Genomic DNA, 72089 nt, shown 5'->3' on the forward strand with positions numbered 1-72089 from the left:
TCCTTCACACATCACCCCCCTCCTTCTCACATCACCCCCCCTCCTTCTCACATCACCCCCCTCCTTCTCACATCACCCCCCCTCCTTCTCACATCACCCCCCTCCTTCTCACATCACCCCCCCTCCTTCTCACATCACCCCCCCTCCTTCTCACATCACCCCCCTCCTTCTCACATCACCCCCCCTCCTTCTCACATCACCCCCCTCCTTCTCACATCACCCCTCCTCCTTCTCACATCACCCCTCCTCCTTCTCACATCACCCCTCCTCCTTCTCACATCACCCCTCCTCCTTCTCACATCACCCCCCCTCCTTCTCACATCACCCCCCCTCCTTCTCACATCACCCCCCCTCCTTCTCACATCACCCCCCCTCCTTCTCACATCACCCCCCCTCCTTCTCACATCACCCCCCCTCCTTCTCACATCACCCCCCTCCTTCTCACATCACCCCCCCTCCTTCTCACATCACCCCCCTCCTTCTCACATCACCCCCTCCTTCTCACATCACCCCCCCTCACTCTCACATCACCCCCTCACTCTCACATCACCCCCCCTCACTCTCACATCACCCCCCCTCACTCTCACATCACCCCCCCTCACTCTCACATCACCCCCCTCACTCTCACATCACCCCCCCTCACTCTCACATCACCCCCCCCTCACTCTCACATCACCCCCCCTCATTCTCACATTACCATCACCCCTCTCACATCACCCCCCACACATCACCTCCCTGTCACCATCACCCCCTCTCACCATCACCTGCCTCTCCTTCTCACCATCACCCCCCCATACACACAACACACTTCAAGCAGCTACCCCAAACGCAAAAATGCTCACAGAGACATACATTCACACACAAGGATACTCTGTCAGACACACTCTCAGGCAAATACACAGGTAAACTTTTTTGTTAGTGGGGCCTCATGTTTGAGTTTCGCCTAAGGCCTCATAAAGTCTAGAGCCGCCTCTGGTTCTTTCAATTAGTTCTTCGGCTGCAAAAACGGCCCGAAGGCAAGAAGGGGTTCCTCTGACCACAAGGTCCAGTTGGCAGAAGAAAAATCCAATAGGCCTTTGTCGTCCTCTAGATTCATGTGCTTGGGTAAGAACTCCTGTAGCATGGCCCTGTCTTTCAGAGACAAATAACTTGAAGGGTTTGGTATAGTCTGGAAGGCCAAGGGCAGGAGCAGATGCAATAGCACGTTTTAGAGTGCAGAAGTTGTCATGGGCCTCCGTGGTCAAGCAGAATGGGTCTGATTTGAGGGTATCATAGAGTGGCTGCATGAGCAGAGAAGCTTCTGGGATCCAGGCACGGCAGTAGGAAATGAGGCCTAGAAAGGCATGTAGAGACTTTGAAGTCCTTGGAGGTGGAATATCCAGTATGCTCATCCCAAGACCTACGCCTATCCTCTGCCCGGATCCCCACCTCTGACGCTCGCCTTTAAGACTTCTCTAGGGCTGCACCTATTCTGTGGAACTCCCTTCCCTCCTCAATCAGACTTTCACCCAGCCTCCACTCCTTCAAAAAATCTTTGAAAACTCACTTCTTCGTTAAAGCGTATCAATTAAACTGTCAGCAGGCTTCTCATCCCCCACCCCATGACTCCTTTCCTGCAACTGTCAAAAATGACCTACCAAGCACTCAATAAACCCTTCTCTAACAAACTATTTAATTCCCCTACTTTAACCCGTTTGAGTCACTATTACCCCACTCCATCTAGCATGTAAGCTCATTGAGCAGGGCCCTCAACCCCCTCTGTTCCTGTACGTCCAGTGGTCTGATCTCAATTATGTGTCTGTTAGTCCACCCATTGTACAGCGCTACGGAATTTGTTGGCGCTATATAAATAATAAAATAATAATAATAATAATAATAAAATAATAATAATAATAATAATTTTGTTCAGCGCTATGCATGCATGTATGTATAAAGGGACACTATATATATATATATATATATATATATATATATATATATATATGTCTCCACTTACTTGTTTCAAATAAAGACTGCTTATAGGCACTATATTCAGTGATCTGGGTGCATATTTCCAGGTCCCTTAGCCCTGCAAAGGTAATTATTGCAGTTTTAATAAACTGAAATAATACCTTTGACGTTAAAGTCCAGCTCTAGTGGCTGTCTACAGAGCGGTCTTTATGCTACCTAACAACACCCCTGAGGAAGGCTTACCAAAAACCTAATGCGTTACCTCTGTTAATCCACTAGATGGCAATCATACAACTTGTAAACTAAAATATAATTACAACATAGCCATGGTAAAGACTACAACATTATGCCAATATGATCAATATATGAATCACCACACAAGTACAGAATTTAAATAAAAATATGCATTCAGAATTAAGTACAAAATGGTCCGTTTCACATATTTGACAGGACACTATAGTAACCAGAACAATGACAGCATTTTGTGGTTTAGTTTGTAGTCTTTTTACTATAAACCCTGCCTTTTCAGAGAAAAGGCAGTGTTTACATTGCTCCGTAGGGACAACTCCAGTGGCCACTCCTCAGATAGTCATTGGAGGTGTATCCTGGGTCAGTACTGCACAGTATTGTTCACTGTCTCCACGCACTGCATGGAGACGCTGAACGTTCCCCATAGAGATGCATTAATTCAATGCATCTCTATGAGGAGATGCTGATTGGCCAATCTGGTGTTTGGCCCTGCCCCGCCTCATTGCAAATTTCATCCAATCCAATGCTTTTCCTATGAGAAAGCATTGGATTGGCTGAGATCATCAATTCTAATGATGTCAGCCATGGAGGTGTATCAGGGCCAGGCGAACCCTGGAAATAAGTGAATTTCTTACTTTTTAAGGTGGGTAAGAGGGAACAAACCACCTAAATGGTAAATAGTGTTCCTTTAACCCCTTAAGGACACATGACATGTGTGACATGTCATGATTCCCTTTTATTCCAGAAGTTTGGTCCTTAAGGGGTTTAATATAGTTATTTTGATTATACTTATGTATACTAATATCTACTTACAGCGTTATTTACTAAAGTGAGAATTCAAGGAGAATAAAAGTAAATTTCAAAATTTACATCAAAGTAGCAAAACTGGAAACATAGCTGAGCTAGAGAATTTTTCCATTTCCGATTCCCCTTTAAAAAAACTCCACAAAGGAAATACACTCACAGATCCTAGAGCCACTTCAAACCAGCTCTGTGGATATCAGCTTAAAATCACTGAGGCATGTTTCACTCCACTTCCATTCCACAGGTTAATTTATCAGTTAAACAATAATTAGAGAGAATCCACGGAGTCTCCATTAGCGTTATATTATTCATAGATTTTATTATACAAAAACATTAACCCCTTAACGCCGTAAGGGCGTACTATGCCGCCCCGCATTTAGTGAGCCTAAACGCCGTTAGGGGGCGGCATAGTACGCCCTAACGATCTTACGCTCCCCGGCAGCAATTTACTTACCTGGACCGGCAATCCGCGGCGATCCTGGTCAGGGGGGAATGCCTCAGGAGGAAGGCAGTCCCCCTGCTTCCTTCCCAGCCCTCCAGGGCTATGCGATAGCGACAGGTGTCGCAAATCACATGGCCGCAAAGCAGTGAGGCAGTGAGACTGCCCGAAGGGCGACTGCCTAAGTGTTCAGGTAGTCCCCATATTGCCTGAAAAGTAAAAAAGTAAGTAAAACACATTCAACTAATATAATATACATGTATAATATATTATAAGTTAATTGAAACACCTGATTAGGATATTACACATATATAATACATATATAATTTAATTCTTAATGTATTTTGGTATTAATATATATACCAAATACACTTAGAATGTAATTATATATGTGTAATATGCTAATCAGATGTTTTAAATGAATTATAATATATTATACATATATTACAAAATATACATAAAAAAATAAATGTAATATCATAAGTGTATATATATATGTATATAAAGCAGAAAGAATGGCAGCACTCACGGTCTCCAAATAAAACTTCTTCTTTATTCAGCAAGATTAAAACATGGGATCAACGTTTCAGCCCCTCTCTAGGATTTTCATCAGGATCAATACGACTTTCCACAATATCTATCTATCTATCTATCTATCTATCTATTTCTAAATACACTTAGAATTCTAAATACAGTGCCTTTCTTTTTTATATATATATGTATATATAAAAATAATGTATAATATGTGTGTGTATGTATGTACGTATGTGTGTGTACATTTATATATATATATATATGTAGAATGGCCATTAGGCCTGTATTTGTGGGAGGAGTAAGTCCCCTACTTAAACTCCCAACCCCTACTCACCTCTGCCGTTCAGTTGATTGTCTATCCCCATAGCAACCAGCACTTCCGGTCCGAGCTTCCCGCCAAACAGATTCAGTCTCCTGCAGCAAGAGGTCCAGAGAAATCCTCCGTCCGTTCTGAGGCCCTGCCACCCGTTTTTTTCCTCCCAGTCGCGGTACCTGGCTTCCGGTCACAAGACCGGCACGCTCACGTAAGCTAAGTGAGGGAAATAGCGTTTGGCTATTTCCCTCCATCGGGCCTAAAAACGTAGGAGTAGGCTCCCTTTTTTCCTTTAAACGTATCCGTGCTCGTTTCACGTATTCAGCGTTCGCGCAAAAGTGGACGAACGCCCGTTATACTTACGCATCTTTAACGTTTGATGTAAATCCTATTCACCCCTCGCTACTTCCTAATTCATTACTGTTCTATTCGTACGGTTTTAAACGAACGCACGTTACAGGTCCCTAGTACGGCTAATTCTATCAATCCCATTCTAAATAATTCATGAATTTCATTCACACAAATTTCATTTTAAAGCGCTTACTTTCTGTTCGGTCAGTTAACTGCTTATACCTACCTGTCAGTATAAAATTATTTAATCAGGTCAAACTACCATTTTTTTCTAAACTGTGTTTGCCGGTTTGTTATGTTCAAAACATTAAAAAACCTCAGTAATTGTTTACTAATATCCGGTTCTTTTTACTACACCTAAGTAACTAGTAAACTACGTTTTAATAGTAATTTTTCAATTCTAATAGATTTCTCATGACACCAAAGTAAAGAGCAGGTTTCTCTAATTCTACACCAACCGTATTCAAACTCTACATACAGATATTAATTATTAAACACGATATTCTAGGGAAATTCTGTTAAATCCACATTTGTACTACATCTTCTCCTTAAAGTGACGCAGTCATTTATTCTTGCCTCTGTCACATTTCTTTGGCTTCACAGATTGCATCGGTTTCTTGCATTCCTGCTCAAAGTTACTATTTCAAGTTCTTTTTATTACAGGAACAGGTATAGTATTTTCTCACTTTGGTTTCATCCAGGTCTAGGCCTCAAATACAATAACGCAATCTAGACTTGTCACAGTGAGACATGTTGGTATTTATTACATACTGTCACAGCTTTCGCTAAATATGTAATATTCATTGGTTAATCCATAGCTCCAGTATTATTCTAGGCCTCCACCGGTTTCTACACATTAAACCAGTTACACTCATCATAGTTCCTGTACTTCAAATCAAGGTATAGTTCTCTACTCTACTCAAGACCTTTTTTATACAAGACCTTACGCAGTCTCAATTTCATTACGACTGACTCACGGTCTTACGCCCGCGGTGTGTTAATTCTTTACAATTTCTCTACCCAGGCCTACGGTCATACTGCCATCAGGCGAGGAAAAACACCCAACCTACCTGGCCCGGTACTCAGCCATACCACCAGGTACTTACGTCCTTACTCATGTACGGCAATCACTACCCCAAGGCCTCAATCAGCCTTTCTCCTTAACGCAAACTCGTCCCAGTCTTATGTTGCGCTCCTAACAGCCAAACCTCACTACAAACCATACGCCACCACGATACGCATAAATACATCAACATCTGTCTTAATCCTCAGGCTTCTTCTTCGAGGAGAGCAGCAGACAAGACTCGCCACATTAAATAATACTAGAAGGTTCCAGTTATCATTTACAACCTTTCAAGGTTAGTATCCACACATTACACCAGAATTCCCAGTCAACCTTAAGTATACAAGTGAACTGGCTACAGGGTCTAGGCTACCGCCTTAGCTCACCCTATTAGGAAATCCGGTCCCGCGAGGCCATCTCCCACCTCAACACGGAGGTACGGCCCCACGCCCAAATCATAGTTATACGCCTCGCCCACCCTACTACAGGGCTTTAGTCAGGGCCTCACCTGTCACAGCCACACGTTTTGAATTCTCTTTACAGTCACCGAGAGGCCAACACCCCGCCACCACGTCTGTGGCCATAATTTCCTAAGCCAAATCATAGGTAGAGTCTCTCACCGCCACTTGGCATTAGCAGGGCCTCACCTATCAAAAATTCCACAGATGAGTTTTTCGCTTCGGCACTAGCATTACAGTCCAGTTCTTCCAATAAATACCATCCCTCGTATCCCCCCCACATTCCTTACTCCCCTTCTAATATCTCATTCACAAAAATCATTTCCTTTAAAATGTCCCAAGAACCAATCCCCATCGAAGAGTTGCCAGAAGAGATACCGTTTACGCCAACCAGACCAGAGTCTCCAGACGAATCTCTCACCCCCTCAACTCCCACGTCCTTGAGAGCATGGACTATTCCTAAAATTACGGCCGAGCTTAGGCTCAGGGGAATCCCCTTTCCAGCCACAGCTAGAAAGGCATAACTTTACAGGCTGCTTACCTACCAAGCCCCTGAGCCTAGGCCTAGCACTAGCTCTCAAGGGCAGCCACCACTGGCTGGCACGGCCACCCAGGATACCCTAGCAGCAATCTTGGCCAACCTGCAGACCCTTAATAGCAGGCTATCTAAGGTGGAGAGCGCCATCGCCTCCCCAAGTAATACCCCGGGCCTCACAGTCTCCACCCCGGCTGTCCCCACTGTACCATACTCCCCTCTCCAGCACCAGTCACAGCTATAGCACCTTTCGAGTCACCAGCTCACTCCGTCCCAGACTCTATAGGAAAGAAATCTTAGACGGGAAGGACGTGTGTCTGGTGTCTCTGCTCATAGCTTCCCAGGACATACTGGAGAACAAGGCATACAATTACGGGGACATATCAGTAGTGCTTTACACGAGAGATCCCAGGCTTAATAAAAAACTATCAATCCCCCAGTTTGTGATAGCCTTCGGGATATACCGTGACGTCATCTGCACGGTGTATCCCCACAGAAGAGAGGAATTAGACCTCTACCTTCACAAGGTGGTGGATCTAGGCATCAAGTATGGGGGCTCCTCTTTCTACGACATAAGTCAGTATCAGCGAAGGTGGCGACCCATCTGAAACAGTTTAACGTCAGAATTAACTGGTGTCAGATGGATACAGAACTATTCTGTCGCCACTTCGCTGGTCTCAGGCCCCCGTCTTGTGCCATATGTCCCTCCGAAGCAGATCCCACCACCTCCACTCCCACCCCTCATCCCACTTTCACCCCTCACAACAAACCAGCGGGTGGTCTACGTGACAAGCTGGGTAGGCCCATCTCCTTTTTAGGCAAGGCGCAGGTGTGCAATAATTTCAATTCAGTTTCAGCGCCTGTAGATTATTGCACATCTGCTCCATATGCTTCAGGACACATACCAAGATCATGTGTCCGGCCAGGTTGTCCCCAATCAAATGACTAACCGACATTAATGTCCACAACCTGTTTTTTAAGGTCACACCCTAGCAGGCACTTGGTGGAATATCTGACCACGGGGTTCACACAGGGGTTTCTCACGGGTATAGTAGCCATCCCTTCAGGCACACTAGAATGTCCTAATCTCCTGTCAGCATGTCTAGATCCAGTCTCCACAGACACTCTCCTTTCCTCTGAAATTACCAATGGTTTCATGATCGGGCCTTTCACCTCCTCACCATTTTCCTCCTGGCGCACTAACCCCATTGGTGTTGCAGTTCACAAATATTCAAATAAAAAACGTCTAATTATCGATTTATCGGCACCGCACTCCTCTTTTGTTCGCAGCATAAACACACTCATTCCAGCAGACGAATTCTCACTCCAGTACGTAACAATCGACGACGCCATAGAGTCCATCATCTCTTCTGGTAATCGCCCCAGGCTCAGCAAAACAGACATCACAAATGCGTTTTAGTTACTACCCATGCACTCCTCACTCTGGCACTTGCACGGTGTTAAATGGCGAGGAAAGTACTACTTCTCCAGACGACTCACTTTCGGTTCTCAAAGCAGCCCCAAACTTTTCGATATTTTTGCTGAGACACTATGCTGGCTGCTTCTGAATGTCCTCAGCTGTCACTCCATTATTCACTACCTAGACGACTTCCTACTGATAGAGCCAGGGGCACAAACACCCACCGCTATCAGCAGTACTACAGCACTTTTTTCCACACTTGGAGTACCTTTGTCCCCATCAAAAACAATCGGCCCCACAACTAAATTAACCTTTTTGGGGATAGAGCTAGATTCTGTTTCCCTCAGAGCTAGCCTTCCCCACGACAAACTGACCCGATTGAGAGGGGAGATAGACATGTTCCTGCGGAATGATGTTTGCACCAGAAAGGAACTTCAGTCCCTTCTGGGATCCCTGAACTTCGCCATGCGCATCATCCCGCAGGGAAGGTCTTTTATATCCAGGCTTCTTTGCCTGCTCCACAGGGTACCGGACTCTTGCCCAGTTTCATTGGACCCCCACGCCAAGGCTGACTTAGCTATGTGGGGGAAGTTTTTGGCAGATTGGAATGGTATCTCCATGTTTATCCCCCCTCTCTCCACTTCTTCACCCATCATTTACACAGATGCTGCAGCCAACACTGGTTTCGCAGCCATCTTTGGGAACCACTGGTTTAGGGGTCAATGGCCTGCTGAGACGGATGCCTTGCCAGGATTCAGGGAGACCTCAGCCCTATTTGAAATCTATCCCATTGTGGCGGCCGCACACACCTGGGGTCATCTCTGGTCCGGCAAGGCAGTAAAATGCTACTCTGACAACTCGGCGGCTTGCGAAATCATTAGCAAGGGGCGCTCATCGTCCCTGACCATCATGCGGCTGATTCGCAAGCAGACCTGGCTGGCAGCAACCGTTCAGATTCACTTAGTTTGTTTTCACATCCCGGGTATCCACAGCACGGCCGCTGATGCTCTTTCTCGCTCTCAATTCCAGGTATTCTCTCAGGCACTCCCTACAGCTCACCACCAGCCATCCAGGACACCACGATTTCACGAACTAATACTGGATTGAGCACACTAATGCATCACGCTAGGACTCTTACTCACCAAGCACTATCACCTAACACAGCTATCTCTTATAATAGGGCACTTACCATATTTAACAAATTCACAGCATAATTCGGTTTACAAGGCGACTTTTCTATACAAACCATGGTGGCTTTTGCCTCTTTCTGCCACTTACATCTTAAACTTTCTCACAACACCATTAAACTTTACCTCACCGGGGTTCAGCACCATAGCCTCACAAATTTTCCTAACAACACCCCCTTCTTGTCATCATATCCCATTAAAAAGGTATTGAAAGGTATATTAAAGGTTTCAGCTCCCACTCACTATCACAAGACTACCTATAGTTACATAGTTACATAGTTACATAGCTGAAAAGAGACTTGCGTCCATCAAGTTCAGCCTTCCTCACATATGTTTTTTGCTGTTGATCCAAAAGAAGGCAAAAAAAAACAGTTTGAAGCACTTCCAATTTTGCAACAAGCTAGGAAAAATATTCCTTCTTGACCCCAGAATGGCAGTCAGATTTATCCTTGGATCAAGCAGTTATTACCCTACATTGAAAGATTATATCCTTGAATATTCTGTTTTTGCAAGTATGCATCTAGTAGCTGTTTGAACATCTGTATGGACTCTGATAAAACCACTTCTTCAGGCAGAGAATTCCACATCCTGATTGTTCTTACAGTAAAAAAAACTTTCCTTTGCCTTAGACGAAATCTTCTTTCTTCTAGTCTAAACGCATGACCTCGTGTCCTATGTAAAGTCCGGTTTGTGAATAGATTTCCACACAATGGTTTGTATTGGCCTTGAACAGGGGCGGCTGGGCCGGGGGGCAGGGGAGGCAATTGCCCCCCAGGCCGCCCGAAATTCTTTTAGGACCGGCCGCGGCGGGCAGGCCCTTTAAATGCTGCAGCCGCCGAGCGCTCTGTAAAGAGCGCTCAGACGGCTGCAGCAGCTTTTCCCTCCCTCCCCTCCCCTGTAGGTGGCCGAGCTGCACTCCGGTCCGCGGTCCCGGCCGGAGTGATGGGAAGGTGCACACTGAGTGTGCACTTCCTGTCAGTCCGGCCGGGTACAGGAAACAGAAACTCCTGTTCCGCGCGGAACAGGAGTTTCTGTTTCCTGTACCCGGCCGGACTGACAGGAAGGTGCACACTGAGCACCTTCCTATCACTCCGGCCGGGACCTCGGACCGGAGTGCAGCTCGGCCACCTACAGGGGAGGGGGTATGAAGAAGGGGGGGGAGAGTAAAAAGAGGGGAGGGGAGAGTAAAAAGAGGGGAGGGGGGAGAGTAAAAAGAGGGAGGGGGGAGAGTAAAAAGAGGGGAGTGGAGGGAGGGGGGAGAGTAAGAAGAGGGAGGGAGGGGGGAGAGTAAGAAGAGGGGAGGGGGGGGGGAGAGTAAGAAGAGGGGAGGGAGGGGGGGAGAGTAAGAAGAGGGGAGGGAGGGGGGAGAGTAAGAAGAGGGGAGGAGGGGGGGAGAGTAAGAAGAGGGGAGGGAGGGGGGAGAGTAAGGAAGAGGGGAGGGAGGGGGGTAAGAAGAGGGGAGGGAGGGGGGGGAGAGTAAGAAGAGGGAGGGGGGAGAGTAAGAAGAGGGGAGGGAGGGGGGGAGAGTAAGAAGAGGGAGGAGGGGGAGAGTAAGAAGAGGGGAGGGAGGGGGGGAGAGTAAGAAGAGGGGAGGGGAGGGAGGGGAGGAGAGTAAGAAGAGGGGAGGGGGGAGAGTAAGAAGAAGGGGGGAGTAAGAAGAGGGGAGGGAGAGTAAGAAGAGGGGAGGGGGGTAAGAAGAGGGGAGGGGGAGTAAGAAGAGGGGAGGGGGGAGTAAGAAGAGGGAGGGGGGAGTAAGAGGGGCGGGGGGAGTAAGAAGAGGGAAGAGAGGGAGTAAGAAGAGGGGAGGGGGGATAATAAGAGGGGGGAGTAAGAAGAAGGGGAGATAAGAAAAAGAGGGGGTAAGAAGAAGAAGGGGGGAGTAAGAACAAGAGTGGGGAGTAATTAGAAGAAGGGGGTAAGAAGAAGAGGGGTAAGAAGAAGAAGGGGGAGTAAGAAGAAGAGGGGGGAGTAAGAAGAAGAGGGGGAGTAGAAGAAGAGGGGCGAGTAAAAGAAGAAGGGGTAAGAGAAGAAGGGGGTAAGAAGAAGAAGGAAGGGGTAAGAAGAAGAAGGAGGGTAAGAAGAAGGGGGAGTAATAAGAAGAAGGGGGTAAGAAGAACAAGGGGGGAGTAAGAAGAACACAGGGAGGAGGGAGGGTAAGAAGAACACGGGGGGTGAGAACACACAGAGGGAGGAGTGAGAAGAACACAGGGAGGGTGGAGGGGGGATGAGAAGAGCACAGGGAGGGTGGGTGAGTGTGAGAAGAGACCGCTAGGGGAGGGTGGGGGAGAGGAGAGACCACTAAGGGGCAGGGGAGAGCTCTAAGGGACAGAAGGGACAGCTCTATAGGACAGGGGGCAAGACAGGGAGCTCTTTAACACTACGCGCACACACACACACACACACACACAATGCATCCCTATACATACACAGAAACACACAATGCATCCCTATACATACACAGAAACACACAATGCATCCCTATACATACACAGAAACAGAACATGCTTCCCTTACACACAGAGAAACACACAATGCATCCATTACACACACACACAATGCAACCCTTACACACAAAGACAATGCATCATTTGCACACATACACAGAAACATACACTGCAAACCCTTACACACACATGCAAACACACACACTGTTTTTCTTACATACACACAGAAACACAATGCATCTCTTACACTCAATGCACACACATACAGACACACACCTTGCATCCCTTATGCATACAACACAGATTCACACAATGCATCCCTCACACACAACCAGAAACACATAATACATCCCTTATACACAAATACACACTGCTTCCACTACACAAACTGGTATCCCTATACACTACATACCATAAGCACACATATTAGATAACACATAACACATCCCCTACACACTCCACTCCCTGTGAGCGAGCTCATGGGTGGGTGGAACATATAAGTGGACTTATGAGTGGGCCTTATGGGCATACTCACCGTCAGGCACTGGAGCCCAGACCTTGAGCTGTGTAAGAGGCCCCCAAAAAATGGAGCTGCTTCCAATTCTCCCAGAACGTTGAATTTTGTGACCACAGTTGCAAACAGCCTCCAGAGGTCCTGTTCTACACCAGACCAGTGGAGCCAAACTGCAGCCCATCATCATCCTCATCTAATTGTAAGTAGGCAATCTAGTATATTATTAGTGACACTAATCTATAATTTACCTCACATTAAAGGGACACTATAGCTTAATGAAGTGGTTCTGGTGTCTATAGCTGGTCCCTGAGAGCTTTTTAATGTAAACACACACTGTGTGCAGCACTGGCGTTAGTTCATATGGCAGATCATATGGGTGGGGCATTGTGATGTCACATGGGGGGGTGGCGCAATGGGCCACTTGACTGGTTTTGCCCCCCAGGCCTAAGGCTGCCAGCCCTCCCCTGGCCTTGAATATATTTGTATAATGTTATCATATCCCCTCTCAGGCGACGTTTTTCTAAACTAAATAGGTTTACATTTGTTAACCTTTCTTCATAGCTGATATGTTCCGTTCCTTTTGTTAATTTTGTAGCCTGCCTTATGCACTTTTTCTAGTGCCATAATATCCTTCTTTAGAACAGGCGCCCAAAATTGCACAGCATATTCAATGTGTGGTCTTACCAGTGATTTATAAAGAAGCAAAATGATATTCTCGTCCCGAGAATGAATGCCCTTTTTCATGCATGACAATACCCTACTGGCCTTGGCTATAGATGGGCCTATCTTCAGATCACTTAGCAATCTCCTTGACGAATCCCCGTTTGATCCCAACACAAACCTGGTGATCAAATCGGCTATCTATTTGCTTTCTACGGTTTTCTCAGACCTAGAGAGTTCACCATTGTATTGTCAAGGAGATATCACGCACAGCCTAAAACATCGCACCTCACAAAGGTGGAGGATCACTACCTACTTTCGATTCCATCAACTAAAACCAATCATTCACAACACCCCACTGTAATTCCTCTCTTCCCTACTGATAATGCCTGGTGTCCGGTCAAGGCGCTAGACCACCTATGGTCAACCCATCACGCACTTACCTGACTCTCTGCTCTTATCACTACAAGGGCACCCGCTTACCACTGCTAAATTCACGTCACACGTCAGAACACTACTATCTAAACTGGGTTTCAATCCGGCTTCATTCTCCGGGCACTCCTTCCGCATAGGAGCCACCTCATCAGCCTCTAGCACAAATACACCGGTCCACATCATCAAGAGACTGGGTCGTTGGACATCCTCCATATACCATACATATATTCCACGACCAGAAAAAGAGCTTTGTCAAGCTTCGTCAAGGAACTTGGTTAGTAAAAAGGCAATAAAGTGTGTATTTTCTCTAACTTCTCTTTTGCCCTCTTTTATTTACAGGCCCACTCGTACTTTGGTTTCGGCACACCACAACCAACTTTGCCCTTACGGATACTATCTATTACGTATTAAATTACAAGCACAAATATATATATATATATATAATACACAAGATCTCCCCCCCCCACCGGTTTCATATATATATATTCAACATGTATATTTATCTACTATATTTAAATAATTAATTGCATTAATTATAATTCAAGGGACCTGCCTGACAACTTAGGCAGAAAGTCCATTGAAGCCCTATATTTAACCTGTAACTTTCCATAACACCATAAAACCTGTACATGTGGGGTACTGTTGCACTTGTGAGACTTCGCTGAACAGAAATATGAGTGCTTTAAAACACTAAAACTTGTAATGATGATGATATTAATGAAAGTGCATTTTTGTGTGAAAAATGCAAAAAAAATATGAAAACTAACTTTCGCTAGCGTTTGTAACTACTGACTACTACAAAAGACTGGGCTTCCAATTCTGAATACCCTGGGTTGTCTACTTTTGTGAATTGTATGCCATGATTGGGATATTTTCATTCCATATGGTCTCAAAGGCAACATAGGCTCAGCAAACCAATCTGGCAAACTGAAATGGAAAAGCCCTATATTTATCCCTGTAACTTTCCCAAAAAAAACTAAAACATGTACATGGAGGGTATTGTTTTACCCGTGAGTAATCCCTGAACATAAGTATGAGTGTCAGAGCAGTAAAACCTATATTGACAATGATATCATCAGTGAAAGTGCCACTTGTTTTGTGAAAAATGCCACACAAAATTATGAACTCTATCTTTGGCTAGTTTTTGTGACTAAGTGGCTACTAAAAATAACTGGACATACCCCATTCTAAATACCCTTGGTTGTCTACGTTTGTGAATGGTATGCCATGATTGGGGTATTTCTCGTCCCTGGGCTGCCATATGGTCTCAAAGGCAACATAGGCCACCTAACCAATCTGGCAAACTGAATGGGAAAGCCCTATATTTGTCCCTGTGACCTTCCAAAAACCCCATAAAACCTGTACATGGGGGTACGGTTGTACCCGTGAGACATCGCTTAACACAAATGTGAGTGTTTTAGAGCAGTAAAACTTAAAATGACAATGATACCATTATTGAAAAGTCATTTTTGTTTGTGAAAAAATGCCAAAAAAACCAACTATGAATTCTAATTTTGGCCAGGGTTTGTGACTAAGTGGCTACTAAAAAAGACTGGGCATATCCCATTTTGAATACCCTGGGTTGTCTACTTGGTATGCCAGGATAGGGTAAGTCTCATTCATGGGTTGCCATACAGTCTTAAAGGCACAATAACCTATCTGGCAAATTTGAATGTTGAAAAAATTAAATAGGAAAGTCCTATATTTGACCCTGTAACTTTCCAAAACGCCATAAAACATGTACATACAGGGTACTGTTTTACTCATGAGACATCACTGAACACAATTATGAATGATTTATAGCAGTAAAATGTATAATGACGATGATATCATCAATAAAAGTGTAGTCTTTGTGTGAAAAATGCAATTGCTAACTTTGGCCAGGGTTTGTGACCAAGTGCTACTACAAATGACTGGACATACCCCATTTTGAATACCCTGGGTTGTCTACTTATACAAATGGTATGCCATGCTGGGGTTAATTTCCATTCCTGGACTGCCATACAGTCCCAAAGGCAGCATAAGCCCAGCAAACCAACCTGGCAAATTTCAATGTGTAAAAATGAAAAAGAGGAAAGCCCTATATTTGACCCTGTAACTCTCCAAAACACCATAACACCTGTACATAGTGGGTACTTTTGTACTTGTGAGACATAGCTGAATACAAATATTTGTACTTTATTGCAGTAAAAACTAACAGTATTACGATATTAATTAACAGTTAAAATGCCACGCAGAACTTGAAAAATAACAAAATGTATTCATATTAAGTTATGTTTCATAGAACAATATTTGATATGGAATGAACGCCCTGTTTCTCCTGAACAAAATTATATATAATAAGTGTGGGTGTACTTAATATGAAAGAGGTGAATTATGGTTGAACAGACATATAGCGCAAATCATAACTTACATAACTTACCTTACATTCAGGTTGTCATTTCACAGCTTCAAAAAATCCACCGCTCCGTTGCACTCCATTTGTGTGGGAAATTTCGGATCTGCCTCCTACAATCAGCACATGATGCGTTCAGTCCAATCACATCCAGGTCATAGAAGTTCAGGTGATTGGACAAAACACGTCTCACCTGACAATTGCAGCAGGCGATCCGGCAACTCCCCACTTAAAAGCTACCGACCGCAGATACAGGTGGAGCAAATGGACATTTGTTTAGAATTGTCTGAGAGTGTCAACTGACCACTTTCAGCCTATCACAGCATCCACTGGTGGTATGTACTGGCATGCCTAAAAAATAGTGTGTAATCTCTGCTTTAGCTAAATCTTCAATTGGGGCCTGGGTGTGGGTGGACAGGGATCCTTATTTAGTGTTAAACCTATTGAAAAAGATTTAACATTGAACTGATGGACAAGACCAGGGGACTCCAGTTTCCTACAATCAATCCCATGGCATCATCCTAAGCAATATAAAAGGTTAAATAACCCTGCATTCACTTGCATGATTTCAGTACCGAGGTCCAATAGCACTATGTAGCTCTCTGCCTCCACTAATGCTATCCGATGGGGAAGGTCTTAATGTGCATATTCAAGCATTAGGCCTTCCCTATAGGAAAGCATTGCTTTAGGGCTGTCTCTGATGCTGGAAGTACCAGGAAGTATTACTTTACTGAGCGGGTAGTGGATGCATGGAATAGACTTCCAGCTGAAGTGGTAGAGGTTAACACAGTAAAGGAGTTTAAGCATGCGTGGGATAGGCATAAGGCTATCCTAACTATAAGATAAGGCCAGAGACTAATGAAAGTATTTAGAAAATTGGGCAGACTAGATGGGCAGAATGGTTCTTATCTGCCGTCACATTCTATGTTTCTATGTTTCTATGGAAGTCCTTATGCAGAGTGTGAGGACGTCCAGCATTGTTTTACTGAGTCAAACTCAGTGAAACTCCTGGAAGTGTCTTTAGTGACTGTATGCTGCTAGACAGACACAATAGGCAGTCTCAGTATTGTAATGCAAACGTAGTTTCTATAAAACTGCAATGTTTTCCATTGCAGGACTAAGGAGGACAAGTAAAATGCACCCAGACCACTTCAATAAGATGAAGTGGTCTGGGTGCATACAGTGTCCCTTTCAGATTATGATTTGTGAATCATTACTTGTGTGTGCATTATAATTGTTAGCCCACAAGATGGAGCTCTCTTGCCAGAATATAATGATTGGAAAACTACTGTGACTTTATATAAAAAAAGACCAGAGGCACCAAAACAATATTTTAATAAAACATATGTACCTGTCATATGCAGTGTTGTGTCTAAAGAGAGAATTGAAAGCATTTGCCTGTTGAAAATAAATAATTTCAGGATTTATCCATGTGACGTTTTGGTGCAAGTTTGTCCATGCAATAATTTTGGGAAAACTATTTCAGGGCAAACCAATTGGGTGCGAAAATAGACCATTTAGTATACTGAACAATATAAATATTATGTATATATTTTGTAGCACATCAATCAGCTTTTTTTTGGTGGTTTCACGGATAGAGATCTGAATCTCGAAACAAACAAAAATGTTCATCCATTGTCTGGTCTTTTGTTTCGTTATTCAGTCATATGGCGATTTAGAGTTACAGAATTTGGACAACATTCAGATCACCAAAATTTGTAACAAATTGTAATTTGTTTGAAACAAAATGCACAAATCTAATCTTTACTTAACACAGCATTTTTACGTTAGGGTAAGTGTTAAGGTAGCGCAAGCATTAATGGTTAGTGTAAGTGTACAGTTGGTTTTAATGTTTAGTGTAATGTAGTGTCTGTTATGTGTTTATATTATGTGGAAATTTCTACTGCCAAAGAGTGCCAGAGATTAAATGTATACCCCACTGCCCAAATAAAAAAAAATAAAAAAAATTACAGTTTAGTAGATATACCCCAATGAAAGCATGCATGTATCTAGTTATGCTTTTTTTTTGTTCTCATTGAGGGAATATCTAAAAATAGCTTGCAAAATATATAGATCTCTTGGCTAAAGCTTTTGCAAGCCCTCCCCTTTTCACCCAGCCTAGACTTCTGTGGCTGTCCAATCACTGACTTCCCAATGCAGCCCAATGAGAAGTATTTGCAAGGCAAGTACTCTGGGCAATTCCCTGCCTCTTGAGTTTAGCTCCGCTGAGCTAACCGAACCAGGAAGTGACAGAACCTGTTGTCTAATTGAAAGCCAGGAGGGTGTAAATGCAATAAATTATAAAAGTGCCAATTTCTATTAATATCAGCACTCCTTCATTAATACTAGAGCACACAATGTCCATTTAATGGGAATTAATCCCTAAGTGGTAGCTATTTCAGCTACCATCATTTAAATAGTGGCAGTTGTTTCTTGGTAGTGTAAATTACACTAATCTAATCCAGGACTAGTTAAGTGCAGAGGCGGCTCTAGACTTTATGAGGCCTTAGGCGAAACGCAAACATGAGGCCCCACTAACAAAAAAGTGTCACATATACACATTGATGCACTGTCTACCTGTGTATGTGCCTGAGAGTGTGTCTGACAGAGAGTATCCTTGTGTGTGCGAATGTATGTCTCTGTGAGCATGTTTGCATTTTTGTCTGAGACCCTATGTGTATGGGGTAGCTGATGGTGAGAGGGAGCGGGGGGTGTGATGGTGAGAGGGAGCGGGGGGTGTGATGGTGTGATGGTAAGAGGGAGCGGGGGGTGTGATGGTGAGAGGGAGCGGGGGGTGTGATGGTGAGAGGGAGCGGGGAGTGTGATGGTGTGATGGTAAGAGGGAGCGGGGGGTGTGATGGTGAGAGGGAGCGGGGGGGGTGATGGTGAGAGGGAGCGGGGGGGGTGATGGTGAGAGGGAGCGGGGGGGGGTGATGGTGAGAGGGAGCGGGGGGGTGATGGTGAGAGGGAGCAGGGGGTTAATGGTAATGTGAGAGGGAGCGGGGGGTGATGGTAATGTGAGAGGGAGCGGGGGGCGGGGGGTGATGGTAATGTGAGAGGGAGCGGGGGGTGATGGTAATGTGAGAGGGAGCGGGGGGTTTATGTGAGAGTGAGAGGGGGTAATGTGAGAGTGAGAGGGGGTAATGTGAGAGTGAAAGGGGGTAATGTGAGAGTGAGAGGGGGTAATGTGAGAGTGAGAGGGGGTAATGTGAGAGTGAGAGGGGGGTAATGTGAGAGTGAGAGGGAGGTAATGTGAGAGTGAGAGGGGGTAATATGAGAGTGAGAGGGGGTAATATGAGAGTGAGAGGGGGTAATATGAGAGTGAGAGGGGGTAATGTGAGACTGGGGGGCTAATGTGAGAGGGGGGGCTAATGTGAGAGTGGGGGGGCTAATGTGAGAGTGGGGGGGGCTAATGTGAGAGTGGGGGGGTAATGTGAGAGTGGGGAGGTAATGTGAGAGTGGGTAATGTGAGAGTGAGAGGGGGGTGATGTGAGAAGGAGGGGGTGATGGTGAGTGGGGGAGGCTGAGGGTGGTGACGGAGGGTTATGCTGAGGGTGGTGATGCTGAGGGTGGTGGGGGGTAATGCTGAGGGTGGTGAGGGGCGATGCTGAGGGTGGTGAGGGGCGATGCTGAGGGTGGTGAGGGGTGATGCTGAGGGTGGTGATGCTGAGGGTGGTGGGGGGTGAGGCTGAGGGGGGTGAGGCTGAGGGGGGTGATGCTGAGGGTGGTGATGTTGAGGGTGGTGGTGGGTGGTGAAGCTGAGGGTGGTGAGGGGTGATGCTGTGGGTGGTGGGAAGTGAGGCTGAGGGTGGTGGGGGTTATGGGGGATGGTGAGGCTGAGGGTGGTGGGGGTGAGGGTGAAGGGGTAATGGTGAGGGTGGTGTGGATGAGGCTGAGGGTGGGGGGGGTGATGGTGGTGGGGTGAAGCTGAGGGTGGTGGGGGTGCGGCTGAGGGTGGTGGGGGTGATGGTGGTGGGGGGTGATGGTGGTGGGGGGTGATGGTGGTGGTGGGGGTGAGGCTGAGAGTGGTGGGGGTGATGGTGAGGGTGGGGAGGGGTGGTGGGGGTGAGGCTGAGGGTGGGGAGGGGTGATGGTGGTGGGGGGTGAAGCTGAGGGTGGTGGGGGGTGAGGCTGAGGGTGGTGGGTGGTGAAGCTGGGGGTGAGGCTGAGGGTGGTGGGGGTGATGGTGGTGGGGGGTGAGCCTGAGGGTGGTGGGGGGTGATGGGGTGGGAGAGCCTACCTTTCCCTGGTGGTCCAGTTGGCTCCCTGGTGGTCCGGTGGCCACTGCTCACGGTCTGCAGCTCCTCAGAGCTGCAGACCGTGTAATCTCGCGAGACTTCAGAGCGTTGCCGTGGTAACCCGCGGCAACGCTCTGATTGGCCAATTCTCGCGAGTCACATGGTCTGCAGCTCTGCACACTGCGGAGCTGCAGACCAGTGTCTGCGATGGTGGCCGGGCAGCCAGGAGGGGCCTCGCACCCGGCGGCATACCGGGCAAGCAGCCGGGCCCCCTCCTGGTGTCAGGTCCTCGGTCACTGACCGAGGACCTGACACACTCTGCCAACAGGCGGTTTAAGCGGCCGCGAGGCCCCCGCCAGCGCGAGGCCTTAGGCGGCCGCCTAAACCGCCTAATTAGAGAGCCGCCTCTGGTTAAGTGTATCTGTTCATGCAGTACCATATTCTAATAATGGGAAGATCGTGTAATGTATTATATAAGGTGTGATTATGCATGCCTAATTCTGGTTAAACAGATTAGGTTTTGACAGTGTGCATTATTAATACTTTGTACAGAAATATTAGCCAACACGTGGAATTCAAACCCTTGTTACCTGTTCCCAAAATGGTTACTACATTCTAATGTCAAATATATACCTAAAACATGGGGTGCCTCGGCGTTGTGGCAGATTTATGCATTGTATGATCATATACTCTTACTAAATCCCCATTATTTTTGCCAAAGTCAGGTTTTTAATAAAAAATACAAAAATTAAATTTTGTGAGCTTTGAAGTTGGTATTCAGTGAGTGAGTAAGTGCACTGGATCTAGCATATTTTATATGTATATCTAGATATATTTAGTTAAAATACTTTAAATTGTGCTCTAATAATACTTGTAAGATATTATGTATGTATGTTTGACACAGGATTTACTAATAATGATTCTAGTTTCAAAGGATTACAAATGTGTGTGCATACACATACACATGCAGAAATGGCAAAATTGCAGATTTAAAAACTAGTTTTGTATTACACCACCATTACTTTATAATGTTTGAAATTGTTGTCTTTTGGTATACTTAATAACTGATGCTACTTTGTTTTTATGCCGGAAGGTGGTAATGTGTTTATAAGAAATCAAAATAATATTTTCATCTTTTTATACTAAAAAGCAAAATAAATGATATTCACTAACATTGGGTTGTATAATGCTGCCACTATACTACTGGTGCATGTGTATATCGGTATACAATTGTTCTGGGTATTGTTTTAATGAATATTAATTTCCCTACTCTTTAACATCATTTCTCTTATATTACTGGCCACATTATTGCATAAGTCCCTAAGACCATTTCATCACTCAGTGTTAGATTATTAGTTGGAATTTAAACGTTAATCTGTTTGTCTACGGCTCAATGCAAACATTGGCATATTTCCAAGAGTCATTTCACATGAGACACTGAATACTTCTATCAAAATACTGTACTGAAATCCACCTCATTTTAAAATAGTGGGAGATATTTATTTTTCTGAACCTTTTTCAAAGGATTTGATGTACCCCAATTATCTGATCAAAACTCAAAATATTCAATAAATGCTACACTATATTAGTAGTAACATTTGTGAAATTTGTATTACTTTCTACTCAAAGTCACATCTCAGAATTACTTGATTAGGTAACAAAAATAATTGTGTATTTCTTATAAAATCTTAAATTTATGATTGCGTCACCTCTGACTTTGCAAGAGCAACGATTCTTTATCTTTGGCTAAGTTATGATTCAGAAGAGTGTCCCCTAGGTCTCACAATGTTTGTAGTCTATCTCTGTTTATCAGGACTGTTTTCTCACTGGTTTCTCTTTAAACTGTCTCATGTTGTACAATCACGTGGTTGGGGATAGAGAAAGTGAGAAATGGAGGCCATTAATTCAGTTGCCACAATAGATATTCTAGGTCACAAGGGCCATATTTGTGCCTGTGAGCAGAAACCACTCTGCAGATACCATACCACCTTTCCACTATTTATGAACCAGTGTGCGTTATGTATAAAAAGTGTTGTGTTTACTGTCATATTCATGTAGGTGGTTAGAAGAAGAAGGCTTGCAAAGGCAGCAGTCAAGAGAATTGCAGTTTTTACAAGCTTTTTTAGATATGACTCCAATGATAAAATGCATAATTCAATGCATGCAGATTTTTGTTTTGGCTACATCTACTAAACAAAGATTTTTATTTTTTTGGGGTACTGGAGTATCCCTTTAAGGAAGTTTAGGGAACACAAGGCACTTTCCTACAAGTTGTTGTGTACTCCATGCACTTCGTTAATAATATCATGTTATCTGAGAATTGTGGGTGTTATTGCCATCAGTACCAGGGCCGTTTGAAGGAGGCCCTCCACCCCCCCCCCCCCCTTCCCACGCACGCAAAGCCTACAGGAACCACAGCATCACCCACACTTTATATAAATAAAAAAGGTTTACAGTGCAAATACTGCTGTTGCATATAATGTGCATAAAATCTGAACATTTGCAACAGTTGAACATTTGCAAAAAACACCACTGTACCATAAAATCAAATATACATTAAAAAGTGCACAATAACTAAATCCAACATACTTAAAACACACACACTCACATTAACATTTTTCAATTCTCACAAACTCCTTAAACTCACAAACTCTTACTCCTTCCCCCTCCCTATGTTTTTCTTACTGCCCCCATGTTCTTCTTACTCCTCCCCCCTCCCTATGTTCTTCTTACTCCTCCCCCTCCCTATGCTCTTCTTACTTCCCTCCCACCCTCCCTGTGTGCTTCTTACTCCCCTCCCCCTCCCTGTGTCCTCCTTACTCCCCCTATATTTTTTTTACTCCCCCCATGTTTTTACTCCCCATTTTTTTTACTCCCCCCCACCCCTCCCTATGGTTTTTTTTTACCTCCCCCTCCCTATGTTTTTTTTTTACTCCCCCCATGTTTTTTTACTCCCCCTCCCCCTCTCTATGTTTTTTTTACTCCCCCCATGTTCTTTTTACTCCTCCTACCCCTCCCTATGTTCTTCTCAGTTCTCATCTCCCCTTCCCTGTAGCATGGCCGAGCTCCTCTTCCTCCTGGCTGTCAGTCCAGCCGGGTACCGCGCGGTAACAGGAGATTCAGTTTCTTGTTCCCGGCCGCACTGAAAGGAAGTGAGCACTCAGTGTGCACTTCCTGTCAGTCCGTCCGGGAAGAGGAAACTGAATCTCCTGTACCGCAATGTACCCGGCCGGACTGACAGGAGGAAGAGGAGCTCGGCCACACTACAGGGAAGGGGAGGTGACAAGAGAGGAGTGCTGCAGTCGCCTGAGGCTCTCTATAGAACGCTCAGGCGGCTGCAGCCTTATAGGAAGCGCCGGCCCTGCTTGGGGCCCCAGGCCAGCTCAGGGCCCCAAGCAGTTGCTTGGTTTGCCTGCTTGGTAGCGACGGGCCTGATCAGTACCATTTATAATTTAAAAAACTAAATAAAAGTTGCCCTGTAATAAATCATGGTACGTGATGTCACTGTGAATTCTTCTTCGAAATACACTATTTACCAGAGTCCAAGTTATCTTTTCTAAAATCAAGGTAGTATTTAAACTGACAGTTTTAATGAGTAATAAATTCCACCAAGCTATAAAACACTGTTGGAAATTAGATTTTGGACTTGCATTCAGTTTTCTCTATTATCATACTGTTAAGAATTTAAAGAAAGAGTAATATCATTAGTCAAGCTTATTTAAAGACTCTGTAACAACATGTGCCTCACTCTTACGTACAGGCAGCATGCCCATTCACATTAATGTGGCTACATGTGTGCAGTGTGAAGTGCATGCGCTGGCAGCTTGGGCTTCCTGTGCTTCACTGACTGTCCCATATTTTTTAGAATGTATCTAACCGCTTAGTGACCAGACCAGTTTTCAATTTTCTTACCATTAAGGACTCGGGCTGTTTTTAAATTTCTGCGGTGTTTGTGTTTAGTTGTACTTTTCCTCTTACTCATTTACTGTACCCACACATATTGTATACCGTTTTTCTCGCCATTAAATGGACTTTCTAAAGATACCATTATTTTCATCATATCATATAATTAACTATAAAAGTTTTTTTTAAATATGATGACAAAATTTTTAAAAAAAACACTTTTTCAAATTTTGACCCCCGTAATCTTTTACGTATCTACAACCCCCCCAAAAAAACACCCATGCTAAATAGTTTCTAAATTTTGTCCTGTGTTTAGAAATACCCAATGTTAACATGTTCTTAGCTTTGTTTGGGAAGTAATAGGGCAATAAGTACAAGTAGGACTTTGCTATTTGCAAACCATTTTGTTTTCCAAAATTAACGCAAGTTACATTGTAACACTGATATCTCTCACGAATCCCTTAATAACCCTTCACATGTATATATTTTTTAAAAGAAGACAACCTAAGGTATTAAACTTTTGGGTATTTTGACTATTTTCATGCAACCATTTTACCACCAACCTATCCCAATTGTAAAAAAAAAATATTTATTTGTGATTTTTTTTTGACAAACATAGCAATTTAAGAATACATGTACAGAGAACATAAATATATAATACACTTTACTTTTAACACTAGTACTATTTAATTTGTCCCCCACATTTTAGCGTAGGACCCACCAACATTGGGGTACTTTGAAAGCAGTGGTGGACTTAACATCAATGGCCATATGGTGGAACTAAATCCCCATATTTATTCTTAGATAGGCAATTTAAAAGCCTTCGTTGTGTTGTATTTTTTGTAGTCTGAGTGCGCCGCAACTATTTATTTTTTCATGTATGAAGTTTGGCCACTGCGGCAGCACCTTTCATGCAAAATGCAGGTCTCGGGTGTGCCCCCAATCCTTTCTCTGTACACAGTATATTTGGAATTCAGACCAGATTCCTTTGGGGTTAAGCACCCCACCCAGGCCCCCCAGCTTCAGAGGCCCCTTTAGAGGTGGCCACAGGTGTGTATATATAGGAGGAATTTTCAATAGTCAGGTCACTTTTATTATTTTCTTCATTCAACACAGATATCATCTGCAATAGTGAGTATATTCATTATAGCACTAACACTTTAATTGTTTAGTTTTAATACTGTTTTTAATTGCTTTCATCACTTTATTTTTGTATACTCACTTTGCTCTTACAAGGATTTAACTTAATACAATTTACTTTTAACACTAGTAATATTTAATTTGTCCCCCACATTTTAGCGTAGGACCCACCAACATTGGGGTACTAATATGGGTAATCTCAAGAATAAAAGTGTAAGTAAGTGAGACTGATAATAGTCATATATATGGTGAAAGATATTTAATGACCTTAGATTTTCTGATTTTTTACTTTGGCACGTAAAATAAAATAAAATAACACATTAAAAGTATTTTGAACATGTATGTATATTTGATATATATACTGATGGATTTTTTATATCTTTCACCATATATATGACTATTATCATTATTACTTACTTACACTTTTATTCTTGAGATTACCCATATTAGTGATAGGACAAAGTTTATCACTCTTTTAAAACATTTATAGCGCTCCTTCATCCAGTTTTCAGCCTGATATGCTGACTATTATCAATCTATAAGCTGATTTTAATTTCTTTATCCCATTTAATTATGATTTTTGTAATGTTCCTTTCATTTGAGCTATTGAGCAATTGTAGGTATATATAAATATATGCAGAGTGATTAGCTCTGCAGTTTCAATCAGCCTATATATTGTATATCTGACAATATATTGTACTTTAGTGACAGAGTAAGGCAGATATCTTTTTCTTTCTGCTTTATTTTGCTAAATCAATCCTTGGCTAAGTAACACTAATAGATTCTCTGGCTTTGCCTACAGTTCAGGCAAGGTTTGGAGCAAGCAGACAGACTGGACGTAATTTATTTATTCTGTCTAGCTCCACCATGACTAGCACTGTATAGTAGTGCATGCTACTTCAATCAGTGCTGGACTTGTTACATACAAGTTGCTACAGTCATTGTATATTGCAACATTTGAACCTTTTTTCCTGCTACATTTTCGAGTGATTTATCCAGCCACATCTAGCAGTAATTACACCTCTATACTTAGAGCTAGACACTGACACTTTCATTCTGTCTGTCTGCAGTGACATTTCTATCAATGTCAACCAATTTAATACTTTTTAAACTCCACATACTATCTCTCTATAATCCCTTTATATGTATATGGGCTTTCTAAGAGTAAGTTTTTACATTACATACTATTTACTGATTTTTGTGATTAAAAGTTATGTTTTAACTATCTCCATTCAGGACAGTGTTTCTCTTCTCCTGTTTCTACATTGTTTAGTGAATAAGCGAGTGCGCTGGATTCTGTATTTTGTATATTTTGGCCCCAGCAGCACCCTATAATGTATGCATGTTCAGATGAGTGCAGCCCTCTTGGTTTCTTTTATATATTTGGGAGTCCCAGGTCAACTCCTTGGTTTTGCACCCCTCCCTGTCACAGGTGCCTCATTCCAGGATCCTATTTAGCCTTGACTTGCAGAGAGTCCCAGTAAGGAAGTATTTCCCAAACAAGTGGATTATTCTCATAAGAGCAAGCATTAGGCTGCTAATGTAGGATAGGACCTGCCAAATATGGGCCCTTTGACGTAATTGGCAGGCTAATGCAACCCTGTACGTTCGCAGTCACTGAGGGGTTAAAGGAACACTAGGTGTAATAAAAATGTAAAACATTATATTTTCTTATCTGTTTCCAGCGCTTAGACTCCCTCAGCGCTGTTTAGCTTTCCTCTCCCAGTGGCATCACAAAGAAAGAATGTCCTCCTCCGTTGTGGTTCAATCCAATGCTCTTCATAGGGGAGCATTGGGAACCTAAAGCGCATGTGTGGTTGCAATGGAAATCTAACTCTCCCCTCCATCACTCCCTGTGTGAGCTCCCTCCCATCTACCTCCTTTGACAAAAAAGGTTTGTTTGCTTTTTAAACTGTCCTTCACCCGATTCCCTCTTTATGAGAAACCTGTGATTGGACCATGCTATGTCATGGAGGACGTCAGACAGATGCGTAGTAATCAGCAGTGGGAGCTTCAACCGATGCTGCATTTCAGATACCTTTTGTCCCTTTTTCAGGCATTATGGGGGGAGAAGTGGGGAGGGGCTGTTGGTAGTACCCAATATGGAATTGAATTGATTAGAGTAACCCTTTAAGCGGAGGTTAAAATAGGGTTAGAAGAATCTATAATGCTAGTAATACCTAGAGTTAAGGTATCTTCTGAGTTTATACTCTTCACCTTTCATCCAATGAACTTCTGTTTATTTGTTCCAAAATGAATTGTCTAATTTCTCTGGATTCGGAAGCCAAAGCTGTCAGGTGCAATATTCGTGCATATACATATCTACCACTAGATAGATAGGTAGGAAGGCTGAGCCTATAGATGGAGCCTGCATTTGTGGGAAGGGTTACCTGGCCTATAAATACAGTCCTCAGCCTTTGGCCAATAATTCTTGGTTCAGCCCACCCACTGCTCCCTTTTTAAGCCATTCAATTTTGGTGGGCCCTCCTTTTACAGGCCTACCCTAACAAACGTTCAGTTAGGCCTGTAAAAAGAGGGCCAACCAAAATTGGAAATTGGTTTTAGCACACCACAACTGACTTACACCACCACTACTATAACTCGGCTCATTGTCCCTGATAAATAGATAGATAGGCTGAACCAGCCTGTAGTTGTGGGAAGGGTTACCTGGACTAAACTCTGCTTCTTGTCCTTGACCACAAATAAATATATAGTCCCTCTTTTCATGTACCCTAGCCTGCCATAGATTTGTTGTCAGAACAGAGTTGATGAAACTATTTTGAAACTGAATTGTAATCAAATGCTACTCAGGCAACTTTTATCTGTTTATTTCCCTTTTCTTTATCTTAAGGTTCAAAGTTGCATTTAAGAACATGGCAAATATTAACGGTGCATTTGTATAATTCACTAGAATCATTTATGTGATTTTAACACTATAGTTTATCACTCTTAGAATTCTGTAAGTCTATTTTTATGATTGACTTTGTTTTATGGCTAAGAAACTTATGTCTTCATATTACCATGTTCTATATAAATCTCTCTCTGTAGACATATTCATTGAATAAATGTTGTCTGGAACATGTATCTCTTCACCAAATATTTTTATTTTTTATTTACCCTTATTTGAAAACAGCATTATTATATCATCTGAAAGGGCTTGTGTAAGCACACACTATTTTTATTTCAATATTAATTGCATTTTCAGGAGAGAATCATTAAGGGAATGACATTCAAACCTATTACAAAAATAAGTGAAGGACTCCCTCTTGTGTGTGGGGTTGGCTCACTCTGATTGTGTAGTGGTTTGCCAACTGGGACTGTATGTTGGTTAAAGAGGTATGTTATAGCGTGACTTCCTGGCAGACTGTGGTTTTGTGTGGGGTTAGCAGACTGTGAAAGTGTAGTGGTTTGCCAACTTGCCAAGTGTGAATGGCAATTGGCTGAGTGGGATCTTGACTGTGGGGTTGGTTAATTGTGAATGTATTTGTATTTGACTGAGTGTGATTTAGTGGGTGGTTGGCTGAGTGTGATTGTCTGTTAATATTAATATTAAACTCCCCTCCTGCTTACCTTAATGCAAATAGAGGAGCTTGATCTCTGGTTATCCAGTGGGTGCTCTTGGGAGGATCCTTGGTGGTCCAGTGGAGAAGCATGTTTTCTACACCTCCAGTGAGTGCAAACCATAGTACACCTTCCTTCCGATTGGCACTCTTTTATTGGGTCAGAGTATTGCCATGGCAACCTGGCAGCATCATTTTGACTAATTGAATGAGTGCAAGGACTGTGAGGAAATAACAGTTTTTCAATGAGGGACCCAACTGGCATGGACCACCGCTTAACAGGCAGAGCCTCAGGGCTCTGTCCCGAGAGTGACTTTTGCAAACCTGGTAGTTCTGCCACTGATTGTAGTATATACAATGTATGAATACTGACAGAGTGAAAATCCACTTGGGAGGCAAAAAATAAATCTGTACACTGCCTGAAATCTAAAGCTGTTGTTTCTATAACCATTACAAGAAGCAAGAAATCGTTGTAAATGATAATACATTTTTCAAACTTTGTTGCATGCTGTAATTTATTTATTAAATATTGAATTGTCGAGATTTGAAAACTGAACTGCAAAATGCAGGCGTAAATAGCCAAGCCTTGACTAGAGCCAAGTTGAAGTATTTTTCTAAATCAGTTAATTTTACTCCCGATTGTTCATACCAGTACCGATTTTCAGGTTTCAATTCAATAAAATGTATTTTTCATCAACAAATCCATAAATGCATTATTTTAATAAATATTGCCATGTGAAATACTCTGTACACAGTACAATGTATATTTAAATAATAGCTATTTCTCTGAAACAACACAAAGATCTACAAAGATTCTAATAATTCAGACTAACGTCAAGGTGAGATTTAAAAAATGATATGACTTTGTAAATGATATATGTACCATGAAAAGATAAAGATGTATTTTTATGGTGCTGCAGATAAATACATTATTATCAAGAAGTGGACTTTGCAACAAAATTATATTAAACTTAACCTTCAGAGAGCAATCCATTTAGGCATTCATATTTGATGGCTATTCCTGAAAAGTATGGGTGCTCAATTAAAGGGACATTCAAGACAGAAAATAAACTCCTTTTATATGCAATATATACGTGAAATATTTTTAAAACTCCTCAAATATAATATAAAAATTAATATTAAAGATAAATATTCACCTTTGAAATTCCTACGTATACTTCAAATCTCTTTAACCCACTAAGGACACATGACGTGTGACATGTCATGATTCCCTTTTATTCCAGAAGTTTGGTCCTTAAGGGGTTAAAGCTCTTCCAAAACCAGAGAAGAATTAAAGGAATACTATAGTGCAAAACTGTTTTCCTAGTCCTATAGTATGTCCCTGTCTCTAACTTATTAGGTGACCCCCTACATGTATAAAGGGTTAAAAACCCTCTTATAATTCACCTTACTTTCAGCCCGAGGTCCCTTGCGCTGGCTCTTTCTCCTCCTTCTATGACGTCACGCCGATGGACAAAATGCGAGGCGGGTGCTGTGCTTGCATTAGGGCTTCCCCATAGGAAAGCACTGAATCAACGCATTCTGACGAGGATTTTGAAGGTTGCCAATTTGGTCTCCGCTTTATTCATAGAAAGATAGTGATCCGTTCAACCTCCGAAGAAGGCACCACAGTTCTCACAGAAGCTTGGGCTTCTAACCCATTCCAAATCCTGCATCCATGCTGATTACCAACAGACTTTCGCTTGAGTGGGAAAAGTGGCGAAAATTAGAAGAACACCATAAGATATCATCTATGAGACAAGTACATTGGATCATCACTCAGTCTCCCAAGTATTTGTGGAATTGTTTGTTTTTCCTGTTCTCTACTTATTGTAGTTTTATTTGTCTATACTGCTTTTACTCACCGATGATTGAATGGTATTCCCGAATGGCACTATTACGACCCATATGACACTCAATTCGAAGGGCCAGTGGGCTGCAAAATTAACTTGTAGATACCCCTAAAAAAAACATCCCTGGTTAATCCTATAGACACAACTCCTCTACTTGAATAGACCAAGCAAACTGGGTAGTTTTTCAGTGTGCCCCGTTTGCCTCAGCAAATGCAATGCCTTATGTAACGCGTGCCGCTAATGAAAAATAGAGAACTACACTGCCCATATACAATAATAATGATACAAGTTGAGGATGGGGGATAAAGAGACAGGAGAGGGAACATAATATGAGAGATTGATGTTCTGTGCTACAAAGAACTATATCAGTAGAGTCACATGCCCATGTGTCACTCAAATTCAGGCCAACCGCAATACCTTCAATCAATTCCAATTGCAAGCTATGAGCTCTCACCCCCACTGCACACAAATGTGGTCCTTAGCCTATTTTCTGTTTTTATTCTTAATTTTGGATGCTTTTCTGAGTGCTTTATGCAAATGCTGTGTACTATCTATATGGTACTTTTTTTTCCTACAGTTGCATTGTTCAACAGGCAACTGCTACTTAGCTGACTCTCCTACATTCTGTAGTCCGAGAGGCCCATTCAGGGAGGCTGCTTGGCTCGACTAACCTGGGAGACACAGCAGGGATACAATTTCGCTATTGCTATATGTGACGATCAGAGAAAACAGCTTAGATATATCTATGATATCTTCATATTTTCTGACACCAAACCACTCCCATAATGTTAGGGGACCCAATATCCCAGTAAAGAGACATCATCTTGATAGAGAAGTAATAAGTAATAATGTGCCTTCAGGAGACCCACTTTAAAACTAACCTACATGCTTCACTTCTACAAGACTATACTTACCAATTTCAAGCCACTTCATGCAAGTCCAAAGTTACTTCTATTCTGATTAGTAAACATGTTGCCTTTATGCCGCATTCCCACAATCTGGATTCAGAACCAAGATATGCTATTGTAATTGGCATATTTAACAATATAACAAGCACCATAGCTAACAGTAATGCACCTAATGTGCAACAATATAACATTTTACAGAAAATTCTTACAAAATTATTTAACATTTAACAGGATATTACCATAATATGTGGGGATTTTAATTATGTATTCGACCCAACTTTAGACACTATCTTATCCAAAAGTAGTGTTAGATTTCGTCTGCTTAAAAAACACAGCAGGGTGCAACAAAAGCTTCTCCTAACACACCATTTCTATGATGCCTGGGGAGTTCCACACATGGGAGAAAATGGATACACATATTATTTGTCAGTCCACAACTCATACTCCCGCATAGATGGGTTCCTTATCTCAGGACAGGTCCTAAACTAAGTGATGCAATGTGACATTGGACAGATAATTTGATCCGACCATGCAACAGCAACCCTGACACTAAAATATTTGTATAATTTACTCCATCGTAGTCCATGGAGACTGAACAAATCACTTCTACAAGATCAAAATTTTACTCAAGACATAACGATCACTATGAAACAATATTTCACTGAAAACACCATAGTGGGAATCTTATACAAACCTCTATGACAGGCTCATAAATCCATAATAAGAGGCCTATTAATATGGAAGGCATTTTGCCTACAAAATGCTCACAAGTAGAGTTGAAAAGTTCGGGTTCGTACCGAACATTATGTTTTTTGGACCCCGGACCCAAACACGGACATATCACTGAATGTTCGGTTGGAGTTCGGAGTTTGGCGATTTAATGACGCGTTTTGAAAGGCCGCAGGGCAGCCAACAAGCATTTGACTCGTGTGCCCTTAGAAGCCATCACAACCATGCCTACTAATGGCATGGCTGTGATTGGCCAGTGCAGCATGTGACCCAGCTAGTAGGGGCATATCTATTAAACAGGTCCCGACTCCTTATTGTTATTTAGGGCCCCCCCGGCCGCACAGGGGTGAGGGCCAGGGGGGAGGACATTAGGTGTCCCCCCCTTATTGTTTTTTAGGGCCCCCACCCATCACACAGGGGTGGGGGCAATATTTTTTTTTTGTTTTGTTTTACAGTGAGCAATGAGACAATATAACAGCCCCAAAAGATATTAGTAATGCCTTAGCAACATACTATATTAAACTACACAATTTAAACAATACAATTTAACCCAACACACATCAACCAAATTATACAGTTATAGACACTTACCTACAGTGTATTCCTCTGCCTACTCTGACATTTTCACAGCAAGCCAAACTCACCTCTCCCATTACAGACATGAAAATACAGAAGGCTATACAGTCACTGCCACGAGACAAAGCACCTGGACCCAGCGGGTTTGCAAACCTATTCTATCAAAAATTCCAGCACATTTTGACACCGTACATGGTGAGAGCCTTTAACCCCTTAAAACCAAACTTCTGGAATAAAAGGGAATCATGACATGTCACACATGTCATGTGTCCTTAAGGGGTTAATGAAGTCATGTGTTCCTGAAAACTACCTTGGGAAACCCTACTGGCACATATACTAACTCAGATGAAACCAGGTAAACCGCCAATATACCCTCAACAACATTTTAGACCAATTTTACTTTTGAACATGGATGCCAAACGTTTTGTGAAAGTGCTTACAACAAGACTGAATACAATATTACCCCAGATTATACAGAGAGAGTAGGTAGGATTTATTAAAAGTACACAGGGAGGACACTGCACAAGAAAAGTCTTAGGTATTATACATAATAAAATACTTTTGACCAGCTGGGTTGGAAAATTCTTGAAGCGGTTGAAGCGGTTTTAATAAAATTAGGAATCCTTTCAGCGTTCAATGCATTGTGCAAGGCACCATCAGCACAAATTTTGAATGCTGAATTATGTTTTCTATCTGACCCCTTAATATCACAAATGGACCCGACAAGGTTGCTCACTTTCGCCATTGCTATATGTACTAGCATTGGAACCTTTGGCGGTGATGATCAGAGAAAACAGCTCTATAAACGGTATAAAACGGTATAACGGTATAAAATTAGGAGATGTGGAATACAAAACCAAATTGTTCACTGATTATGTACTATTAACACTGTCCCAGCCTCAAATCTCCCTTCCAGACCTTATTGAAGTCATTGGAATGTATGGTAAACATCATACTACAAACGAAACATATCCAAGACATAAGCTATGGGGATAAATCTACCTGCAGAATCACTAATCATCTTTCGTAATACTTTTTCTTTTGATTGGTGAGATGATCATCTCACTTTTCTAGGCATTAAAGTATCTAAAACACCCTCAATTCTTTACAAATATAATTTTGAGAGACTCGTACAGGAATTTAAGGACACATTAGCAAAATTGGAGGAAACTGTTGTGGTTGGGCAGACTGTCAGCAATAAAAATGAGACTGCTTCCAAAATTGCTCCAATTTTGCTTCCCAAGACTTTCCTTAATGGTCTTTAGAGGATCTAGTGCACTTTATTTGGCCACCAAAATACTACAAAGAAACAAAAATGAGGGAGGTCTAGGATCACTACATATCAAACAATACTATCGAACCTCCCTGCTGACTGCGGTAGTGGTGTCATATTATCCTATAAATAAACCCTAGTGGTGGACGAGTCTTATTGGACTGGGAATCAATCTATGACCTCTCTACATTGGTAGGCCGCCCTAAATTGGTAACCACTCTTCCTTCTCACCATAATACTCACTCTAGGCACATGGGATGCAAACCAATTCCAATGGCCACTCCTTTACAAAGTATAGCTATAGGCATGACCACCTTTGATTGCAAAATACGGAGCTCCAGAGGGTTTTCTCATATATACCATATGTTAGAAAAAGGTAGAATTTTACCATTCCCAGACTGTCACGTATTCATCCGCTTATAAAAATGTGGTTAATGACATTTACTGTCCACACAGGAAAAGTTGTGCCGAGCAGCAACCTAATCCACAGAAGGGTTAATGCTGAGGAGCAATTATGCAAATGGTAACCTGGTAACTGACTTTGGGGTCAAAGGCCGGTTACAGCCTATCAGATCTAAAGGAGGGTTATTTAGGCCCAGTTCTCATCCTGCTCAGTGCCCTGTTGTGGTTTCCCTTGTGGTTGTCCGAGAGCGCATTCCTGTTTATAGTTTTTTACCTGGTTTTTGACTTTGGCTTTGTTTATTGACTTCTCTATATTCTGGTATCCTGACTCCTGGCTTTCCTCATTGCTGCGTCTCTTTCTGTGTTCCCTGACCTCGGCTAGTATTTTGACTATTCTATGTATGTTAAATCCGGCCATTCTAAGGACCGGTAATACGTTACTTATTTGTCATCCGTGCTATACAGTTCTACAGGATCTATGGCCCTGTCGTAATGTCAGGATTACTGTATGATCCAGCACGATGCAAAACTAATATTCCAAATTCTTGTTGCAGCCAATACTTTAATTGCTTGAGCCTGGAAATCACTACTTGCACCTACAAGAACAGCTATTATAACACAAATCACATTAAATTGATACTACAAGCTCGTGGCAGATGAACACATTAGACAGTATAAATGTAACGGATCACCTCGCACCCCGACTGGGTACCTCCGTTGAAGGATGCTCCTAGCGCTTCTTGAGGACCCCAAACACTCTAGCCGACACCACAACCACTGCAGGCCGAACCTCTCTTCCTTCAAAGCAAAGCAGGAACAAGCTCTTACAAGAGCTTAGGAGTGATTACAGCAAGGGAATATGCAGAGCATAGCAATCCCTTGTAGCAGATAAGAGACAGAAATCCAAATTGAGTGTGAAGTAGAACTGTCTAAAACTTTATTTTACTTGGGACTAGCCCATATGGTCATTACATTAACATTGCTGTGAAAACTCAATAAAATTACAAACAGTCAAATCATAGCAGGCAACATACAGTGACTTATTATAACATAATTATGCAGTATTAGCGATATGCAAATCTACCCAAATATGCAAATTAACAGTCTTGCTATTCAGGTAGTACATATTACTGTTGCTACCAACAGAGGGCACTACACAAGCTCCATAGCCAAATCCACCTAGTTGGTAGCAATCCTCAGCAGTACAGGAGAGCAGGCAATACATCCCAGGGACCATAGTCACATGGCAGGAGTCTGGCAATCAGTCTTCTCCAATGCCCAGTGGCGAGGCTGGTTCCGCCACAATAAACAAAGTGTGAGCACTCCTACTATAAACAAGAACAACAATAGAGGTGATACTAATCTATTAATCAATAAATATACTTGGCTGCGAATAAGAAAATGGAACTAAAACACTCTCCCACTGGAAATTTTATTTAATGAATGTCGAATAAACACTTGACCGATTTGTGTTGAGAGAAGTCAGGTTTTAAAATTCCAAAGCCCTTAGGCTAAACCTCTGTCTAATAGGTGTAATCTTTAGCAGAAGAAATCCCCAAAGTTTCTGGCTTCATTAGTGATTGCCAATAGAGGGGTTTAATTCAAAGTAAAGATATGTATCAAACCTTTATAGTACAAACATGCTGTACCATTACAAGGAAAGTGACTCTGCCTATCTATTAGCCATATCCAAGGTAAATATGGGGATAGTCTTGAAGTGTCACTTTCAAAGATTAGTATAATGTAATTTAAACACTTGCTCTTAGACTGCAACCTTGAATTTTAATCATTAGGGTAGACAGAGTGGATCAGGCTTGCTTAAAAATCTTAATGCCAGTTTCTGTAAATGTCTTTATAGGGAGCTCCAATGTAATAAATTGGTTTTGTTTCAAAATCTTCAAATAAAGAGATTTACGTCCTATGAGTTTACCCTATTGCTGTAGCCCCAGGTAAGTTTTTGCAGGAAAAATTAATAAATGGATAGCATAAAAATCCCTTTTATGATCTCTGCGGTTGTCTCCAAATCATGAAGACAAATGGTAAACTATGCTGTGATTAAGCAGTACAGCAAGATAGGTAATTATGGATAGGTTCCTGTGCTACAGTCTATAGCAGGCATAGGCAACCTACTGCACTCCAGATGTTTTGGACTACACCTCCCACGATGCTTTGCCAGCATTATGGGTGTAAGAGCATTGTGGGGAATGCAGTACACAACATCTGGAATGCCGAAGGTTGCCTATCCCTGGTCTATAGTAATAGAATAGACAGAAAAGCACAAAATATAGTTAGTCTCTCTCCCTGTTAATCTTTATAAATAGTCCGAGGAATAAAAGAAAGGAAAATAGAAGTGCTAATAAATTAAATTAAACCATGCTTAAATTTGCATGGTATGCTTCACCATCGTGAGAAAATGTTGGTGCCCTGTGAAAAACAAAAGGATGCCCGACGCGCATTTTGGTGCACATAGTGTGTACCTTCGTCAGGGGTCAGACGCTAACTGTCTCTAACTCCTCTTATAAACCCACGTGGGTCCCGTCTTCATAGAGGTATGACCCGCATTCACTCAATTATGCGGATCTCCCTTCTTGGTCTAAAGCCAATCGGAAATTAGCCGTGACTGTCGAGTAATCAATCTAAGTATAGACACTTTGGTCCCCGATCACCTCTCTTTCTCTGTAAAGAAATCTAACTGGCTCAAAACACCTGCATTTGGTACATACCAATATTGGCCTTGTAAAGCATGTAAGTACATCCTCAGACATTCCAAGACCTTCTCAAACTCAAACGAAACAGAAACATTTAGCACCAAAAACATTCTTCATTTTCTATTTCTAATAACAAGGGTGGAGCCCTGAGACACCACTGGAGTGTCTCTCTGGTAATTTTATTCAGCAGAAGGGGCCTTGCAAGCGCAGATTACTTCAAGCTGAATATCTATAAATTGATTGAGAACAATGCACAGATAGGCAAAAATTCATAAAAGCTCAATCAAATTAAAAGGGTATTTTATATATTAAAAGGTGAGGCCTGATAGAAAGCAGTTGTGGTTGGGGGATTCTATTTTAAAAGGTGTGGAGTTGGACAATAGTGGCTTTGTGAGATGTCTTCCTGGAGCTACTTCTCACAGACAGAGGAGATGTATTTGTAATATGGTTAAGCGAGCAAAGCAGGAAAGGGAATTTGATGTACTTGTCCATCTAGGGACAAATTACTTGACTTGCAATGAGGTTTCAAAGGTAAAGGAACATTTTTTTTATTTTTGCCAATGATATACGTCAGGTTGCTTCTACACTGTCATTCTCTGAAGTTCTGCCTGTGCATAACATTCAGAATGACAGGCGGATGCGTATTAGGGACTTTAACTTGTGGCTTGGTGAATGGTGTCGGGAGCAAGGATTTAGCTTTGGTTCTCATGGTAGCTCTATTTGGAGAAGAAAAGAACTGTACAAAAAAGATGGTTTGCATCTTTCTCAAAAGGGAACACATGTTCTCAGCGAGCAGTTCAGAGGTTTTGATAGGAAGTATTTTAAACTAGGAGTTGGTGGTAAAAGGTGATAAAACATCAATCCAATTGCCCCCCCAAAACAAGGACAGAAAGTGCCTGGAGCAAGTGTGTCCAAAAATGATAAGCTTAGAGTCATGTCTATAAATGCTTGCAGTTTAGGGCATAAGATCCATGAACTCGTGGCAATAATGGCAACTGAGAATGTAGATTTAGTGGCTGTTACTGAGACATGGTATAATGAGAAAAGTGACTGGGGTATAGCAATACCAGGGTACTCTTTATATAGAAAAGACAGAGAAGGCAAGAAAGGGGGAGGGGAGGCCCTGTATGTGAAGGATAGCATAAAATGTAACCTACGTTAGAGTTTAGAAATCATACAGTAGCTTGTGTAGGTGTGATTTACAGGACCCCAGGACAAAGTTAGATAATCTACTAGTTGAGGAAATAGCTAAAATGACAATTATGGGTGAAGTTATTATCATGGGTGACTTTAATCTTCTGCATGTGAACTGAAAAACCAAAGCATCTGCTTGTGCCAGGAGCATACATATTCTAAACTCTCTACTGGGATTATCTCTAAAACAAGTCGTTGAGGAGCCAACTTGTAAGGAGGCCATACTTGATTTAGTGTTAACAAATGGAGATTTAATATCAGATATTACTGTAGGTGAAAGTATAGGATCTAGTGATGCCAGTCAGTGTGGTTTAATATAAGAAAAGTGACTGAGTCACACCACAGAAAAACAAAAGTTTTAGATTTTAGAAAAACAGACTTTTCTAAAATTAGAATATGAGTAAAGGAGTCCTTATCAGACTGGAGCAGTTTAAATGGAGTCCAGGAGAAATTGGATTATTTAAAAGCAACAGAAAATTCCATTAGGCTTGTCAGGAAGAGCAGAAAAATTAAGAAACCACTGTGGTACTCCGCAGAAGTAGCCAAAATAGTAAAAAAGAAAAAGTTAGCATTTAGTAATTATATTAAAAAAAACAGAGTAAGGAAGACAGACAGATCTAAAGGATTAGGCCGAAAGAGGCAAAGCAAGTTATAAGAGCCTCCAAAGCACACATAGAAGAGAGAATAGCACAGTCAGTAAAAAAGGGTGATAAAACATTTTTTAGATACATAAATGAGAAAAGGAAAGTAAAACAAGGATTACCGTATATACTCGAGTATAAGCCGACCCGAATATAAGCCGAGGCCCCTAATTTTTCCCCAAAAAACTGGGAAAACTTATTGACTCGAGTATAAGACTAGGGTGGGAAATGCAGCAGCTACTGGTAAATTTCTAAATAAAATTAGATCCTAAAAAAAATATATTAATTGAATATTTATTTACAGTGTGTGTATAAAGAATGCAGTGTGTGTGTATGAGTGCAGCGTGTGTATGAGTGCAGCGTGTGTATGAGTGCAGCGTGTGTATGAGTGCAGCGTGTGTATGAGTGCAGCGTGTGTATGAGTGCAGTGTGTGTGTGTATGAATGCAGTGTGTGTGTGTATGAATGCAGTGTGTGTGTGTATGAATGCAGTGTGTGTGTGTGTATGAGTGCAGTGTGTGTGTATGAGTGCAGTGTGTGTATGAATGCAGTGTGTGCAGGGCCGGTGCAAGGATATTTGCCCCCCCCATATGTCCTGACCTCCCCTCCTCCTCCCTCAGTGGTCCTTACCTCCCCACCCCCGTGTTCCTTCACCCCCCTCCCCCAGTGGTCCTGACTCACCCCTCCCCTAGTGGTCCTTACCCTCCCCTCCCCTAGTGGTCCTTACTTCCCCCTCCCCTCCCCTAGTGGTCCTTACTTCCCCCTCCCCTCCCCTAGTGGTCCTTATCCCCCCCTCCCTCCCATAGTGGTCCTTATCCCCCCCTCCCTCCCATAGTGTTCCTTTTCTCCCCCCCTCCCTCCCATAGTGGTCCTTATCCCCCCCTCCCTCCCATAGTCGTCCTTATCCCACCCCCTCCCTCCCATAGTGGTCCTTATCCCACCCCCTCCCTCCCATAGTGGTCCTTATCCCACCCCCTCCCTCCCATAGTGGTCCTTATCCCCCCCTCCCTTCCATAGTGGTCCTTATCCCCCCCTCCCTCCCATAGTGGTCCTTATCCCCCCCCTCCCTCCCATAGTGGTCCTTATCCCCCCCTCCCTCCCATAGCGGTCCTTATACCCCCCTCCCTCCCATAGTGGTCCTTATCCCCCCCCTCCCTCCCATAGTGGTCCTTATCCCCCCCCTCCCTCCCATAGTGGTCCTTATCCCCCTCTCCCTCCCATAGTGGTCCTTATCCCCCCCCTCCCTCCCATAGCGGTCCTTATACCCCCCTCCCTCCCATAGCGGTCCTTATACCCCCCCTCCCTCCCATAGTGGTCCTTATCCCCCCCCTCCCTCCCATAGTGGTCCTTATCCCCCCCCTCCCTCCCATAGTGGTCCTTATCCCCCCCCTCCCTCCCATAGCGGTCCTTATACCCCCCTCCCTCCCATAGTGGTCCTTATCCCACCCCCTCCCTCCCATAGTGGTCCTTATACCCCCCCTCCCTCCCATAGTGGTCCTTATCCCCCCCCTCCCTCCCATAGTGGTCCTTATCCCCCCCTCCCTCCCATAGTGGTCCTTATCCCCCCCCTCCCTCCCATAGCGGTCCTTATACCCCCCTCCCTCCCATAGCGGTCCTTATACCCCCCCTCCCTCCCATAGTGGTCCTTATCCCCCCCCTCCCTCCCATAGTGGTCCTTATCCCCCCCTCCCTCCCATAGTGGTCCTTATCCCCCCCTCCCTCCCATAGCGGTCCTTATACCCCCCTCCCTCCCATAGTGGTCCTTATCCCACCCCCTCCCTCCCATAGTGGTCCTTATACCCCCCTCCCTCCCATAGTGGTCCTTATACCCCCCCCCCCACAGTGGTCCTTATACCCCCTTTTTTTATTTTATTATTATTTCTTATTTTATTTTTATTTATTTTTCGTCCCCCCTCCCTGCTTGATACATGGCAGGGAGGGGGGCTCTCCTTCCCTGGTGGTCCAGTGTCATTGGTAGTTCAGTGGGGGGGAGAGGGGGGCTGGCAGAGCTGTAACTTACCTGTTCTGCAGCTCCTGTCAGCTCTCTCCTCCTCTGCGCCGTCCGTGCAGCTCCCTCTGTCAGCTCACACTGTAAGTCTCGCGAGAGCCGCGGCTCTCGCGAGACTTACACTGGGAGCTGACCGAGGTGCTGAACGGACGGCGTGGAGGAGGAGAGAGCTGACAGGAGCTGCAGAACAGGTAAGTACAGCTCTGCCAGCCCCCCTCTCCCCCAGTCTGTATTATGGCAATGTAAATTGCCATAATACAGACCTTGACTCGAGTATAAGCCGAGTTGGGGTTTTTCAGCCCAAAAAATGGGCTGAAAAACTCGGCTTATACTCGAGTATATACGGTAGTTAGATTAAAAACAAAAGAAGGAAGGTGTGTAGAAGAGGATAAAGGTCTAGCTGACTGCCTCAATTAATATTTTTGTATTTGCAGCTGAAAATTAAGGAGAGGGACTAGAGTTTAGAAAAAGGACAAATGAGTCATTTGTTACATGTTTACAGAGGAAGAGGTTCTATTTGAACTGTCAAATGTATTATTTGATTTCTATTTGCTATATGATTGCTTAAATATATATCAGAACATCTTATTGACGAATATTTGAAATATATGATATATGTATGTATGTCTTTTTATATATTAAAAAATTAATAAAGATGAAATAAAAAAATAAAAATAAAAAAAGTAAAGACAAAAAGGTTGATAGGGCCTGATGAGATGCATCCAAAGTTATTAAAAGAGCGACTGGTGGTGTACTAGCAAAACCATTTAACAATCATTGTTAATAGGAGTAGTCCCAGAAGATTGGAAGTTAGCGACTGTTGTGCCAATTCACAAGAAAGGTAGTAGGGAGGAGTCGGGCAACTATAGGCCAATAAGCCTTACTTAAGTAGTGGGGAAAGTGATGGAAACCATGTTAAAGGATAGAATTGTTGAACATCTAAAATCACATGGATTTCAAGATCAGAGACAACATTGGTTTACTTCAGGTAGTAAATTCAAACTAATCTACCGTATATACTCGAGTATAAGCCGACCCGAATATAAGCCGAGGCCCCTAATTTTACCCAAAAAAACTGGGAAAACGTATTGACTCGAGTATAAGACTAGGGTGAGAAATGCAGCAGCTACTGGTAAATTTCTAAATAAAATTAGATCCTAAAAAAAATATATTAATTGAATATTTATTTACAGTGTGTGTATAATGAATGCAGTGTGTGTGTGTATGAATGCAGTGTGAGTGTATGAATGCAGTGTGAGTGTATGAATGCAGTGTGTGTATGAATGCAGTGTGTGTGTATGAATGCAGTGTGTGTATGAATGCAGTGTGTGTGTATGAATGCAGTGTGAGTGTATGAATGCAGTGTGAGTGTATGAATGCAGCGTGTGTATGAGTGCAGCGTGTGTATGAGTGCAGAGTGTGTATGAGTGCAGCGTGTGTATGAGTGCAGCGTGTGTATGTGTGCAGTGTGTGTGTATGAGTGCAGTGTGTGTGTGTATGAGTGCAGTGTATGTGTGTATGAGTGCAGTGTGTGTGTATGAATGCAGTGTGTGTGTATGAATGCAGTGTGTGTGTATGAATGCAGTGTGTGTGTATGAGTGCAGCGTGTGTTTGAGTGCAGTGTGTGTGTATGAATGCAGTGTGTGTGTATGAATGCAGTGTGTGTGTATGAATGCAGTGTGTGTGTATGAATGCAGTGTGAGTGTATGATTGCAGTGTGAGTGTATGAATGTAGCGTGTGTATGAGTGCAGCGTGTGGGTATGAGTGCAGCGTGTGTATGAATGCAGTGTGTGTGTATGAGTGCAGTGTGTGTGTATGAGTGCAGTGTGTGTGTGTATGAGTGCAGTGTGTGTGTGTGTATGAGTGCAGTGTGTGTGTGTGTGTGTGTTGCAGAGCCTTGGTGGGGTGGGAATTTTTTTTTTATTATTTAAAAAAATATATTATTATTTATTATTATTTTTATTTATTTAATTTAATTATTATTATTTTTGTTTTATTATTTAATTAATATTATTTTTTTATTATTACTAATTTTTTTTTTCTTCCCCCCTCCCTGCTTGATACATGGCAGGGAGGGGGGCTCTCCTTCCCTGGTGGTCCAGCATTGGTAGTTCAGTGGGGGGGAGAGGGGGGCTGGCAGAGCTGTAACTTACCTGTCCTGTAGCTCTTGTCAGCTCTCTCCTCCTCCGCGCCGTCCGTGCAGCTCCCTCTGTCAGCTCCCAGTGTAAGTCTCGCGAGAGCCGCGGCTCTCGCGAGATTTACACTGGGAGCTGACCGAGGTGCTGAACGGACGGCGCGGAGGAGGAGAGAGCTGACAGGAGCTGCAGGACAGGTAAGTTACAGCTCTGCCAGCCCCCCTCTCCCCCAGTCTGTATTATGGCAATGCAAATTGCCATAATACAGACTATTGACTCGAGTATAAGCCGAGTTGGGTTTTTTTAGCACAAAAAATGTGCTAAAAAACTCGGCTTATACTCGAGTATATACGGTAATTCATTTTTTTGATTGGATAATTAAAATAATAGATGACACTGTTCCACATAGAAGGCTCATCAATAAACTGCAATCTTTAAATTTGGATTCCAATAATGTTGAATAGGTAAGGCATTGGCTGAATGACAGGCAACAGAGGGTTGTAGTCAATGGAGTATATTCAAAGCAAGGTCTAGTTACCAGTGGGGTACCTCAGGGATCTGTACTTTAATATTTTTATTAGTGATTGCAGAAGGTCTTGATGGTAAGGTATGTCTATTTGCTGATGATACTAAAATTTGCAACAGGGTTGATGTTCCAGGAGGGATAAGCTCAATGGCAAATGATTTAGATAAATTAGAAAAATGGTCAGACCTGTGGCAACTGACATTTAATGTGGATAAGTGCAAGATAATGCATCTTGGGCGTCAAAAACCCAAGGGCAGAGTATAGAATATTTGATACCCTACTAACAACATCGCAGGAAATGGATTTAGGAGTAATTATTTCAGACCACTTAAAGGTGGGTAGACAATGTAATAGAGCAGCAGTAAATGCTAACAGAATGCTTGGTTGTATAGGGAGAGGTATTAGCAGTAGAAAGAGAGAAGTGTTTATGCCATTGTACAGAACACTGGTAAGACCTAACTTGGAGTATTGTACACAGTACAGGAGACCTGGAGATCATATCTTCAGAAGGATGTTGATACTTTGGAAAGAGTTCAGAGAAGGGCTACCAAACTGTTTCATGGATTGCAGAATAAAACTTGCCAGACGGGAGCGGGGCCTGACCGCCATGCTGGCTGGTCGCATGGCACAAGAGCTCCAGCAACTTTCAACGCATTCACTTACAACAAAGAACCTTTTGTCCTACCCGAAGACCTATGGAGGTGGGCCGGCACAATGGGAGACTCTGGACCCGGGGTGAGGCTTGCGACTATCGTTTTAGTCCCTCGGAGAGACGCGCACAGCTCCTTCTGGATGAGGCCTACTCGGGCGGTGAGCGAGGCGGATGGCCGCTGCCCGCTATCCTGCCCGATGCTGTCTAGCCATACTATCTTAGCTGGGCGGACCGGGCCCCGTTCCCCCCCCTCTGGGCCGGTGGGGGTGATCCCGGCCCACACCCTACACAGTTTGCAGCTGTCACGATTCGGGGAACCCAACACGCTAACACACACACACACACAGAAAAGGTGCAGTACTGGACCTTAGAGTGGCCGGGCTAAGCACACAAAGAATAGTCAGGAGGCAAGCCGAGTAAAGGGGAACCAGAAGATAGAATAACGAGAAACAAGCCGAGGTCAAAGGGTAGGAGAAAGTCACAAAGTCAGATTAACAAGCCAGAGAGTACGTAACCAGAAACACAAGTTCAGTAGCAATAGTAGTAAGCAAAGACCACAACAGGGCAGGGAGGAACAGGAAAGGTAAGTATTTAAACCATTAGATTAATTCTGATTGAATAATTTCCAATCAGAATTAGTAATCACACATGGGAGATATGTATACCTCCCACTGTGATTGAGGCACTGTGCCTTTAACGCCGGGCCAGGTGGCTGACCGCGGCGTGTACAAGAGTGGGCGGTCCCCCAGCGTTCAGCGTCATGCATGCTGCCGCTGGGGGACAGAGAGGAGGACGCGGGTGGCATCCGAGGCTGGAAGGATGCCGCACAGCGAGCGTATGCTGGGAAAGGACCCGCGGACGGCTGGAGGGTGAGTGCCGCGAGCGGACTGCACCCTCCCCTTGCAGCCGCCCGCGGGATCCTGAAAGCAGCCTCTACTACACCAAAGCTCCCGAGGTCCTGAAAGACTGCCAAAACACAAACTAGGCCACGAGCTATATCTAAAATGGCGGCACAGTGACTCTGCAGGCACGCACGGATACCTCCGGCTCCCGGGGGGATACAACCCCCATACAACCTACACAAGCCCGGTGCATCTGAAAGAGGCAACCCAAGACGCAGTGACACATAGCCTTAATATATGCCTGACCACTATTACCAAGGCCCGGAACCCACACACGGTGGAAAGACGGGAGCGAAGGCAAGCTGGCATAAGCAGCACAGACCAAACGGCTGGAGGAAAGCGGCTGAAACAAACTCTTCAGCGCAGGGGGACTTACCAGCCTTCAGCAGCCACACAACAGAATCCAGGCGGACACGACTTGAAGAACCAGCTTGGATCTCATTAAGGGAGCAAAGCATGCCCAATATCCCTCCAGGGAGAAGGAATATTTAACTGCACGCTGCTGAGACGGTGGGGTGTTCACATATCACAAGCGACTAGTCCCAGGACTCTAAGTCAATGTTAATCTAAGTTCTTAGCTATAGCAAAAGCAGGACAGGACACCGTAGCAAAGTTAACCCACGAGTTTATGTCTAATTAGTACAGCGATGTCACTTTACAATATAACCAAGATTTTGCAAGGTTCAAGTTTACTTTGTCTACCACATAGAAAAGCATGTTTAGCTATCTAACGCTTTTCATTTCATCTTTATACCATGCTATATATTATGTTTATGCATGCTATATACATCCATGACTGGCTAGCCTGCTCAGCTAAAACGCAAAGCCCATGAATATTGTACAGACACGTTGGCTTAGCCTGTGATTACTTGTTTGTCTCTTATGTTTACTGTTATCTTAAAAAGTGCATAAATTTTGTGCTTGTCCATATTGTCATGGCATCACAAATAAGGCACATCTTTAATACACACCAGCCACTCTACAGATGCTATCACTACCCTATATTATCATGCGCACCTACTCTCTCTCTTTCACTAATTATAAGTTACTGGCTTGTTATCTATCTAAAGTATAAAATGTGCAAATTTTTAGCTCGATAAACCTAGCGATTGTATAAAAAAAGAAAAATTGTGCGATCATGCATGCCACAGTCAAACTCTTATATATGCTGTTCTACCTTGATACACGCTGTTGTGGCGTTTGTAGTAACTCTGTACCCACCCGCACTACAAAAATAAAGAATTAAAAAAAAAAAAACTTGCCAGGAAAGGTTGAAGGATCTTAACATGTATAGCTTGGAGGAAAGACGAGACAGGGGGGATATGATAGAAACATTTTAATACATAAAGGGAATCAGCACAGTAAAGGAGAAGACTATATTTAAAAGAATAAAAACTACCACAACAAGAGAACATCGTCTTAACCCCTTAAGGACAGAGCTTCAGAAGCTTGTCTTTCACTTAATGACAACGGCATTTATTGCATTTTTTGCTGTTTGCGTTCAACTGCAATTTGCATTTTACTAATTTATTGCACCGACACCTATTATATACCGTTTTTTAAAGGACAGAAAGGGCTTTAATTTGATGTAACATATATATACATAAATGCTTATTTATTATAAAAAAATACAGAAAAATGCAAAAAAAAATGTTTTTGCAATAATAATGTGTGCACAATTAGTGCAGGTTAAGGAAAGTAATTAAAAATAAATTAATTTAGTTGTTCTGATTTACTGAATATATAATGTGTCTGGGATTTTAAGTTTTTTTGGTAGTTACAGGTCACAAAGCACAAGGAGTAAAATAAACTTTTAATGTGGAGCGATTTTAGAATTCGGTATGTTTGTCTTGTAAGCTTAATAGCCATAAAAGAAAACAAAATTGCCACACAAAAGTATATATTTATATAAAGTAGACATCACAGGCTATTTACCTAAGGTTGTTTTGACACTTTCTACGTAGCCATTTCACCGCCAACCTCTGCTAAATATTTTAGTAAAATTGTGTTTTTTGGGGTTTTGGCACACAAACTTATAACAAAGAACTTCTCATGTGTATTTTGTAAAGTTGGTGTGTGCTATTCCTGTACAAAGTTTTATTTTGTATTCAGTTACATCTGCTGAGTAACATGACAACCCCATTGTATGTCTTTGCCACTATTTTGTGAAGCTACAGTGCCATATAGGAGACCTGTCTTTTTCAGTATTCACAGTTGAATTTTGAGAGACGGATTTAATGATCCTATGCTTTCATTTGGGGTATTATAGTAGTTTGTCTGTTCAAAAAAAAAAAAAAAACACAAAGGCCTACAATTTGTAAAAGTAGACACTCCAGGGTATCTCATAAGGTGCATATTGTGCCTTAACATGCCCCCATTATTTCACCAATATATGCAAAATTATGTGGTAAAAAAAAAAATGTTGTGCATTTTTTACATACGGATTGCATTTTTGCTGGGCATTTTGTATATTTCATATGTGCTGTTATGGTACTTTTTAGCAGTAAACCAAAATGTTTAAATGTCTATCTGTTCCTGTCCAAATTAATAAAATTGAATTGCGTATATACGCTGAAGTAATTAAGTCTGACACACAAGGTTCAGGTTAAAATAACTTCGAGAAAATTTATTGGCAAGTGATTAAAAAGCGGGCGCGCAGGCCCTTTTAAGAGACATTTTACGTCATCATTGATTATTAGAATATCAGCAAATAAACATCATTAATTGGATTAATTGTTAAGTGTCGGGATTAGTGTCCTCCTATCAATATTATTAATTGGCTCAAAAACTAAGTGGTTAGTCCCGTGCCCACCCACCAAGAGGTGGGATTGTTCTGGACACGGGTGGGGACAAGGGGGTCTTGAGCGTCATTTTACACGGTCGGTGATCTCAGACCTCGTGGCCAGGTGCAAGGTCTCTTATGAATAGAACATTTCATTACTACTGTGTTCTCATGGCCTTCAAATTATACTATGTTGCAAGTTAAGGAAAAGTCAGCAATTCCTGTGTTAATCATGTCTTTGTTAGAACATACAGTCTTTGTCTTATTGTATTAGATGTGCTGGGAAATTCTGTCATGTAAGGTAGTTTTAAAATGAACAAGTTAGGTTATGAGGACAAAATGGAGGATTGAAGAAGTCAGGTTAGGAGGACAAAATGGAGGATTGTAGAAGTCAGGTTAGGAGGACAAAATGGAGGATTGTCACAGTATAAAGTTAAAATGGAGTTAGTGCAATAATTCAATACAAGTACAATAAAGATTTTTAATAATCCCACATCAGTCCCCCCTATGAAATGTTAGATTCTAAGAGATAAAAACTTTATTAGGTTAGTACCAGGAAGACGTGTTAACCCAAAGGCACAGAAACCCCGTGGCCGCTAGCTAGGTGTTAATGCAAAGTGCAAGCTGTCCCTAGATCTGACCCTGATAGGCTAACTCATCCGTCAGTATGGCTCTCGAACACTTCACACCCATGGTTGTCCCATGGCAGCTAACCCACCACTTCTCCACACGGGGCCTTTACCATTCACTGACAGATGCTGTCCCTAAGCTAGTCCCTTCCTAGAATTCCTGCACTTTATCAATAAAAGGGATTGTTTGCAGCGGCAGACAGGGTGAGTTGATGTCTTGGAAATCTTGGTCATCAACTTCGAGATGAGTGAAAGTGGGTGCCGCTTGGTTAACAGTCTTCATGAGGGACTTTCTCAGACATGGGAGGATACAACAAAAGAGAAGAGCAAAGATAAAAAGAAAAATTAGTATAGCCATACCAATATGCATTAAAGCCTTTTGCCATCCTGTCATCCAACCAAACCATCTTTCCCAGGGATCTTTTATCCCAGAATTCCTTTTTAACTCTTCAGACAGGTCATTTAATTTCTCAATGGCTAATATAACTTTACCATTAGGGCCTGTGTTTTCTGGGATATAGGTACAACATGTCATGGTGTCGGGCAAAATTTTACAAACCCCTCCTTTTTCGGCTAGGATCATGTCTAGGGCCATTCTATTCTGGAAAGCCATTTGGGATGTGGCCTGCAACTGTTCGGCCAACCCCTGGAGGGCGTCTCTGGTATAATTAACAAAACGCTGTTGATTATAATAAATGTAATTTATCCAATTTAAATTCTTGTTTGTGGTAACTATGGCAAAAAGTGATTCAAATCCTGCAGCAACTTCATCTCTTGCTTTAAACTCATTGGGTACCCCCCTAGGCACTCCAATGGCATCAATATACACATGAGGATCAAAACTTCCTTTCACTGGGGCGTCACGCTTAACCTTAGTGTGCCTGGACTCATGGGTGACGAGGTGTGTGTCAGAGATGATATGTATAGGCATAATGGCTTTAGCCAGAGTACACTCCCCCCACCACTCTTTGTCCATTCTGGATCTTAGCTGTAAATCCCCACACAACCAGTAAATATCCCCTAATGACCTGGTGTGAAACTGCAACAAGTTCATAGAGACATTTCTGTAGGTAGCACAATACCCCTTAGAGAAATTACCTAAGAATTTACCAATTCCATCATAATTAGCATAACAAGTGTAATTACCTTTATACACGGTAATACCATCTGGGGGTTTGACATCCTTGGTTAGGAGAGGATACTCCTTTGTCCATGCAATACATATGGACCTGTTAAAATTATAGTGATAGGCAAAAAGGCTTAAAACACATTCCTCTACATCTACTGGCAGGATTAGAGGTACAGTACCCAGGTGAGGCCGGGCACCGCCACACACATAGCATGCGGTCTTATTATGCTTATTAGCATTATATTTCATCCATTCTAACCATAAATTTACATCATTAAAACCTGTTTCAGCGGCCATGGTATCTTCAAAGGTGGGGTTAGCAATGGCCATCATGTCTTGAAAGGTCTGGATATGAGGTTTTAATGGGTTAGGGACCATATGGGTAGCCCCTTGCCACTCAGAAGAGTTGCACATATCTTTGAGGTAGAAATGCCCTAATTTACGGTAGGAACCCTTTTTCCAATACATTCCCATCACATACTGGTCTGCATCTGTTGGGCTTGGATGCTCAATGTTAAGGATTAATTTCATAGGTGTACCCCCCCCCAGGCTTTCTCAAAGTCATTCTCTGGAGAAGGGATCTACCATGATCATCTACTTTAGATAAAGCACTTTTTGGTTTGTAACCCCAGGCAGGCCCGGCATTCCATCCCGCCGCCCCCCAATGGTTACAATTGTGCCCCCATTGCTTGTCAACTACACAAACATATGGGTCTTTTGAATGAGGGATATCTCTATAGATACTCTGGATTTGTGATGTGGGAAATGGGCATTCTACGATATCACAATAGTCAAAGGTGTAAGTAGCCACATGGGTGCATGATGAATTGTACCAGAAGGTATACCCACTAATATCTTTGGTGATGGCTACTTGCTGGGCCTTTATGAGGCTAATTAAGGAGAAGGTGTACCAGAGGTACATGCTTGTGCGGTATCTGCTTCCTCGGGGACAGGAGATTTCTTGCAGTGGGAAGCGTGGATCCAATTTGGCCTACCGGCCAGTTTGACGGAGGTTGCGGTAATCAGGAGAACTTGGAATGGACCGTCAAATCTTGGTTCCAGGGTATTTTTCCGCACAAACTTCTTGACCAGAACCCAATCTCCGGGAAGCAGGTTATGGGTACCTGTATCCAATTCGGGATCTGGAATTGAAGAGAAAACTTGGGCATGTATTTTGTCTAAGGCATTTGCAAGTTCAGTTACATAGTCTACTAAAACATCTGATTGGAGCTGTAACTGCTGCGGATAATAACAACCTAGTCTGGGTGCTGTCCCAAATAGAATCTCATATGGGGACAGTGAATGCTTCCCTCTAGGTGTGTGCCTAACACTAAATAAAGCTATTGACAGGCTTTCTGGCCAGGGCATTTTTGTTTCTTGTGACATTTTTAACATTCTGGCTTTTAGAGTGCCATTCATGCGCTCTACTTTACCACTACTTTGTGGGTGGTAAGGGGTGTGGAAGGCTAGAGTCACCCCTAGAGCAGTCCAAATTTCTTTAGTCACTGTCGCTGTGAAAGCTGGGCCTTGATCACTTTCAATGACTTCAGGGAGTCCGAACCTACATACTATCTCTGTAAGTAGGCGTCTTGCGGTTGTTTTTGCAGTGATATTGGCCACTGGGTAGGCCTCTGGCCATCCTGAGAACATGTCCACTATGACTAGTGCATATTCATGGGGCCCACTCTTGGGCATTTGAATGTGGTCAATTTGAATTCGCCGGAAGGGGTACATGGGCTTTGCCAGGTGTTTTGCAGGCACCTTGATTGGTCTTCCTGGATTGCATTTTGCACAAATGACACAGGCCTTACAGAAGCTGCTGATCAATGTTGTGATTCCGGGTGCTTCATAATACTTCTGTATGAGGGCGGCCATCAATTCCTTTGACAGGTGTGCAGGCCCATGTGCCCATTGGACAACTGCTGGATATAAATTTTTGGGAAGACAAAATTTGAAGTTGTTGTAATATACTCCGTCCTTTTGGACAGCTCCTTTCTTTTTCCATTTCTGGATTTCTTCAGGAGTGACTGCAGCTTGTTGTTCTCGCAAAATTCGCAAATCAGTAGGAAGAGTTTGCAGAGCAAAAATAGGGACTTCTTCTTCTTCTTGTCCGGACACTTCTTCATCCACTTCCTGCAGATCCCTGGCTGCTAGCTTAGCAGCCTGATCAGCCAAATGGTTGCCCTTTGCTTCATCTGTATCCAATTTCCCATGGGCCTTTACCTTCAAAACAGCCACTTCTTTAGGGAGTAGGAGGGCATCCATTAGCTCCTTGATTGCAGTGCTATGCTTGACTGGTGTACCGGCGGTGGTAAGAAATCCTCTTGTCTTCCAAATTAGGCCGAAGTCATGTGCCACACCCAGAGCATATCTTGAATCTGTATAGATGTTGGCACGTTTTCCTTCGGAAATTTTGCATGCTGAAGTCAGAGCCTGTAATTCAGCTTCTTGCGCAGACATTGCTGGCGGTAAGGATGATGATTTGATAACTTCATCTGTTGTGGTTACGGCATATCCTGTATGATATCTTCCTTCTTCATCAGCATATCTTGAACCGTCCACAAACAGGGTAAAATCTGGATCTGGTAATGGATTCTCATGCACAGTTGGTAGGTGCACTGTCTCCATTTTCATCTGTTCAAAACAGTCATGAGGTGTTTCAGGGTCATAATCATTCACTATGACCAGATCTTGAAATTCTTTTTCTAGGAAGTGGCGTGGCCATGCTTCCAGAAGGTCAGTTGTTGGGTATTTGGAAATACCATTTTCCTGTAGCTGTTCTTCATCCATGGTGGCCCATAGCTTCGCCATGGGCCCAAGATCATTCCATGACCTTGTCTTCAATTTGGTAACAGGAATATGTGGGATAGCAGTATCCCAATGGCGGTAGAGGTAGTTAAGTTGTTGAGGTAGTTGGACCAAGACCATGCTATTGCCTTCAGAGTCACAATAGAAATCTTGAGCAGTGAGCTTCACATCAGTCCAGTGGTAAAGCTCATCTTCATAGCAAGGTTCGGGAGTAATGTTTGGTCTGTACCACATGGTACAGAAGGCGTAATCTGGGCCTTCACAGAGAGGCTTTTCATCTTCATAAAATGTCAAATGTGGATGCATGACTTTCTTGATACATCCACAGAGCAGGTAAATGTAGGTTTCATCCGTGATAAATCCATAATAGATACCCCCCTCAGGGAGTGGAAGAAGAGTGGATGGGTTAAGAACTTGACATCTTTGGATGGAAATGTTGTCAGGTAGAAGAAGATGACACTGTAGGCGTAGGTGTCTGGCTGGAGACACGTGCTTGAGCTGGACTTGGTTGATGATGGCAGAAATGTCATGAGGGGCCAAAACAACCAGAGGGTGGCCAAGGACCAGGTCTGAGGTTCTTTCTATGAGCTCTCTTGCAGCAAAAACAGCCCTGAGACAGGAAGGAGTCCCTCTGGCCACAATGTCCAGTTGACATGAGAAATATCCAATAGGCCTCTGGCGGCCTCTTAAGTCATTAGTTTGGGTGAGAACTCCTGTTGCATGGCCTTGTCTTTCAGAGACAAATAATTTGAAAGGTTTGGAGTAGTCAGGTAGGCCCAAGGCAGGAGCAGAAGCAATGGCACGTTTGAGAGCATTGAAATTGTCCAGAGCTTCATTAGTCAAACAGAATGGGTCAGACTTAAGTGCATCATAGAGAGGTTGCATAAGCAGAGAGGCTTCTGGGATCCATGCTCTGCAGTAGGAAATGAGGCCTAGGAAGGCATGAAGAGACTTTGAAGTCTTTGGAGGTGGAATGTCCAGTACAGCTCTTACCCGGTCCCGGGTAAGATGTCTGGTGCCTTGAGATAGGCAATGTCCAAGGAAAATTACTGAAGGTTGGCAGAATTGGAGCTTGATGAGCGAGGCTTTGCATCCTTGTTCTGCCAAATAGCAAAGGAGACTAATTGAGCAATTTTCAGTAGTGGGTATATCATCTCCACAAAGCAACAAATCATCCACATACTGGAGCAGAACAACTTCTGGGTGCTCGGCTTGCCATGGGTCAAGGATGGTGGCCATGGCCTTTGCAAATTGACTTGGAGAATTCTGTGCCCCTTGGGGCATGACAGTCCAGGTATACTGTTGCATTTCATGGGTGAAGGCAAACAGGTATTGACAAGATGGGTCCAGTGGGACACTGAAAAAGGCATTGGCCAGGTCTATGACTGTGAAAAATTTTGCAGATGGTGGGACTCCAGAGAGCAGAGTATGGGGATTTGGTACAAGAGGGGTGTCCAGGACGGTAGCTTCATTGACAGCACGGAGATCCTGAACCATCCTGTACTTCTCTGGCTCACCTTTTGGAGTTTTCTTTTTCACAGGGAATAATGGGGTGTTGCATTCAGATTTACATTTTACCAGGGCACCCTTCTCCAAGAGTGCCTTGATGTGGATAGAAATGGCAGCAGCCTGTGCTGGTTTCAATGGATATTGTGGCTTTCTTGGTAACTTAGCTCCTGGAATAAGCTTTACCACCACAGGGGGAACATTTAGGTGACCTATGTCCTCTGGGCCTGAGGACCATAGCTTGGCGGGCACCTGTGTTTTTAATACCTCTGGGAAATTGGACCTTAATTCTGCTGCTTTCTCACGGGGTTTTTCCAAATGCAGCATCAGAGGCAAGGAGCACAAGGCTGAGGTGTCTGATTCAGATAGAGGTGTAGTCATTTCTATTTGCCCATCTGGGGTGAAGGTGATAGATGCTTGCAGGCGTGAGAGAACATCAGCACCTAACAGGTTAATTGGGCAAGTGGAGGATACCACAAAACGAGCAAGCAGGCTAGAGCCAACTCGTAGTGGAGTTGTTAAAGGGCTGTGTCTTGGCTGGCCATCCACTCCAACACAAGAGACATCAATATTGGACAGGAAAGATGGGTCTGGCAGGTCTTGTTCTCTCAGAACACTACGGGCTGCACCTGTGTCAACAAGAAATGTGGTTGGTTGGTCCTCAATGGGTAAAGTCACTGTAGCAAGTGGCCCCCCCTTATCCCCTGTAGACACTGCCATAACAGGGGTTAATGACACAGGCTTGCCAATTTCCTAATCATCTGGTTCCTCAATTATTGGAACCTCCTTCTCGGCCTTAGGGGCCGGGGCAGGCCTGGATGGCTTTCTTGGCTCTCTCCTGGGTTCCGGGCAATCACTTTTAAAATGCCCTTTGACCTTGCAATTAAAACAAACACCATCCTCTGGTCTGGTACCCTTGGGAATAGGGGTAGTGCGTGCCACCATAAGAGGAGCAGAGCTTGGCCTTCTGGGGGTCTGGGCAGACTCTAGGCCCCTAGCAACTAGGAGTAAAGTATCCAGGGGAACAACCTTATATTCAGGGCGGGCAGCGATAATTCCCTTGCGTATTGGGTCTTTAACACCTTGGACAAAAGCACCGGACAGCATTTGTGAATGAATCTTGTCAGTAAGATCAAACCCCAAATCTGTGAACATTTGATACAGTCTTGCATGAAACCTTTCCACTGATTCTCCTTTATCTTGTATAACATCAGTAAGGCCAGCAGCCTGATCTGCAAGTTTGTCCTTAGCCCAATCTCTTAATTGGTTGCAAAAAGTTACTCCGGAGGGGTAATCAATGTCACTGCCGAGCAGATCTGTACTGAGGTGTCGGGCCATGCTTGGCCAATATGCATCCCCTGCTTTAATAGCACAAATGCTCAGTAGATCACGCCATGCGGCGGAATAAGTCTTTTGGATTTGAACTATCCCTCGGTAAAAGGGCATAGGCTGCTTTTCTGGGTCAGGGAGGGATTTCATTAAAGCACTAGCTTGAGTGGGGTTAAAAGCAACATACTTAGGAGGGGCCCGTTCTCCCCGACCCTTGTGGCCGAAGGGATCATCGATAGAACGATGAGCTGAGGCTCCCGCAGCAACCTCCGATGAGACATGGGAGACCCTGTCCTCCTCTTCGTCATCGAATTCTATGATATTGGCTCTCTTACGTGGTGCAGGGCCCGCGTGAGGTGAAAGGATCGGGGGATGGGAAGGAGCCCCAGATGCAGGGGTGGCTAGCGAGTCATAACCTGGGGACAGGTAGTCACCGGGGATTACCGGCATCAGGGCTGAACTGGGGGCCGCCATATTGGAGGCGGGAAAAGGAGTTGCATTAGGATTAAGGGAAGAAGTGGCGGCCATGTTTGATATGGGCACTTCCGGGGCAGACTGAGCCGGACTGGGCATGACCGGAACCTGGGGAGTGGCTTGGGGAAAGGGAGGGTAACCGGGGTAGGGCAGGGCCATGGGATATGGGAAGGGGTAGGGCCAGGCAGGGGAGGGCAGTAGAGTAGGGTGGGTAGGTACATTTAAGGAGGTAGGGTATTGGACTGGGGTGGAGCTGGTTATGGGAGGAGACAGGACGGGATTGGTGGGGATGGGTGCAGAAGGAGGAGTCGGAGCAAGGGAGGGAGGGGTAGTTAGTTGGGCGGATGCTGATGGGAGGGGATTAGCTACGGAGAGGGATTGCAGGGAGGAAATGGCAGACGAAATGTTAGGATTAGGCATGGAAGGTAGCGTCGGGATGGATGAGGATGATGGGACTGTTAGAGACGGGGAAGGGGTAAAGAAGGATCCATCAGAATTCAGGACCGGGCAGACAGGGGAGGTGATGGGATGGGATTCGGGAGGGTTGGGAGTGGGGAACATAGTCAGCTGGCTATGACCTACTGCTGACTGAACCTTGGGGATAGACATCCCCTGGGCGCCATTTTGGGGCGCTGGCTGAGGGTAAACCCCAGCAACACAATTCTTATGATACACAAACAATTTCACACCTTTGTGATTTATTTCTTCCTCAACCCAACCTTCTAGCTGAATAGCCTTCGCTACTCTGTACCATGCTTCAGCAGTCTTTAATAAATCATTATCTGTAAGCTTGCCTTTCATTTCTGCCAGTAACTTGCGCCAGCTTTCTGGTTGCAATCTTCCACATGTCGGTACAGCAATTTTACATACTTTTGCAATCCTTTCAACACCTTTAACCATCTCCTCACCCTCTCTGTTCTCTACTAAATCACATGCTAACCAGCCCTTGCTGGGCTTATCTAAATCCTGTCCCATAGTCCCTTTACCCCTATACCAGCGTCCTAGATATAGAGAGAGAGAAGGAAAATTGAACAGGAACGTCTACAATGCTCGACTGCCACCCGAGAACCGTGGGACTTTCTCAGGTGCGTCTTCCCAAAACGTAGACTAGTCACTGAATCCGCCTACCCGGGGTGGTAGACACGGATTGGAGCGAGGTGAGAAGTGTGTGACCAATCACTTCTCTTTTAAGAGGAATGGGAGTGGATAGTATAACAATATAGGAAGTGTAGAAAAGATGAAAGGCAAGGAAAATCCTTAGAGACAGACACAGGAGTTCATGAGACTCCTCATTAAACAAACAAGACAACAATACAGTTGAAATACAGTGCATGCATCACAGTTCAAATGAAATCAACAGTAATTCCTTTCCTTTACTCGTGTGCTTACTCCAAAGTCACCTCCCTCAACCCCGTAGTGTCTCCGCTCGGAGAACAACTTTCATAAGTCTCACTACCAGCGGCCACGGAAAACAACTGACACCGGTCCGAGTTCCGTCAGCCTCCCTCTGCACAGTAGTCCACAAGAATGTGGCCACCTCTATCCTCACTCCCGTAGTGCCCCTATAAAACCCACTTATAAGTCTCACTACCACGTGATGCGGAAGACAAGCAATGCCCACTTGAATCCCCCCAGGAAACAGAGTCCCCTGCCACAAGACTAAGCCCCCCTCACAAATAAAACAGAAAACTGGAATTCCACCAGCCCCAGCGCTCAGGGTTGTGGTTACCAAAACCGGACTCCCCCCAGCCGAAGCTGTGGGTTACCAAAACCGGACTCCCCCCAGCCAAAGCTGTGGGTTACCAAAACCGAACTCCCCTCAGCCGGAGCTGTGGGTTACCAAAACCGGACTCCCCTCAGCCGAAGCTGTGGGTTACCAAAACCGGACTCCCCTCAGCCGAAGCTGTGGGTTACCAAAACCGGACTCCCCTCAGCCGAAGCTGTGGGTTACCAAAACGCTAGCTAGGCTGTAAAACAGGCAACAGAAGACCCAGGCAAATCCCCTCAGGTCCACTCCCCTTTATCCCAAAAGGGGTAAAATACAAACAGATAGACTAACAAACTGAAGACCCAGGCAAATCCCCTCAGGTCCACCCCCCTTTATCCCAAAAAGGGGAAAACAAGCAAGACAGAGAACCCCAGGCAAATCCCCCGCAGGTCCACCCCCCTTTATCTCAAAATGGGGAAACAGGCAAACAATTCAAACACACCCAGGCAACAGATAGACTAAAATGCAGGTAAACAAGTGAGTAACGAGGCACCGGGCAAGATATTACCTGTCTTTGATGTCCTCCCGGGAAGCAGTCACAGACACGTGGACGGGTCAATCAAAGGGGCCGGAACATACCGGTGGCTCTGCAGAAGTCTCTACCGTGTACCTGGAGGTGATCAATCTCCTTTCCTTCCCCCTGGATTCCTCTGTCCACCCTTGTCTTCCTTAGGACGGCTCACCGGCCGGACATAGCCCGATGCCCCACGTTGGGCGCCAAGTTGTTATGGTACTTTTTAGCAGTAAACCAAAATGTTTAAATGTCTATCTGTTCCTGTCCAAATTAATAAAATTGAATTGCGTATATACGCTGAAGTAATTAAGTCTGACACACAAGGTTCAGGTTAAAATAACTTCGAGAAAATTTATTGGCAAGTGATTAAAAAGCGGGCGCGCAGGCCCTTTTAAGAGACATTTTACGTCATCATTGATTATTAGAATATCAGCAAATAAACATCATTAATTGGATTAATTGTTAAGTGTCGGGATTAGTGTCCTCCTATCAATATTATTAATTGGCTCAAAAACTAAGTGGTTAGTCCCGTGCCCACCCACCAAGAGGTGGGATTGTTCTGGACACGGGTGGGGACAAGGGGGTCTTGAGCGTCATTTTACACGGTCGGTGATCTCAGGCCTCGTGGCCAGGTGCAAGGTCTCTTATGAATAGAACATTTCATTACTACTGTGTTCTCATGGCCTTCAAATTATACTATGTTGCAAGTTAAGGAAAAGTCAGCAATTCCTGTGTTAATCATGTCTTTGTTAGAACATACAGTCTTTGTCTTATTGTATTAGATGTGCTGGGAAATTCTGTCATGTAAGGTAGTTTTAAAATGAACAAGTTAGGTTATGAGGACAAAATGGAGGATTGAAGAAGTCAGGTTAGGAGGACAAAATGGAGGATTGTAGAAGTCAGGTTAGGAGGACAAAATGGAGGATTGTCACAGTATAAAGTTAAAATGGAGTTAGTGCAATAATTCAATACAAGTACAATAAAGATTTTTAATAATCCCACATCAGTGCTACTAAGTTCAAACCCCCCATATTATGCTTAGCTAAGTTTTCTGAGTAAAAGGACACCCCCATTGTATGTCTTTGGCACTATTTCGTGAAGCTACAGTGCCATACAGGAGACCTGCCCTTTTCAGTATTCACAGTAGAGTTTTGAGAGACGGATTTAATGAGCCTATGCTTCCATTTGGGGTATTATAACAGTTTGACTGTTCAAAAAAAAAAACACAAAGGCCTACCATTTGTAAAAGTAGACACTCCAGGGTATCTCATAAGGTGCATATTGTGCCTTAGCATGCCCCCATTTTTCCACCAATATATGCCAAAGTATGTGGTAAAAAAATATTTTGGGCATTTTGTTTACATACGGATTGCATTTTTGCTGGGTATTTTGTATATTTCATATGTGCCACTAAGTTCAAAAACCCCAAATTATGCTCAGCTACTTCTGAGTAAAAAGACACCCCCAATGAATGTCTTTGGCACTATTTCGTGAAGCTACAGTGCCATATAGGAGACCAAGCCATATCAGTTTTTACAGAACTTTGAATTTTGACGCTGGGCCTATGTGCAATTTCCAAGCATCTTTGCAGGTTTTAAATTCAAACTACCCCACAAAGGCCTACCATTTCTTAAAGTAGACACCCCAGGGTATTTCAAAAGGCATATTTTGAACCTTAGCGTGGGATCATTTTTCCGCTAGCTTGTACCAGGTGTAGTGGTAATAAACGTTTTTTCTGCCTTTTTGACATACAAAGTGAGTTTGCACAGTATATTTTGCAAACCTTATGTGTGCTACCACTGTATAATACTTCATATGTTGCTCAGCTATGTGGTCTGAGTACTGCAATACCCCCGTATGTACCTTTGCCAAGTATATGTGGATGTTGAAGGGGCACATTTGAGACGCAGCCATTCAGTTTTTTTCTAACTTTGAAGTTTTATGCTGTGTCCATGTTCCAGTTTGGAGTAGTTTTGATAGTTGGTTATTGAAACTTCCCCACAAACACATACTATCTATTAAAGAATACACCCTGGGGTAATTCAAAAGGCATATTTTGAACCTTGGCGTGGGATAATATTTCCTCTAGTTTGTTCCAGGTGTAGTGGTAATGAGCGTTTTTAAATGTATTTTTTAACTTTTTAAAACTTTTTTAACTTTTTAAAACTATTTTTTAAACTTTTGTTTTGCTTATTAATTTTTTTTTTTGTTAGTAGATGATTTGTCAAACGCTTAAGATTAGGTTTAGCAAGGTTACCACAGGCTAGGTACAATTTACTAGTTGCTATGGTATATGTTATAGGTTATAACAAGATGAAGTCTACGAGAAGTGACATATCGATTTATGGGTGGGTACGTCTAAGCAGGGCTGCCATCAGAAATTTTGGGGCCCCTGACACAGCTCAAGGTCTGGGCCCCCTGGCGCCTGCAACCGAGTCCCCCCCTCCCCCCCCCCCCCGAGTCCGCCCACAGGGATGCAGTGTCTGCAGGGCCGGTGCAAGGATTTTTGCCGCCCTAGGCAAAAGTAAAGTTTGCCGCCCCCCCATGTGACATCACAGTGCCCCACCCATATGATCTGCCATGTTAACTAACACAGTGCTGCAGTGCCGCCGTGTTTACAATAAAAGGCCTGCAGGGACAGGCTATAGACACCAGAACCACTACATTAAGCTGCAGTGGTTCTGGGGACTATAGTGTCCCTTTAATGTGAGGTAAATTAAAGATTAGTGCCACGAATAATATACTAGATTGCCTACTTACAACCAGATGAGGATGATGATGGGCTTCAGCTGCCGTCTGGCTCCACTGGTCTGGTGTAGAACAGGCTCTCTGGAGGCGGTTTGTAACTGTGGTCACAAAAATCAATGCTCTGGGAGAACGGGAAGCAGCTCCATTTTTTGAGGGCCCTTTACACAGCTCAAGGTCTGGGTCCCAGGGTCCACCTTCATGTTCCCCGAATGAGTTTGTTCACAGGGGTGTGTGGGGGGGGGGATGTCCTGATGTGTGTAAGGAATGCATTGTGTGAATCTGTGTTTGTATGTGTAAGGGCTGCAAGGTGAGTTTGTGTATGTATGGGATGCAGTGTGTGTGTCTGTAAGGGATGCCCTGAGTGTGTGGAAGGGGTGCATTGTGTGTTGCTGTGTGTAAGGGATGCATTGCTTGTGTATGTGTGTCTGTGTGTAATGCATTGTGTGTTTTTCTGTGTGCAAGGGGTGCATTGTGTGTGTGTGTGATGGATGTCAATCTCTCCCCCTACCCCCGTCAATTTCCTTCTTCTCCCCCCCTCCAATTTCCTTCTTCTCCCCCTCCCTCTCATTGCCTTCTCCCCCCCTCCAATTTCCTTCCTTCTCCCCCCCTCCAATTTCCTTCCTTCTCCCCCCCCCTCCAATTTCCTTCCTTCTCCCCCCCTCCAATTTCCTTCCTTCTCCCCCCCTCCAATTTCCTTCCTTCTCCCCCCCCTCCAATTTCCTTCCTTCTCCCCCCCTCCAATTTCCTTCCTTCTCCCCCCCTCCAATTTCCTTCCTTCTCCCCCCCTCCAATTTCCTTCCTTCTCCCCCCCCTCCAATTTCCTTCCTTCTCCCCCCCTCCAATTTCCTTCCTTCTCCCCCCCTCCAATTTCCTTCCTTCTCCCCCCCTCCAATTTCCTTCCTTCTCCCCCCCTCCAATTTCCTTCCTTCTCCCCCCCCTCCAATTTCCTTCCTTCTCCCCCCCTCCAATTTCCTTCCTTCTCCCCCCCTCCAATTTCCTTCCTTCTCCCCCCCTCCAATTTCCTTCCTCCCTCCCCCCTCCAATTTCCTTCCTCCCTCCCCCTCAAATTTCCTTCCTCCCCCCTCAAATTTCCTTCCTCCCTCCCCCCTCAAATTTCCTTCCTCCCTCCCCCCTCAAATTTCCTTCCTCCCTCCCCCTCAAATTTCCTTCCTCCCTCCCCCCTCAAATGTCCTTCCTCTCCCCCTCCCTCAAATTTCCTTCCTCTCCCCCCTCCCTCAAATTTCCTTCACTCTCCCCCTCCCTCAAATTTCCTTCCTCTCCCCCCTCTCTCAAATTTCCTTCCTCCCCCCTCAAATGTCCTCCCTTCCTCTCCCCCCTCAAATGTCCTCCCTTCCTCTCCCCCTCCCTCAAATTTCCTCCCTTCCTCTCCCCCCCTCAAATGTCCTCCCTTCCTCTCCCCCTCCCTCAAATTTCCTCCCTTCCTCTCCCCCCTCAACCCCTCAAATTCCTACCTCTCCCTCCCCCCCAATTTCCTCCCTCTCCCCCCCACTCATTCAAATCCCCCCCACCCCCACTCCCTCAAATTTCCTCCCTTCCATCCCTCTCCACCCCCACTCCCTCAAATTTCCTCCCTCCCCCCCCCTCAAATTTCCTCCCTTCCCTCTCCCCCCCCACTCATTCAAATCCCCCCCCCCTCAAATTTCCTCCCTCTCCCCCCCACTCATTCATATTTCCTCCCTCCCCCTCCCTCAAATTTCCTCCCTTCCCTCTCCCCCCCACCCCCACCCCCACTCCCACTCACTCAAATTTCCTGACACCCGGCAGGCGCGCGAGGGAGCACTCTCCTCTGAGTGCTTCCTCTTCAGCTCCCTCGCGCGCCGCGTACTGATGCCGGAGCCGGAAGATGACGTCATCTTCCGGCTCCGGCATCAGTACGGTGCGCGAGGGAGCTGAAGAGGAAGCACTCAGAGGAGAGTGCTCCCTCGCGCGCCCGCCCGCCGGGTGTCAGCAGGGCCAGCCTCTGGGGGGCCCTGAGGTGACCGGCTGCTGGGCCCCCCAGGAGAAGAGGCTGGCCCAGTGGGAACATACCGGGTCGCAGGGCCCCCTGCGACCCGGTATGTTCCCACTGAATGTGGGGCCCGGACGACCTGAGCAGTCCGGGCCCCCCAGGACCGCCGGGCCCATGACAACCGTTGCGGTTGTCATGCCCTGATGGCGGCCCTGCGTCTAAGAGGTCACAGGCTATGTTCGTCTATTATTTTAGTTGTAGACATAGTTGTACACGGCAGTCTAACAGCTCACTGCTGTAATTAAATTAACATAAGCTTAGATTACGGTTTCCTCTGAGTAGGAGTACAAAAGTGAGCTATGTGTTTGGAAGCATGCTTATATATTATGAGAAAAAAAAAAGTATAACGGTATGCAGTACTAAGAAAAGCAAAAAGTAAACACGCTTGTAAGAAGCTGACTATTAAACATGCAGCACAAAAGAGTATTCTCTACATTTAGTGCAGTGCGTGGATGAGCTAAAAGGTATTAGATATGGAATAACAGTGCTTGGTCTGGCTTATAAATTGAAGCAAAATCACTGCACATAAAAGTGGTCTGTTATATTAAGGGTTAACTAGGTGAGAAACCACTGGAAAGAAGTTTTAGCAAAAAAAAAATAACGTTACGAATAAAAGTTACTATTGCTGGTGGCACAGGAGCACAATGGGTATGAAACATGCGTATGTTGTCAGAGTCTGGGTGTTTAGCTGGTGTAGCGGTCAGTGACAGTCCAGGCTAAGTATACCCTTGTGCGGCAGTATGATGGAGGCTTCAGCCGATACCCAGAGTAGGTAAGTCCAAGTTGCTGCTGTTGGGAGACCCTCCTCTGTTGCCCCTGGGCATGGCGTCTCTGCGTCGTGAGGTCGTTCCGGCAGGGCTCTGTGGGGTGTGTAGCCATTCAGCCATGTGTTTTGCAGCGGTGGTAGTGAAGTGCCGAATCTTGTAGCCCTGAGTGCCGTGAGTCTGGCTGGGTGAGTTGCTCCCACGTGTCGCTTGTTTTGTGGCTTATTAATTTTTTTAAAGTTTCCTAAACTGTTCTCCACTTTTTTTTTTTTACAGATTTAACATTTTTCTAAGCTTTTTTTTTTTTTACAGTTAACCCCTAACTAGCAGTAAGCAGCACTAACAGTAAATTCCCCATTTTCCCATAACTCCCACCCACCCCAGCTAGCAAAATATTTAATTATTTAATTATACAATATTTAAATTAGTTAATTAAATAAATTTAACCCCTGAGGGTTAAAAAATAAATAAAAGTTAATCGTCAGGAGTTAAAAAAAATTAGATCACAGTATAATATGTGATCTGTATTTTGATCACTGTAGGCAGTGATCGACTGGCAGGGAAGGGGTTAATTTTTATTTGGACTGGGTAAAGGGTTTTTATTACTTCATTTTTTACTTAAACGTTATTAAAACTTTTTTTTTCTTAATTTTTTAACTTTTTAAAGCTTATTTTAAAACTTTTTTTAACGTTAACCCCTAGTTAGCCTAACACTAAATCCCCAAATTCCCCACTAACTTCCACCCTCCCCAGCTTGCTAAATGTATAATTTTAAAATATTTAAATTAATTAATAAAATAAATTTAACCCCTGAGGGTTAATTCCTTTTTTTTAACCCTCAGGGGTTAAATTTATTTTATTGATAAAAAAAAATAAAAAATCAGATCATAGTAAAATGCAATCCCTGCCAATTGATCACTGTAGTCAGTGATCAATTGGCAGGGAAGGGGTTAATTTGTTATTAAAATGGGTAAAGGGGGGTGGGATTTTAATTAAACTTTATTTAATTTTTGACAGGGGGCAGGATCACTGATGATCCGTCTCCCTACACTTCACAGTGAACCCGGAAGTGCAGGGAGGCGGAAGGTAAGTATACACCGCACATGTGCTCGCTCTGACATGCTGTCAGAGCGGGCACATGTGCTGGGACAGCCTAATACAGAGGCAGACCAGAGCACCATTAACCCCGCGATTGCCGCGATATGGGGTTAATTTTAACGGGTCGTTAAGGCAATCCCCTGAGTGACGGACCTCGTCCGTCACTCGTCATTAAGGGGTTAAATTAGAAGGGCAAAGGTTTAAAAATAATTTTAGGAAGCATTACTTTACAAAGAGGGTAGTTGACGCATAGAATAGCCTTCCAGCTGAAGTGGTAGATGTTTACACAGGGAGTTTAAGCACGCGTGGTATATGCATAAGGCCATCCTAGACTAATTAAAGTATTTTGAAAATTGGACAAATTAGATGGGCCAAATGGTTCTTATCTGATGCCACATTCTTTGTTTCTATAAAAGATACACCTGATATTGTATTGTCATAAATAGAAACAACTACAAATCAGGTGTAACGAATCAGAACATGTATCTGTTAGATACAAATAAACCAAGTACTGTGCACTAGCTCCCAAAAAAATATTGATCACTAGTGATGTACCGAACTGTCCGCCGGCGAACAGTTCCCGGCGAACTTAGCGTGTTCGCGTTCGCCGCGGCGGGCGGACACATGCGCAGTTCGATACGCCCCCTATTCGTCATCATTGGGCAAACTTTGACCCTGTGCCTCTCGGTCAGCAGACACATTCCAGCCAATCAGCAGCACTCCCTCCCTTCCACGCCCTCCAACCTCCCTCCCAGCATCCATTTTCGATTCATTCTGAAGCTGCATGCTTAGTGAGAGGAGGGAAAGTTTAGCTGCTGCTGATTAGATAGGGAAATTGATAGCTAGGCTAGGGTATTCAGTGTCCACTACAATCCTGAAGGACTCATCTGATCTCTGCTGTAAGGACAGCACCCCAAAAAGCCCTTTTTAGGGCTAGAACATCAGGCTGCTTTTTTTTTTTTTTTCATGTGTAATGTAATTGCAGGTGCCTGCCTGCCAGCTTCTGTGTGAGGTTCACATTGGATACTGTGCCTACTTGCCCAGTGCCACCACTCATATCTGTTTTTACAATAGGTTAAGCTTTACATTTAAAATAAATAATTTTTTTTCACTGTAATAGAAGAGCAGTTGCCTGCCTGCCAGCTTCTGTGTCAGGTTGGATGCCTTGCCCATTTGCACAGTCAGTGCCACCACTCATATCTGTTTTAACAATAGGTTAAGCTTTACATTTAAAATAAATCCTTTTTTTTCACTGTAATAGAAGAGCAGTTGCCTGCCTGCCAGCTTCTGTGTCAGGTTGGATGCCTTGCCCATTTGCACAGTCAGTGCCACCACTCATATCTGTTTTAACAATAGGTTAAGCTTTACATTTAAAATAAATAATTTTTTTTCACTGTAATAGAAGAGCAGTTGCCTGCCTGCCAGCTTCTGTGTCAGGTTGGATGCCTTGCCCATTTGCACAGTCAGTGCCACCACTCATATCTGTTTTAACAATAGGTTAAGCTTTACATTTAAAATAAATCATTTTTTTTCACTGTAATAGAAGAGCAGTTGCCTGCCTGCCAGCTTCTGTGTCAGGTTGGATGCCTTGCCCATTTGCACAGTCAGTGCCACCACTCATATCTGTTTTAACAATAGGTTAAGCTTTACATTTAAAATAAATCATTTTTTTTCACTGTAATAGAAGAGCAGTTGCCTGCCTGCCAGCTTCTGTGTCAGGTTGGATGCCTTGCCCATTTGCACAGTCAGTGCCACCACTCATATCTGTTTTAACAATAGGTTAAGCTTTACATTTAAAATAAATCATTTTTTTTCACTGTAATAGAAGAGCAGTTGCCTGCCTGCCAGCTTCTGTGTCAGGTTGGATGCCTTGCCCATTTGCACAGTCAGTGCCACCACTCATATCTGTTTTAACAATAGGTTAAGCTTTACATTTAAAATAAATAATTTTTTTTCACTGTAATAGAAGAGCAGTTGCCTGCCTGCCAGCTTCTGTGTCAGGTTGGATGCCTTGCCCATTTGCACAGTCAGTGCCACCACTCATATCTGTTTTAACAATAGGTTAAGCTTTACATTTAAAATAAATCATTTTTTTTCACTGTAATAGAAGAGCAGTTGCCTGCCTGCCAGCTTCTGTGTCAGGTTGGATGCCTTGCCCATTTGCACAGTCAGTGCCACCACTCACATCTGTTTTTACAATAGGTTAAGCTTTACATTTAAAAGAAATAATTTTTTTTCACTGTAATAGAAGAGCAGTTAGTTGTCTGCAAGCGTCTGGGTGTCAGGCCTACTTCAGCGTGTGCTCTGCAGACCTGTGCCAGCGTGCTTTGACAGTTGGCAATCATATCTGGTGTCTCTTTAGCGTGCTTTTACAAAGAAAAAAGGTTTCCAGTGTAAGCTAATAGCAGCCAGTCAGCGTCCTTCAAGCGGCTCTGTCAGGCCTTCCTTCAGCGTGTGCCCTGCACAACCCTGCCAGCGTACTTTGACAGTTGCCACTCATATCTGGTGTGTCTATATAGCGTGCTTTTACAAAGAAAAAAGTTTCCAGTGTAAGCTAATAGCAGCCAGTCAGTGTCCTTCAAGCGGCTCTGTCAGGCCTTCCTTCAGCGTGTGCTCTGCAGACCTGTGCCAGCGTGCTTTGACAGTTGCCAATCATATCTGGTGTCTCTATAGCGTGCTTTTACAAAGAAAAAAGGTTTCTAGTGTAAGCTAATAGCAGCCAGTCAGTGTCCTTCAAGCGGCTCTGTCAGTCCTTCCTTCAGCGTGTGCTCTGCAGACCTGTGCCAGCGTGCTTTGACAGTTGCCAATCATATCTGGTGTCTCTTAGCGTGCTTTTACAAAGAAAAAAGGTTTCTAGTGTAAGCTAATAGCAGCCAGTCAGTGTCCTTCAAGCGGCTCTGTCAGTCCTTCCTTCAGCGTGTGCTCTGCAGAACTGTTCCAGTGCACATTGCCAATCATATCTGGTGTCTCTATAGCGTGCTTTTAAAAACAAAATTTTTTTTTCACTGTTATAGATTGAATAACAGTTACTTGTCTTCAAGCGGGTGTGTCAGGCCTACAGTGTGTGCTCTGCAGAACTGTTCAAGTGCACATTGCCAATCATATCTGGTGTCTCTATAGCGTGCTTTTAAAACCAAAATGTATTTTTCACTGTTATAGATTGAATAGCAGTTACTTGTCTTCAAGCGGGTGTGTCAGGCCTACAGTGTGTGCTCTGCAGAACTGTTCAAGTGCACATTGCCAATCATATCTGGTGTCTCTATAGCGTGCTTTTACAAAGAAAATTTGTTTTTCACTGTTATAGATTGAATAGCAGTTACTTGTCTTCAAGCGGGTGTGTCAGGCCTACAGTGTGTGCTCTGCAGAACTGTTACAGTTCACATTGCCAATCATATCTGGTCTCACAGTAGCTTGCACGCATAGTACCACTAATCCCCCCAAAAATGACAGGCAGAGGCAGGCCACCCCGCAGGGGCCGTCGTGGTCGTGGTGCTGTGATTCCCTTTTGCCCTAGAATAATGCCCAGTTTTCAGAAGCCACGTACCCTGAACTTGAAAAGTTCTGAGGACATAGTTGACTGGCTAACACAGGACACCCACTCTTGTACAGCCTCCGCTCGGAACCTTGACGCACCATCCTCCTCCAGCTTAGCTTCAGGCACCTCTCAAGATACCACTCACCCGCCACAGCCGCTTTACTTGGTATGTCAGAGGAGTTATTCACACACCCGTTTGAAGAAATGAGTGATGCGCAACCATTATTGCTAGAGGATGTAGATAACAGGGATATGTCTCAGGCAGGCAGCATTAAACACATGGAGGTACGGTGTGATGATGATGATGTTGTACCCGCTGCTGCTTCCTTTTCTGAGTTGTCAGATACAAGCGAAGCGGTTGATGATGACGATGCGTCCATGGATGTCACGTGGGTGCCCGCTCGGCAAGAAGAAGAACAGGGCGAAAGTTCAGATAGGGAGACAGAGAGGAGGAGGAGACGAGTTGGAAGCAGGGGGGGGTCTTCGCAAGGAGCTAGTGGCACAGTCAGACAGCATGCATTGGCACCTGGGGTCAGCCCGACAGCACGCCAATCAACGCATGCTGTGTCCACCACCAGAATGCCGTCATTGCAGAGCTCAGCAGTGTGGCATTTTTTTTGTGTGTCTGCCTCGGACAACAGCGATGCCATTTGCAACCTGTGCCAAAGGAAACTGAGTCGTGGGAGGTCCAACACCCACCTAGGTACAACTGCTTTGCGTAGGCACATGATCTCACATCACAAACGCCTATGGGATCAACACATGAGTACAAGCAGCACGCCTACTCTAAGTCGCCATCCTCCTCCTGGTCTAGCATCTTCAGCCACGTCAACCACTGCTGTCCTTCTTGCCCCCTCTCAACCATCCGCCACTCCGTCTCCCGCCTTGAGCAGTTCCCGCTCATCTGCCCACAGTCATGTGTCTGTCAAGGACATGTTTGAGCGTAAGAAGCCAATTCACCAAGTCACCCCCTTGCCCAGCGTCTGACAGCTGGCTTGTCCGAACTATTAGCCCGCCAGCTTTTACCATACAATCTGGTTGAGTCTGAGGCATTCAAAAAATTTGTAGCTATTGGGACACCGCAGTGGAAGGTACCCGGCCGGAATTTCTTTTCACAAAAGGCAATCCCCAACTTGTACTCGATTGTGCAAAAGGAAGTCATGGCATGTCTGGCACACAGTGTTGGGGCAAGGGTCCATCTGACCACTGATACCTGGTCTGCAAAGCATGGTCAGGGCAGGTATATCACCTACACTGCGCATTGGGTAAACCTGCTGACGGCTGACAAGCAAGGAATGCGTGGCATTGCAGAGGAGTTGGTGACACCGCCACGAATTGCAGGCAGTCCTGCTGCCACCTCCTCTACTCCTCCCACTCCATCCTCTTCCATAACCTCCTCGGCTGAGTCCTCTTGTGCTGCTGCGTCTTGCTCCACATGAACGGCACCCCCCCAGCTCCCCAGGTACTATTCCACATCCCGGATACGGCAGTGTCACGCCGTCTTGGGTTTGACTTGCTTGAAAGCAGAGAGTCACACCGGACAAGCACTCCTGTCCGCCCTGAACGCACAGGTGGAAAAGTGGCTGACTCCGCAGCAACTGGATATCGGCAAAGTGGTGTGTGACAACGGAAAGAATTTGATAGCGGCATTGAAGTTGGGCAAGTTGACACATGTGCCGTGCATGGCACATGTGTGTAATCTGATCGTACAACGCTTTGTGCATAAGTACACAGGCTTACAGGACGTCCTGAAGCAGGCCAGGAAGGTGTGTGGCCATTTCAGGCGTTCCTACACGGCCATGGCTCACTTTGCCGATATCCAGCGGCGAAACAACATGCCAGTGAGACGCTTGATTTGCGACAGCCCTACACGTTGGAATTCAACACTCCTAATGTTCGACCGCCTGCTACAACAAGAAAAAGCTGTTAATGAATATTTGTATGACCGGGGTGCTATTTCAGCCTCTGGGGAGCTGGGAATTTTTTTGCCACGTTACTGGACGCTCATGCGCAATGCCTGTAGGCTCATGCGTCCTTTTGAGGAGGTGACAAACCTAGTCAGTCGCAACGAAGGCACCATCAGCGACATCATACCATTTGTTTTCTTCCTGGAGCGTGCCCTGCGAAGAGTGCTGGATCAGGCTGTAGATGAGCGTGAAGAGGAAGAGGAAGAGTTGTGGTCACCATCACCACCAGAAACAGCCTTATCAGCATCGCTTGCTGGACCTGCGGCAACGCTGGAAGAGGATTGTGAGGAAGAGGAGTCAGAGGAGGATTGTAGCTTTGAGGAGGAGGAGGAGGAGCAAGACCAAACACAACAGGCATCCCAGGGTGCTCGTTGTCACCTATCTGGTACCCGTGGTGTTGTACGTGGCTGGGGGGAAGAACATACCTTCAATGACATCAGTGAGGAGGAGGAACGGGAAATGAGTAGCTCGGCATCCAACCTTGTGCAAATGGGGTCTTTCATGCTGTCCTGCCTGTTGAGGGACCCTCGTATAAAAAGGCTGAAGGAGAACGACCTGTACTGGGTGTCCACACTGCTAGACCCCCGGTATAAGCAGAAAGTGGCGGAAATGTTACCGAATTACAACAAGTCGGAAAGGATGCAGCATTTTCAAAATAAATTAAAAAGTATGCTTTACACAGCGTATAAGGGTGATGTCACAGCACAACGGGAATCTAACAGGGGGAGAGGTGGAAGTCATCCTCCTCCTCCTCCTCCCACGACCACGTCGGCAAGGACAGGACGCTTTAAAGACGTGTTGTTGATGGAGGACATGCGGACCTTTTTAAGTCCTATGCATCGCCACAGCCCTTCGGGATCCACCCTCAGAGAGCGACTCGACCGACAGGTAGCAGACTACCTCGCCTTAACTGCAGATATCGACACTCTGAGGAGCGATGAACCCCTTGACTACTGGGTGTGCAGGCTTGACCTGTGGCCTGAGCTATCCCAATTTGCGATAGAACTTCTGGCCTGCCCCGCTTCAAGTGTCCTGTCAGAAAGGACCTTCAGTGCAGCAGGAGGTATTGTCACTGAGAAGAGAAGTCGCCTAGGTCAAAAAAGTCTAGATTACCTCACCTTTATTAAGATGAATGAGGGATGGATCCCGAAGGGACTGACACTGGGCGATACATTCGATTAAAAAAGGCCTGATGAGATGAGCTGCCTTGGGCTAAAAATGGTCCACACGCTGCTGTATTTTAGCTCTGAATGACGTTTGACTTGCGTGACTTATCCGCCACCAACTAGGGGTTCAAGACGCCATGTTTTAGGACACTTTCTGCCTGTGAAACAAACATCAATTTTTCTGGCCGCTGCTACAGCAGCAGCTGCAACAATACCAAATTTTTCAGGCATGTGTACATGCCTAATTTTTAGGCCCACTGGTGCAGCACTGTGGCTTCAAAAACCAAACCAAAAAAAAATCCTCCAAGATGGCACCAATATACCAGTGGTCTAAGCATCTTCCCACCTTGGCCTAAAAAGGGGAGGTGATTCAACAATTAAAAATCTCTGCCATTTACACGTCCACTGATAGGAGACGCGGAAGGTATTAAACTGATATGAACAATACTAAACTCACCACTCCTATCTGGTGGCACATTAACTTGCCCGCGCAGTGCCCCAAATTTCAAGTAAGAGGACCGACCAAGTATCTTCTTCCATCTCCCTGTTACATAAATCAATGCCATATCCATAGAAATTGTAGAGAATATCCAGGATAGTTTTACAGGGCCAAATCATGTCGCCTGTTGAAAGAGGTGACCAGGTGTGCGGTTCCTAAAATGGCTGCCATATACACGTCCACTGATAGGAGACGCGGAAGGTATTAAACTGATATGAACATTTACTAAACTCACCACTCCGAGT

The sequence above is a fragment of the Pelobates fuscus genome, chromosome 4 (assembly GCF_036172605.1).
Source record: "Pelobates fuscus isolate aPelFus1 chromosome 4, aPelFus1.pri, whole genome shotgun sequence".
NCBI lineage: Eukaryota > Metazoa > Chordata > Amphibia > Anura > Pelobatidae > Pelobates > Pelobates fuscus.